Source organism: Chlamydotis macqueenii, chromosome Z (genome assembly GCF_036417535.1).
Source record: "Chlamydotis macqueenii isolate bChlMac1 chromosome Z, bChlMac1.mat, whole genome shotgun sequence".
Lineage (NCBI taxonomy): Eukaryota > Metazoa > Chordata > Aves > Otidiformes > Otididae > Chlamydotis > Chlamydotis macqueenii.
The window spans coordinates 74820702-74891088 of NC_141593.1; the positions used below are offsets into that span (position 1 = coordinate 74820702).

Consider the following 70387-nt stretch of genomic DNA (forward strand, 5'->3'; position numbering starts at 1 on the left):
CTCCCGAAGGGCAATGCTTATGACAAAGAGACCTTTTTCCCAAGTGGAATACCGTTTTTCTGCACCTTTGAAACTACGAGAATAAAATCCAACCGGTCGAACAGGGCCATCAGGTCCTCGCTGCCACATGTGCAGTGACAGTCCTGAATTCGCAAATCCCCATTCTATCTGCACGGGGTCTGTGGGGTGGATAGGGCCTAAAGCCTGGTGAGTCATAGCCGCAAAAATTAAAAGCCACAAAGCCTCATCATGAAGAGGGGTCCATTCCCAAGTTGCTCCTTTTCGCAACAGATCGTATAAGGGCTGCGCAATTATTGCAAAGACTGGAATGTGTTTCCTCCAAAAGACTAATAAACCTAAGGCGTGCTGCAACTCCTTTTTATTTTCTGGAATTTTTACCTATCTAGTGCTGAGAGGGTGTCTTGAGGAATACAGACTGACCCTCCTTTCCACCATATCCCCCAAATTTAACCTCATTTGCCGCAATTTGTATCTTTTCCTCAGGAGTCCCAGGGACTCTAAGTGATGTATAATCTTTTCCTGTGTCACCCGCACTGGAATTTTTTGATCTCCTCCTATCAAAACATCATCGATACATTGGTAAACTCTAACTCCCGGTTCAGGGGAAATTTGGGCTAATTCTTGTGCCAAAGCGTGATGTGCTAAGGTGGGAGAATGTTTGTAACCCTGAGGGAGGCGAGTGAAAGTATACTGCTGTCCCTCCCATGTGAAGGCAAAGCGATCGCGGTCCCCTTCCTGCGGTGGAACCATAAAAAACATATCTTTCACATCAGTTGTGGCCATCACCTGGTGAGCTTGTTCCTGAATAAGCAAAATTAGCTCAGCTGTTTTAGGCACTGCCACTGTCAAGGGGCCAGTATTAGCACTGAGCCGACGATAGTCCACGGTCAGTCTCCACTGTCCAACTGGCCACACTGGGGAGTTGTACGGGGAGTGGGTGAACATTAAAATTCCCCGTTGTTTAAGATCCTCAATCACGGGGGCTATCCCTTCTCGGGCCCCCAGTGGCAAAGGGTAGGGTTTCACATTAGTCATCTTGGACGGGGGACGGGCAGGTGCCACTTGTAATAAATGCACTGCTGTCCAGGACATTTGGGAGAGTTTCCTAATTTGAGGAGTGCCAAAAGACCATGAATTTCCCTGGGTATCATACCACTGTCTGCCTTTCAATACGTCCATGCCCAAAAGATTTGTCGGAAAAGGGCCTATTGCAGCCTTAGTGTGCACTGGATCTTCCTCCCCGGGCAACCATAATGTTACTGAGGCCATAGATACCAATTGGGTTTTTCCCAAAGCATTTAAGATAACAAGGTTTCTCGACAAAGTCAAAATTCCACATTGCTCCGCCTTAGTCTGCATCAGTGCGGTGATTTGTGCTCCTGTGTCAATTAAAAAGGTTACTGGTTTTTTTCTGTGGCCCTACAGCCACTGTCATCATTAAATCTCCTCTCATATTTAAGGTGAGTTGCTTTATAAACATCCATCCTCCGTTGCCCCCCCTCCACCTTCGGGGAACGTAGGAACTAGTTTCCCGTCGCTCTCTTTTCTACATCAGTTTCTTCCCTAAGGTCTTCAATGGTGGGGCGCTAGGGGTTGTTTCAAAACTGACCTTTTGCCCCGACCATCTTTGTACCAGTTTCTCTAATGTCTGTGTTGGAAACCCATCCATCAAATCTTGGGGAACGCCTGTCTGGAGCCCCAGTTGCCACCATTCCTGACGGTGGAGGGGTCTCCCTCTCGCAGGAGCAGTAAGTCGGACCAACTTAGAATCTTGACTTCTCTTGACCAGTGCTGGCCGCCCTTCACCTCTTTCTGTGGCTCGTACAGCTCTGGTTTCGGTTCTTTGCCCAAATCCACCAACGAGACCGTGTTTCCTCCCAAAATTTATGAGTTCTTGGGCTACTTCTCCCCAGGTCCACATTTTCCTCCGTGTCCTTCTGTGATCGGGGGTCACTGTTCCCTCCAGAGCACCTGTAAGTCTATCTGCTACAGGGGTACTTTGTATCTTCCCCTGTAGCTGGATCCCAATGGGTTTCAGAGAATCAGGAAGTCCTCAAATTAGAGGAGTAATCCGTTCTGGATCCACAGGCATCATCATTGGAGAGCCCTGGTTAGGTTTGAGCTCTCTATCATACATCATTGTTGTGGTTTTGTTTAGTGAGGGGGAGCCTAAGGTGGCAGCTTCTGTAGGAAACTGCTAGAAGTCGCTCCCCTTTGTTCAGGGCACTCGCCCGGGCCTAGGGCGGACCCGCTGCTGGCCAAGGCTGAGCCGATTGGTAGCAAAATGTTCCATGATAACGCCTCTGCGATATCGTATTTAAGAAGGGGAAATCAGGAAAAAAATAAAGAGAAGAGAAGATGTGAAGAAGCTGAGCGGGGGCAGATGCGCAGAGGGGGAGGCGCAGGCCTCATGGGCCTTGCAGGCCTCACCCTCTGGCCTCTCGCCAGGCAGCCGACTGGGCCCGACTCAGCCCGGCCTGGCTGCAAGAAGTGGAGAGGAGATGAGCTGGATGATGTGAGAAGATTCTGAGAGGCGTCTGCCAGCCTTTGTGAGGAACTTTTCTTGTGAGAGGAACGGCTGCAGATGCCAAGGTCAGTGAAGAAGGAGGGGGAGGAGTAATGCAGCTCCTGGCCAAGATTCCCCTGCAGCCTGCAGTGACAACCATGGTGGAGCAGGTTGTCCCCCTGCAGCCCATGGAGGTCCACGGAGGAGCAGAGATCCACTTGGAGCCCGTGAAGGACCCCACACTGGGGGAGGTGGATGCCTGAAGGCGGCTGTGGCCCGTGGAAGGCCCGCTGGGGCAGCCGTTCTGGAGAGACGGCACTCCGTTGAAGAGATGACCCACGCCGGAGCAGTTTCACGAAGGACTGTGGCGTATGGGTGGGACCCCACAACAGAGCAGGGGAGGAATGTGAGGAGTTCTTCCCCCGACCATGAAGCAGTGGCGTAAAACAATGCGTGATGAACTGACCGCAACCCCCATTCCCTCTTCGCCCCTGTGCCGCTCGGGGGGGGGGTGGGGGAAGGTAGTAGAGATAATGTTAAGCTCGGGAAGAGGGAGGGATGGAGGGAGGTTATCTTGTTCTCCGTCTCATTATCCTGCTGTTTTTAGTAATAAATGAATAATTTTCCCCAATTCGAGCCTCTTTCACCCATCACAGTAACTGTAAGGAGTTTCTCCCTGTCCTTATCTCAAACGTCGAGCCGTTTTTTCTTACATTATCTCCCCCTATTCTCTCGGAGGGTGGGGGGAGTGAGAGAGAGACTGCATAGTCTGGTCCCGATCCGGCCTGAACTACGACAATCATTTGCAAACAAGCAGCTTTTTGCACACTCTCTACCAGTTGATCCTGTGATGGCGAGGGGGTCTCCCCTCTCCAAAGGGTTCAGCCCCCCAGCCCAATATGCTGCCCTCTGTGTCAAAAACCATGGCGCCCGATAATTATCGGTAGTTAAAAATACGCCCGGACCCCAATATCCTTCTGCTTCCCTTTCTGACAACAAGATTCCATCCCCCCCTGACAACAACACTCTCCAGACATATTCTGTTTCTGATTCCTTTGGAGTCCTTGCAAAATCCTTCTTTAATTTTGCCAACACAGTTGCTGTAAATGGAACCTCTTTAGTAATAACTTGGGGATGGTTATCGGTTTCTCCCTCATACACATATTCAGTTTTAACTAGCGGATACATGTGAGGAGGGTTCTCTACGATTTCTTTTGCTTTTTGCAAGTCCCCCTGAGGGTAGATTTGTCTGATCCCCTTCTCTTCTAACTTCAATGCCACCTCTCAACGCAAGTCATTTTCTCTCCACAATTCTTCCTTCAAAGTTTCTTTTAGTAAAATATTCCGGTGTTTCTCCTCCTCTAACAACTGCTTGGTCTCTTTTAGTTGTTCTCCTAACGATTCAACTGCCAGTTTCAAAGAGTCTGTCAGGGCATTATCTTGGCACAATCTCTGCCTCCTGTCTTCTATAGCTGCTGCCAGACTTGCTCCTAAAACGGCACAAATTATACCTTTACCCTTTCCAGGTCTTGCCCTTGCCTCCTTTCGCAGGACAGTTATCACGTCAACAACACTCTGAGGCTGAAACCAGTGGTCTTTAGCCCACAATTGTCCTTGAATTGAAGCACACAAACTATGTGTTTCTAAAACGGTAAACACCTTCTCGATTTCTCCCTCAGATGAGGGGGCAGAATCATGAGCGGTTTCTGTCATGATGCACGACTGAAAGGGGAACAGTGTCTTGAGGGGGAACTATGCCTTACTTCACAAGTTTTCCCTTTGCTGTTGCCCTCAAGAGGCCACACCTTACCACAACACAATACAAATTTCTTCCCAAGTTGCCTCCTCAGAGGCTGGCAACTGAATGCCCTCTCAGTCTACACTGACAAATTTCAACAGGTTCTGGTGGTGGTCAATGGCTCAAAGTCCAAGTGGAGAGCGGTCACGTGTGACGTCCCCCAGGGGTCCGTGTTGGGCCTGGTCCTGTTCAACATCTTTGTCGGCGACATGGACAGTGGGACAGAATGCACCCTCAGCAAGTTTGCCGACAGCACCAAGCTGTGTGGTGCCGTCGACACGCTGGAAGGGAGGGATGCCATCCAGAGGGACCTTGACAGGCTGGAGAGGTGGGCCTGTGCCAACCTCATGAAGTTCAACCAGGCCAAGTGCAAGGTCCTGCACCTGGGTCGTGGCAATCCCAGGCACAAATACAGGCTGGGTGGAGAATGGATTCAGAGAAGCCCCGAGGAGAAGGACCTGGGAGTGCTGGTGGATGAGAAGCTCAACATGAGCCGGCAATGCACCCTTGCGGCCCAGAAGGCCAACCACATCGTGGGCTGCATCAACAGGAGCGTGGCCGGCAGGTCGAGGGAGGTGATTCTCCTCCTCTACTCTGCCCTGGTGAGACCCCACCTGGAGTCTGTGTCCAGTTCTGGAGCCCCCAACATAAGAAGGACATGGACCAGTTGGAGGGGGTCCAGAGGAGGGCCACGAAGATGATCAGAGGGCTGGAGCAACTCTCCTATGAGGACAGGCTGAGAGAGTTGGGGCTGTTCAGCCTGGAGAAGAGGAGGCTCCAGGGAGACCTTATAGCGGCCTTCCAGTCCCTCAAGGGGGGCTACAAGAAAGACGGGGAGACGCTGTTCAGTAGGGCCTGTTCTGAGAGGACGAGGGGTAATGGTTTTAAAATAGAAGGAGCTAGATTTAGATTGGAAATTAGGAAAAATTTTTTTTACAATGCAAGTTGTAGAACACTGGCACAGGTTGCCCAGAGAGGTGGTGGATGCCCCATCCCTGGAAATGTTCAAGGCCAGGCTGGATGAGGCTCTGAGCAACCTGCTCTAGTTGGGGATGTCCCTGCTCCTTGCAGGGGGCTTGGCCCAGATGACCCTTGAAGGTCCCTTCCAACCCTAACCATTCTATGATTCTATGGTTCTACAATATCTAATCTAAATCTACCTCCCTCTATTTTGAAACCGTCACCCCTTGTCCTGTCACAACAGGCCCTACTGAAGTCTCTCCCCATCTTTCCTGTAGGCCCCTTGAGGTACTGGAACGGGGGATCTCATCCAGAGAGGGGAGATCTCATGAGAGGGGCTCATGTTCAACCAGCTACCTACCATCACCCCTGGGTCCCTTTCTGCCAGGCAGCTCTCCAGCTTTCCAGCCACTCATCTCTACAGCCTTGCATGGGGTTGTTGTGACCAAAGTGCAGGATCCAGCTCTTGGCCTTTTTAAACCTCATACAGTTCACCTCAGACCATTGATCCAGCCTGTCCAGATCCCTCTGCACAGCCCTCCTACCCTCGAGCGGTTCGACACTCCTGCCCAGTTTGGTGGCATCTGCAAACTTACTGAGAGAGCACTCCATCCCCTCATCCAGATCATTGATAAAGATCTTAAACAAGACTGGCCCCCAAACTGAGCCCTGGGGAGCACCACTTGTAACCAGCCACCAACTGGATTTAACTCTGCTCACCACAAGTCTCTGGGCTCAGCCATCCAGCCAGTTCTTTACCCAGCAAAGACTAAGGGTAAAGAGAGAAGGGGTGACAGGCATCTAACGCAGCCAGCACACCTCTCAGAAACAGAAGGGATCCTTAATATAAAATAATAACAAGGAAGATATCACAGTAAAATAACTGATTGGTTACCCATACTTTTCCCGCTGCCCATGGTTATATATGTTCTCATTTTAAACATTTAGGGAGATCCTCTTCATTAGCACACTCATTATCCATAACAGGGTGTATTTTTGAGCATTAAAATCAACCAAGGGCAATTCAGGACATGAATTTTGGTCAGGGTCCAGTCTAGATTTATATAACAAACCACAGATCACCTACGCACAATATACACTTGACAGATCTGTAAATTGTCATTGACCAGGATGCATATCCTGCCTGGTAGAGGGAGTTTCCATCGCCATCGCCAAGGATACCTGGCCTTTGTAACCATTATTTTGTTCCTGCTTACTGCAATACTAACTATGCATCTTTTCCTCTTACTCTGAAGCTGTAATTTTTGTTCTGGAGACACCTTATGTTGTCTGCTCTTTTAAAAGACTGGAAGAGAAGATATTATTTCTTTGGTAGACTGATACTCGTGAACTGATTATTAATCCAGTTTTTAACAAAACACTTAGGAGGTCAGATAGCAGTGACAGCATAGTGTCGACTAGCTTGAACACAGCAGGATAGAGAAGCCATGAAAACAAAGAACACTTTATTTTGAAATTTAATAGGTCCAGTTAGCTGGACAGGTTACTCCATCTGCATAAATATGTTCATAAATGACAAGTGAATTGACAAAACACAGACAAAGGATTTGCCAGAAAAAAAAAAAAGTAGATTGCTCTTGTCTTAGTCTCTTGTGTTCTGAGAAGTTCAGATTAATTGATCTGCACTGTAAATTAGTTAAAGTCAATGAATGACAGGATATTTCTCACCTTTGTGTGGTGGAAGAGGCCAATTAAGTCAGCTGCTCAATCCCTTTTTTACAGAACTAGTGACTAGTCAATAATTCTCTGAGCAGATTTATGCAGCTGGTTATCTCTGCCTTCACAGTAACTTTGCCCTTGTCCCTAACAAACTGTTTCTTTTGCATTCAGTACTGCTTTGTCCCAATTAATCAGAAGCTTTTGAATTGTTAATCTTATTTTCTGATGTTACTGAGACTCTCTAGCTTAGTGCCTCCTGCAAATTTAATATGGGTCCACAGTCTGAGTCCCTAGTGCAAATACTGCACAAGAAAGGTCTGTGGAATTTCACTTGATAGGTTGTTTCACTGAAACATGAAAGCGGAGTGCATTTTTTTCTCCCATCTAACCCTCCTTTTGTCCCCTAGCTTGGCTTACAATTCTGCTCTGTAGGACAAGATTCTTGCTCTACTCCAGGAAAATCACAGTGATCGCTCCTTTCCTAGCAAAGAGTATGTTACACGAGTTACTGTTGTCATTAATGCAAGGTCAAAACACATATGTCAAAAATCGGTGCGACGCAGGGCTATTCTTAAGTGCTTTAGTGCTAATTTTGGTTACTTACGGGCAACTGGGATAGGAAATGATGCTACACTGCAACCTGCACTAACCCTTTGCTTACAACAGAAGCCTGACTTCCAGAAACTCTGCCTCCTCTAGGAAGGAAGAGGGGCACTTAGAAGATGCAAGGCCTTGTGAGACACAGCCGTTTACTGGTTTGCAGCTTGGTCTCAACAGGACTGAATTTCAGAAAGTCATCACAAAGAACGGCAACGTAAAAACTGTTCCAAAGTTCATCTAAAAGTATTTGCTGCTAGGTGGCAAATCCTCAGGTTTATGGGAATTTTTAAAGGAAAGCATTGTTAAATGATTGTGTTTTGTAAAAGCTTTCTGGGAAGAAAAAAAAAAAAGGTGAAAATAACATGAAAAGATATCTTTTATGAAAGAAGCAAATAACTTCACAAAAGTTTCACCTGTCAGTTCATCAAACTTTCCCATGAAATTAATTGTGTGACACAAGTGATTTGCTTTCTCTTGCTCTTTGTAGCTCATTTCCTGTATCTATGGAAAGGCTTGTGGATGCACGGGCTTGTTGCATCTGTGTGAGCACTTTTGGGAAAAAGACACAGCAACAGGCAGGTGCTGGGTTCTGGTTTAGGGTCACGCAGTAAAATAATCAGAAATATTCTGAAACAAGTCACCATTATGTGAGGTCTTTTTTCCTTACTAGCTCTTTGTGAAATTAACCTCTTAAAACCACCAGAATGGAGGGGAATTTGCAAGTAACTCATATCTAAACAGTTTTAAATGAGGCTTAGGTGATCTAGTGTCCAAAATTTCACCTGTAAAGAACAAACACTCAAACCCGACTTTTCAAGAGTCCCAAGGGCCTTAAGAACAACTAGAGATGAGATAGGGATCAAAGCTCTGTTGAATGCCAACCACAGCTTTAACGAAGCCCACAAAGCAGTGAATTCTCTTACAAGTTTTACACACCTGACGCTTAGGAAACATTATTCGGTTTGATTTGTGCTAAGGGGAAAGCTGAAAGAGGGGAGATTCTGATTTCAAAAAAGAAAAAAACCACCACAATGTGCTCAGCCTGGCAGAGGAGCAGGGGCCCGGGGCGGCTCCGAGATCTCTGTCCTGGGAAATTTTCAAGGCGCAGCTGGATGTTGCCTGATCCTGAGGTCTCAGTCTGAATTCAGCACTGACAGAGGTGTCCGTCCACGCATGTTTGGATTCACAGACATCCCTGACTTTTTTCTGAAATGCTAAGTTTAGGAAAGGTGTTTCAGGGAGCAGGGGCTTCCAGATGCCAAAGGTGCTTTTGGAAATATTTGTGGTAGTCTGTGCCGTCCTTTGCGCTGCGCTTTGCGATCCAGCTACCATGTCCCACTGCTTCGGGCCGACGTGCGCACAGGCTGTGCTGCTGCCAGACTCCTCGCCCCTCCTGCCATGCCGTTCGGCAGACCTACTCTCTAGAGAGGCGGCAGTGACAGCTGCAGGGGGCCGGTTGGTGAATTCGCTCTTTTACTAACCCCCACGTCAGCGCAGAGCTGTGAGAAGCTGCCCTTTGCCTCTGCCCTCCCCTCACCCCCAACAGTTTCTGTCTTTTCCCAGTGGCACCGGTGCCAGTGTGGGGTGGCTGGGGCAGCTCTGGGGGAGGAGGCCAGGGGCTGCTTGCAGAACGTTCCAGCCGCTTCCAGCCAGTTCCAGCTGCTCCAAGGATCAACAGCCAAGCACAGCCCAGCCCCTCAGCCATGGGTGCGGCTGCCCAAACACAGGGAAGAGAGGGCAAAACCACTGGCTGAGGAGAGGAGTGAGGAGAAATGAGTGAGGGAGAGGAGATGGAAGAGCAAGGAGGGGCAGGCAGCGCGGAGCAGTGCCTGGGGCTGGAGCAGATCTGCCCTGCCGCCTGCAGAGAGCCCACGCCGGGGCAGGGGAGAGCCTGAGGGGCAAGGAGCCACTGGAGAAACCGGTAAGAGCTGGGCGTGGCTACAGCTAGGCTGTCCTCTGTAACAGGAAACACTCAGAATGACTGAAAAATGAAAGTTTCGCTGTATCAGTTACAGAATTCATTTTTGGGTGCGCAGTATAAATATGCATGTACCATGTGATGCAGGTGAAATATTAGGAGAAGTCATTGTTTTGGGAGATCCCCAAAGTAAAGGAGGAGCAAGGTTTGCTAATTGCCATAAAAGGTCGACCCCGAACAACGAGGCCCCTGAGAGCTTTCCCCACCAAGGATCAACATCGACATCGATCGTGACAACCGGCAGTACGCTGCCTGGATCTGGGGCCATGGGGATGCCTTGGACGCGCGGTGGTAGCTATTATAACTTTCTTCCTATCTTTACTTTTCCTTTTCACTCCCTTTCGCCTATCGCATATGGCTTTACAGGCACAAGAATAAAGTTTGTGCGGTTTGATTGAAACTAACCCCATTGGCGTGTTGGCCGTAATTTTGCACTTTGAGGTCGCACTAAAAGAGCCATCACGAGTCCCGAGTGGACCGTCTCATTTTTAAATTGGCGTAGTCGCAGGATCCTGAAAGACAGCGAGGTGCAGGCTGTGTGTGGTCTGTAACAGGGGAAGGACGGTTCGGTCCAGCTGCACCTAGCCCTACATCCCTCCGGATGAGAGGTGCCTAGAAAGCAAGGGGGCCGATCCAAATTTCCCGCACACCTCACACACCCAATGGACGTGAACTCGAGCTGAGGTTTGGACTCTGGCTGACGGGAGTTAATAATAAGATCTCTTAGTGCAAAAGCGGGACATGTGCTCATATGAATGAGGTCGACTACTCGGGGAAGTGAAGGGCGACTGCAGAGAGACTGCATTTGTGGAAACCAAGTTGAGACTCCCGTAGTAGATTTTGGTCTCTTCAACCACTCGGGGAAGAGAAGGGAGATGCAGGGAAACTGCGTGTGTGGAAACTGAGTTTAACGTCTCCAAAGTGGGTTTGGTCCTTTCTTCATAAGAATGGCAGCAGAAGTCAATGATCAGTACCCTTTGTTAGTGAAAAATCAAGACTCGTTTTAGGAGCTCTTGTCACAGCATGCTGCCCAGACGTCCATACCAGGGCGAGATTGGGCACAAGATAATCAGGCAAATTAGCAAAGCGTAGTAGATCGAATGACTTCCTTGCCAAAGGAGGCGAGGGTAAAATCTGGCAGAGGCAAAGCCATAGTTTGGCTTATTCTGGGTGCAAGTCTGGCAGCAGCAGTAGGGGACCACGTTAAGCAGTGTGACCAGGAACAACAGATTACTGAGTCGCTCCAGATGAATCAGTCTTGCAGCGGAAGTCCTTCAAGAGACAGTATCCACCCTCCAAAAGAAGCTGCAGGAAGAAAAGGAGCAAAATCTTTGCTAGAATCTATCTTGAGAGAAGAATATCCAAAGAATTCAGAACTGTGGAGTGAGACAGATCTGAAGCCTGAGGAGAGAGGTATTTGACAGATAATCCCGACATACTCTCAGAAGGAATTCCAAGAAGTGAGGGATCACTTTGGCAATCACCGTCGGGTGAGACCTTTCGTTAAAACAGAATATTTTGATTTGAATGACGAGGATAGAGAACCAAAAATTACAACTAACGACTTGCTGTACATCGCTACTGAGCTTGCCAAGTTGGTGCAGGAATATGGGTGCCTTGCTAAAAAATCCGAGAGGGAGTACGTGTGGTGTGTGTCTCTAACCAGGGGAGATCACTTTCAGCTAAGGGACAAGGAGGCCGAGGGACACTGGGGTCTTTCTGACCACAGGAGATAATCGGGGGGGAATAGGGAATGGGGGTTATGGGCAGTTCATCACATGTCGCTTTCCACTGCTCCTTCCTCCGCAGGGGAAGAACTCCTCACATTCCTCCCCTGCTCCAGTCCCTCCCACGGGTACAGTCCTTCACCAACTGCCCCAGCGTGGACCCTTTTTCCACAGGGTGCAGTCCCTCCGCAACAGGCTGCCCCAGCGCGGGCCCTCTGCTCCTGCGGGGGCCTCCGTGGGCTGCAGGGGCACAGCCGGCCTCACCAGGGGCTGCACCACGGGCTGCAGGGGAATCTCTGCCCGCAGCACCATTGCTGCTCCCCCTCCTGCTTCGCTCCCCTCGGCGCCTGCAGCCGCTGCTCTCACAAGAAATCCTTCACAATGGGCTCAGGCAGACGCCTCTCCGGTTCCCTTCACAGCTCCTCTCCTCCCATCTCTCGGCCGGGCCCAGTCGGGCCCAGCGGGAGGCCAGAGGCTGAGGGCCACAAGGCGCAAAAGGCTCTCGCCTCCCCCTCTCTACCTCTCGCTTCTGCTTCTTCACATATTCTGCCTTTTGGTTTTTTTTTCCTTTTGCCAAGCCTCACAAAAGCCTCACACCTTCCTTCCTAACACTTCATTCTACGTGGAGGGATGTTGTTCTCGTCAGAACAGAATCCCTCGCTGGAGCTGGGAAGCCACCTGTTCTGCCCCTTTCTGGATGTGGCCATAGCAGAGCCACTCCTCCAAATCTTCTTGTGTTGCAGCTTCTCTCTAACATTTCTAACTCCTCGGAGAAGATACAGACACATTTTCTGTCCCACAGGGTGAATCAAGGGCACTGGCTGTGACTACCACAACTGCTCACTGGGGACCTGGCCTTCGCAGGGGCTTTTTACCTCCATCCCATTATTTGCAGAGGACATTTGCTTCTCACTCCCTTGCATTTCACTGACATGATCAGTACCTCACTGCTTTAACTTTGCACTCTTTGTTTGCTCAGTCACGAGCTGCAAATAGGGGTGTCTCTCATGCATGTGCCCCACAGTGGGTCAGTCCTACACAAGAATGTTTTCACTGAAAGCCTTGCCGTGAACTCTGTCCAGCCGTGAGATACTGTTAGAACAGCACAAGAGATTCCGTCTGTCACTCCTAAACAGCACCTCTCTCTACTGCTTCTAGGTATTCTAGGCCAACACTCTAGTATTACAGTGTCCTGGAGACAGGAGAACTGAAACACTGGTACCTGAACCCCAGCAGGCCCAGTACCTGTCTGCAGGTAACCTGGAGCTCCTCACGACACGAGCCTGAACTTTGCCCTTCGTGCGGATGTTTTCCGCGTGGTGTCTGGGTGATGGGAGGGCTGGCTCAGAGCAGCGGTGCTGTTTGAGCAGCACGTTTTGGCAAAGCAGGCAGGTTTCCTTAGCTTCCCAGTGGAGAGGGACCCTGTACTCCCACAGCCAGTGTGGAGGTACCCACCCACGTGCATGGGACGGGGCGCCTGTATCCAGACCAGGCACTGGAGCCGCCTCCCAGCCCGCAAGGGCCATCAGGGAAAGAGTTTCTGTTTCCAGGAGCTGCAGTCAGTGGACAAATGGGCAGGGCAGGACACGGGGACCTCCCACACAGGGTTTCTCTCCTGCTCTGGCTGAGATGCTGCCAGCCTCTTCCAGCACCCCGTGCCTGCACGTGCACATGCAGACGCACGCAGTCACACACGCACGGCCCCCATCGCCTCTGGCAGCCTGGACACCTCCAGGGCTCAGAGCTGCCCAAAGCTCTCCCCGGCCTCTGCGGGAGCTGGCACACACTTTTTCCTTCTTCCTCCCTCACTTTGCTACTGCCCATAGAAAACGTGCCAGCAACTTCCTGGGCCGCTGCTCATTCCAGCCAGGTCTCTCGTCAAGTGCTAACTAAGAGACCCTTCCCAAATCAGTGCTGCTGTCCCACTCACTTCTCAAGGCTGGGCTGTGGCTAACAGGACAACAGAGCGTTTTGCAACCTGGGCTCTCCACCAGACACCCCAAGACAGCAGTGGCACAGGACAACACACCCAGCAGCCAGGCCACGGCATGAGCTCCCCCCGAGCTCCCAGCAGCCCCCTGTCATCTGCCTAAGCAGAGATGCTGCTCTCCTGCTCACACAGACTGTCCGCACTGCCTGGCAGGACCAGTTTCCCAGGCCTGTTTCCCGCAAAGCCCTCCCAGTAGGGCACTGGGGGCCTTGGCCAGCAGTGGGGCATGGGGATCACAGAAAGGCACCAGGAGAAGAGGGTAAAGGCAGCACCCAGAAAGTCTGTTTCAAGGAAAGAGGGATTGATTTCTTTTTTTTTGAAAAAGATTTGATGGAGCTAGCGCCGCCTCCGGGGTGGCCTCTTGCGGGGCTGTGGAGAGTCCTGGGGGCTGGCAGCCCTCCTCTTTGGGGGGCGCCGGGCCCGCATGGTTGATCTGTCCCTGCCCCATCTGGGAGCAGAAGCGCTGCGGTTGCAGCCCTGGGCAGAGCGGCCTGCTGCTGCTGCCTCCCCTGGTTCCTCCTGGGGTTGCTCCCGCTCTGCAGAGACGGGCACAGGTGAGGGGCAGCCAGGACCCCCGTGGACTGCAGCCTCCGAAGGACCATCTTCCTCCTCCACGTTGGACACTGCGGGGCTGCAGGAAGAGCAGCTGGAGATGGGAGTCTCCCCACCGGCGTTGGTGGAGCTGGAGCTGCTGGAGTTGGAGCTGGAGATGCTTGCGCTAGTGGAGCAGGTGCTGGCTGCAGGGCTGTTGTCCTCCTCCCCAGCAGTGTTGCAGCGAATCAGCCTCCCAGCCTCTTCACTGCACCGCTCCACAATGACATTGAAGAGGTCACGAACCAGTGGTTCCGTAAATCCCCCGAGGCAGTCCTGCAGTATGTCGAGCATGACTTGCTCATTCGGACCATACATGCACAGGACATGCAGGATCAGGCTCTCTATACTGTTTACGTGCCACCACCGAGCCCCTAAGATCAGCCTCAGTACAGCACGCAGCGAGGGCAGCACGGGATCAAGAAGACTTTGTTGTCTCTGGAAGAGTCCTGCCCAGACCTCGGGCTGGAGCCCACCCACTGCCTCTGACCCTGCAGCCCCCTGCCCAGCCGAAGAGTGTACCCACTCTGGATAAGGAGGGGATGCTGCAGGGTCATGGGGGCTGTTTTGGGCCAGGCAGTCAGGGGCTCGTCCTGCCTGGCCACTGGCGTCTTGTGACTCTTCACGGCTTCTGATGATACACCGTAGGTAGTCATCTTGTCCCCGCACAGAAAACCTGACGATCTCTATTGGTCTTCCACAATTAGGGCATTCCGAGCTCCCCCTTATCCACCGCAGGATGCAGCCCACACAAATCTGGTGCTGACAGGGCACCACATGAGCAGCGCCATCTCGAGCGTCGTGGCAGATGGGGCAGCTCCACTCCCTCCCCATGGCCATGTTTGTGCTCTGCGCTGGGTTGGGGAGAGTTCAGCTGAGCAGCTGCTCCTCCTCACAGGCACTGACTCTCCCAAAGGCTTTAACACGCGCTGCAAAATAGGGAGAAGCCATGGTCAATGTCTGAGACATCCCATGTCCCAGGTAGGATAGGGGAGGACAAAATGCACCTGTCCCTCAACAAGGACACTTCCCTGGCTCCACAAACCCCAGCACCCTTTCCAGACCACCCTAGGCAGATGTTTCCCTGCACAGCTCACCTCTACTGCTGCAAGCGTGTGCCGCAGTGCCCGGCTGCCTGAACCAGGCAGGGCCGGATAAGAACACGGGAATGGCTCTGGGATGGGCACCGAGAGCTGCTGAAGACAACCCCCGAAGTACCACCCAAAACCAGGAAAAGACTCGCTCTACCCTCCAGACCTCGCACACACGCTCAGCAGGAGTACAGGCTTGAGCCAGACTGGGCCAGGCTCTGCCCGTGCCCGAATTTAAGCAGTGAGGGGCGTGAGGTCACGTTCCATCGCTCAGTGATGTCACCATCCACCGCTCAAAGATTTCACGTTCCACCAGACGGTGACATCACTGTGGGACATCTGCCCCCACAGGCACACAGCATCAGCCGCAACTAGGGAACTGGCGCTGGACATCAAGGGCTGCAGATCACTTTTCCCCCATCAGGACAGCCTGGCAGGGGGGCGGGTGGCCAGAGAGGTTTTGGCCATCTCTGTGCTTGGGGGTTTCAAGCTGCAGCTGGACAAAGCCAGTCGGCACCTGGGCTGATCCCTGGGCTGACCTTGCTTTGGCAGCAGCTTTCTCCAGACTCCTCCCAAGCTCCCCTTCATCCGCATCCCTTCTCTCATCTTACCCTGATCCCGTGCAAAGTACCAAGTCTGGCAGAGTCCATGTCTGCAACTTTCCAGGGAAAAAAAAGAAAATCCTCTTCATTGTCTTCATCTTCTGCATTTCCATGGCACTCACCAGTTTAGTGTCTGCCTGCTTTGCAAAGGGTAAAGTTCTCCACTCATCCCGCCTCCCTGGGACGCAGCAGTTCAGTGCCACATCCCCGCGGTGCAGAGGAACAGCTGGGCTGGAACTCCACAACTCTCTGCAACTGGTTATGCACATCAGTTGACCTGCACCTTTGCCCTGTGTTGGGTTCTTCCCCCAGCACCAGCTCTGCTGACAAAAGGGGGCTTGAGAGGGCTCCTGTGGCACAGTTTCTACAAGACACTGCTGCAGTATTTCTTATTTCATCAGCAATGGAAACTTCTCTCCCTTTCACGGAGTTACAGTTGCCGTGGGAGGGGATCGCACGGGTCTGGCTGTTAAAACCTCATGAGATGACACTCCATGTTTTTTATTCCCAATGCTTCTTGCATAGATCAATGCCAGAGATAATGCATTCAGCCATTTCACGCCAGTCTCTGACTAAATCTTTGCTAAGCTGGTTTTCAAATTGGAGTTCTTATTTTCTGCAGTCCCACTGATACTTTCGTTCTATTTGTAGGGCTGCACAAATTTTGTTCATCACTCATCTTGTAAAAGGGGTTCTCCTATTGTTATTTAGCGTTAGGGGAACCCCAAATTAAGGAATTAGTTCTGCTCAGCAACATTTTTTGCAACAGATGTTTTGTCTGCATATTTACAAGGATAGCCCTCTACCCATCCTGATAATGTATCTAAAAGGATAAGGACATACTTACAATTACAGCACTGAGACATTTGAATGAAGTAAATTTCCAGATTTACAAACCATCTGCACCGTTTAGGGTGTGGAGCTATACCTGTCTCCTCCTGCTGTCCTGTGTTATGTGCTAAACAAACTGGGCAGCTGCTGACGCCGAAGTCACGGACACTGCTGACGACCAATATGATCAAGCAAATGCCAATTTATTGTTGATACATCCCGGTTAATATAGCCCTTCTAGTTCCCTATCATGCGCAAGCTCTCTACTAATTGGCTAACTATATCATGCACGCGCTCCTAGCTAAAATACGATTCGTTAAGTCTCTTTGTTCACGCGCACGGCTCTCTCCACCTGCACCCTGCTTCACGTTCAGCCCCCAGTCACGTATGCCAGCTGTTTTCCTTCTTCTCAAGGCTGCTTCGTTTACTTTCTCACAGGAAGCTTCATTACTTTCTCACAGGCGGCCTCATTATTTTCTCACAGGTGGCTTCAGTACTTTCTTACAGGCAGCTTCAGTACTTTCTCACAAGCGGCTTCAGTGATGTCCTTGAGGCCTGCTGCTCACAAACGTAACAATTCCATTCGGTCTGGATTGTTCACTAAGTGCCCCTGGTACTCCAGGTATCCAACAGGCAGCTGCTACGTACTGTTGAGCTGTACTTGAACTATGTGGAGAAAAGTCAGTCTTGTCATTACCTGCAGCCACTGCAGACATTACCTGTCCCATTTTTCTACCAAGGCTTCTGTCTGCAGTGTTGCCAATCTAGCCAATTCATCGACTTTGCTGTTCCAGTGACTTGTTGGGGTATCGTCTTCCTGGTGGGAGGCCACCCACCCTACCAGGAAGGTTCCCTTTTTTGCTACAGAAGAGATTTCCTGCCATTTCTCCTTTTGCCAAACCGGTGTCCTATTTACTTCCCAGTTATTCTGTTCCCAAAAGGGAAGCCATTCGGTACATCCTTTAAACACTGCAAAGGAGTCTGTAGGTATATGTACAGGGACTAATGCCTCTGATTCCCGATCAAACACGCTCCATACAGCTATCAATTCTCCAACCTGTGCGCTACCTTCTCCTTCCGTGATTGTTTTGTCGCCTGTCCCTGTCTGGAGAGCCACCGCTTGATATTTCCAAACTCTTCCTTCCCGTTTGGATGAGGCATCGGTACACCAAACATTCTGTAACTGCTCTGAAAATGGAGGGGGGAAGGGTATTATTTTCAACTTTGGGAGTGGTCTCCTCCTGCAGGGGAAGGAGTTTAGGGGTTCCTTCCGTTATTTGGAAAATAGTACAACAGTGCTCAATTTGAGCACACCATTTCCCAATGGAGGCACGCTGGGCTATTCCACCAGGAGGAGGAGTTCCTGATAAAACCGGCTTTATCACTTTGAACGGTCCCCTTAAGATAATTGCTTGTTTACGAATGATCCTTTCCACCTCCCGAAGGGCAATGCTTATGACAAAGAGACCTTTTTCCCAAGTGGAATACCGTTTTTCTGCACCTTTGAAACTACGAGAATAAAATCCAACCGGTCGAACAGGGCCATCAGGTCCTCGCTGCCACATGTGCAGTGACAGTCCTGAATTCGCAAATCCCCATTCTATCTGCACGGGGTCTGTGGGGTGGATAGGGCCTAAAGCCTGGTGAGTCATAGCCGCAAAAATTAAAAGCCACAAAGCCTCATCATGAAGAGGGGTCCATTCCCAAGTTGCTCCTTTTCGCAACAGATCGTATAAGGGCTGCGCAATTATTGCAAAGACTGGAATGTGTTTCCTCCAAAAGACTAATAAACCTAAGGCGTGCTGCAACTCCTTTTTATTTTCTGGAATTTTTACCTATCTAGTGCTGAGAGGGTGTCTTGAGGAATACAGACTGACCCTCCTTTCCACCATATCCCCCAAATTTAACCTCATTTGCCGCAATTTGTATCTTTTCCTCAGGAGTCCCAGGGACTCTAAGTGATGTATAATCTTTTCCTGTGTCACCCGCACTGGAATTTTTTGATCTCCTCCTATCAAAACATCATCGATACATTGGTAAACTCTAACTCCCGGTTCAGGGGAAATTTGGGCTAATTCTTGTGCCAAAGCGTGATGTACTAAGGTGGGAGAATGTTTGTAACCCTGAGGGAGGCGAGTGAAAGTATACTGCTGTCCCTCCCATGTGAAGGCAAAGCGATCGCGGTCCCCTTCCTGCGGTGGAACCATAAAAAACATATCTTTCACATCAGTTGTGGCCATCACCTGGTGAGCTTGTTCCTGAATAAGCAAAATTAGCTCAGCTGTTTTAGGCACTGCCACTGTCAAGGGGCCAGTATTAGCACTGAGCCGACGATAGTCCACGGTCAGTCTCCACTGTCCAACTGGCCACACTGGGGAGTTGTACGGGGAGTGGGTGAACATTTAAATTCCCCGTTGTTTAAGATCCTCAATCACGGGGGCTATCCCTTCTCGGGCCCCCAGTGGCAAAGGGTAGGGTTTCACATTAGTCATCTTGGACGGGGGACGGGCAGGTGCCACTTGTAATAAATGCACTGCTGTCCAGGACATTTGGGAGAGTTTCCTAATTTGAGGAGTGCCAAAAGACCATGAATTTCCCTGGGTATCATACCACTGTCTGCCTTTCAATACGTCCATGCCCAAAAGATTTGTCGGAAAAGGGCCTATTGCAGCCTTAGTGTGCACTGGATCTTCCTCCACGGGCAACCATAATGTTACTGAGGCCATAGATACCAATTGGGTTTTTCCCAAAGCATTTAAGATAACAAGGTTTCTCGACAAAGTCAAAATTCCACATTGCTCCGCCTTAGTCTGCATCAGTGCGGTGATTTGTGCTCCTGTGTCAATTAAAAAGGTTACTGGTTTTTTTCTGTGGCCCTACAGCCACTGTCATCATTAAATCTCCTCTCATATTTAAGGTGAGTTGCTTTATAAACATCCATCCTCCGTTGCCCCCCCTCCACCTTCGGGGAACGTAGGAACTAGTTTCCCGTCGCTCTCTTTTCTACATCAGTTTCTTCCCTAAGGTCTATCAATGGTGGGGCGCTAGGGGTTGTTTCAAAACTGACCTTTTGCCCCGACCATCTTTGTACCAGTTTCTCTAATGTCTGTGTTGGAAACCCATCCATCAAATCTTGGGGAACGCCTGTCTGGAACCCCAGTTGCCACCATTCCTGACGGTGGAGGGGTCTCCCTCTCGCAGGAGCAGTAAGTCGGACCAACTTAGAATCTTGACTTCTCTTGACCAGTGCTGGCCGCCCTTCACCTCTTTCTGTGGCTCGTACAGCTCTGGTTTCGGTTCTTTGCCCAAATCCACCAACGAGACCGTGTTTCCTCCCAAAATTTATGAGTTCTTGGGCTACTTCTCCCCAGGTCCACATTTTCCTCCGTGTCCTTCTGTGATCGGGGGTCACTGTTCCCTCCAGAGCACCTGTAAGTCTATCTGCTACAGGGGTACTTTGTATCTTCCCCTGTAGCTGGATCCCAATGGGTTTCAAAGAATCAGGAAGTCCTCAAATTAGAGGAGTAATCCGTTCTGGATCCACAGGCATCATCATTGGAGAGCCCTGGTTAGGTTTGAGCTCTCTATCATACATCATTGTTGTGGTTTTGTTTAGTGAGGGGGAGCCTAAGGTGGCAGCTTCTGTAGGAAACTGCTAGAAGTCGCTCCCCTTTGTTCAGGGCACTCGCCCGGGCCTAGGGCGGACCTGCTGCTGGCCAAGGCTGAGCCGATTGGTAGCAAAATGTTCCATGATAACGCCTCTGCGATATCGTATTTAAGAAGGGGAAATCAGGAAAAAAAAAAAGAGAAGAGAAGATGTGAAGAAGCTGAGCGGGGGCAGATGCGCAGAGGGGGAGGCGCAGGCCTCATGGGCCTTGCAGGCCTCACCCTCTGGCCTCTCGCCAGGCAGCCGACTGGGCCCGACTCAGCCCAGCCCGGCTGCAAGAAGTGGAGAGGAGATGAGCTGGATGATGTGAGAAGATTCTGAGAGGCGTCTGCCAGCCTTTGTGAGGAACTTTTCTTGTGAGAGGAACGGCTGCAGATGCCAAGGTCAGTGAAGAAGGAGGGGGAGGAGTAATGCAGCTCCTGGCCAAGATTCCCCTGCAGCCTGCAGTGACAACCATGGTGGAGCAGGTTGTCCCCCTGCAGCCCATGGAGGTCCACGGAGGAGCAGAGATCCACTTGGAGCCCGTGAAGGACCCCACACTGGGGGAGGTGGATGCCTGAAGGCGGCTGTGGCCCGTGGAAGGCCCGCTGGGGCAGCCGTTCTGGAGAGACGGCACTCCGTTGAAGAGATGACCCACGCCGGAGCAGTTTCACGAAGGACTGTGGCGTATGGGTGGGACCCCACAACAGAGCAGGGGAGGAATGTGAGGAGTTCTTCCCCCGACCATGAAGCAGTGGCGTAAAACAATGCGTGATGAACTGACCGCAACCCCCATTCCCTCTTCGCCCCTGTGCCGCTCGGGGGGGGGTGGGGGAAGGTAGTAGAGATAATGTTAAGCTCGGGAAGAGGGAGGGATGGAGGGAGGTTATCTTGTTCTCCGTCTCATTATCCTGCTGTTTTTAGTAATAAATGAATAATTTTCCCCAATTCGAGCCTCTTTCACCCATCACAGTAACTGTAAGGAGTTTCTCCCTGTCCTTATCTCAAACGTCGAGCCGTTTTTTCTTACATTATCTCCCCCTATTCTCTCGGAGGGTGGGGGGAGTGAGAGAGAGACTGCATAGTCTGGTCCCGATCCGGCCTGAACTACGACAATCATTTGCAAACAAGCAGCTTTTTGCACACTCTCTACCAGTTGATCCTGTGATGGCGAGGGGGTCTCCCCTCTCCAAAGGGTTCAGCCCCCCAGCCCAATATGCTGCCCTCTGTGTCAAAAACCATGGCGCCCGATAATTATCGGTAGTTAAAAATACGCCCGGACCCCAATATCCTTCTGCTTCCCTTTCTGACAACAAGATTCCATCCCCCCCTGACAACAACACTCTCCAGACATATTCTGTTTCTGATTCCTTTGGAGTCCTTGCAAAATCCTTCTTTAATTTTGCCAACACAGTTGCTGTAAATGGAACCTCTTTAGTAATAACTTGGGGATGGTTATCGGTTTCTCCCTCATACACATATTCAGTTTTAACTAGCGGATACATGTGAGGAGGGTTCTCTACGATTTCTTTTGCTTTTTGCAAGTCCCCCTGAGGGTAGATTTGTCTGATCCCCTTCTCTTCTAACTTCAATGCCACCTCTCAACGCAAGTCATTTTCTCTCCACAATTCTTCCTTCAAAGTTTCTTTTAGTAAAATATTCCGGTGTTTCTCCTCCTCTAACAACTGCTTGGTCTCTTTTAGTTGTTCTCCTAACGATTCAACTGCCAGTTTCAAAGAGTCTGTCAGGGCATTATCTTGGCACAATCTCTGCCTCCTGTCTTCTATAGCTGCTGCCAGACTTGCTCCTAAAACGGCACAAATTATACCTTTACCCTTTCCAGGTCTTGCCCTTGCCTCCTTTCGCAGGACAGTTATCACGTCAACAACACTCTGAGGCTGAAACCAGTGGTCTTTAGCCCACAATTGTCCTTGAATTGAAGCACACAAACTATGTGTTTCTAAAACGGTAAACACCTTCTCGATTTCTCCCTCAGATGAGGGGGCAGAATCATGAGCGGTTTCTGTCATGATGCACGACTGAAAGGGGAACAGTGTCTTGAGGGGGAACTATGCCTTACTTCACAAGTTTTCCCTTTGCTGTTGCCCTCAAGAGGCCACACCTTACCACAACACAATACAAATTTCTTCCCAAGTTGCCTCCTCAGAGGCTGGCAACTGAATGCCCTCTCAGTCTACACTGACAAATTTCAACAGGTTCTGGTGGTGGTCAATGGCTCAAAGTCCAAGTGGAGAGCGGTCACGTGTGACGTCCCCCAGGGGTCCGTGTTGGGCCTGGTCCTGTTCAACATCTTTGTCGGCGACATGGACAGTGGGACAGAATGCACCCTCAGCAAGTTTGCCGACAGCACCAAGCTGTGTGGTGCCGTCGACACGCTGGAAGGGAGGGATGCCATCCAGAGGGACCTTGACAGGCTGGAGAGGTGGGCCTGTGCCAACCTCATGAAGTTCAACCAGGCCAAGTGCAAGGTCCTGCACCTGGGTCGTGGCAATCCCAGGCACAAATACAGGCTGGGTGGAGAATGGATTCAGAGAAGCCCCGAGGAGAAGGACCTGGGAGTGCTGGTGGATGAGAAGCTCAACATGAGCCGGCAATGCACCCTTGCGGCCCAGAAGGCCAACCACATCGTGGGCTGCATCAACAGGAGCGTGGCCGGCAGGTCGAGGGAGGTGATTCTCCTCCTCTACTCTGCCCTGGTGAGACCCCACCTGGAGTCTGTGTCCAGTTCTGGAGCCCCCAACATAAGAAGGACATGGACCAGTTGGAGGGGGTCCAGAGGAGGGCCACGAAGATGATCAGAGGGCTGGAGCAACTCTCCTATGAGGACAGGCTGAGAGAGTTGGGGCTGTTCAGCCTGGAGAAGAGGAGGCTCCAGGGAGACCTTATAGCGGCCTTCCAGTCCCTCAAGGGGGGCTACAAGAAAGACGGGGAGACGCTGTTCAGTAGGGCCTGTTCTGAGAGGACGAGGGGTAATGGTTTTAAAATAGAAGGAGCTAGATTTAGATTGGAAATTAGGAAAAATTTTTTTTACAATGCAAGTTGTAGAACACTGGCACAGGTTGCCCAGAGAGGTGGTGGATGCCCCATCCCTGGAAATGTTCAAGGCCAGGCTGGATGAGGCTCTGAGCAACCTGCTCTAGTTGGGGATGTCCCTGCTCCTTGCAGGGGGCTTGGCCCAGATGACCCTTGAAGGTCCCTTCCAACCCTAACCATTCTATGATTCTATGGTTCTACAATATCTAATCTAAATCTACCTCCCTCTATTTTGAAACCGTCACCCCTTGTCCTGTCACAACAGGCCCTACTGAAGTCTCTCCCCATCTTTCCTGTAGGCCCCTTGAGGTACTGGAACGGGGGATCTCATCCAGAGAGGGGAGATCTCATGAGAGGGGCTCATGTTCAACCAGCTACCTACCATCACCCCTGGGTCCCTTTCTGCCAGGCAGCTCTCCAGCTTTCCAGCCACTCATCTCTACAGCCTTGCATGGGGTTGTTGTGACCAAAGTGCAGGATCCAGCTCTTGGCCTTTTTAAACCTCATACAGTTCACCTCAGACCATTGATCCAGCCTGTCCAGATCCCTCTGCACAGCCCTCCTACCCTCGAGCGGTTCGACACTCCTGCCCAGTTTGGTGGCATCTGCAAACTTACTGAGAGAGCACTCCATCCCCTCATCCAGATCATTGATAAAGATCTTAAACAAGACTGGCCCCCAAACTGAGCCCTGGGGAGCACCACTTGTAACCAGCCACCAACTGGATTTAACTCTGCTCACCACAAGTCTCTGGGCTCAGCCATCCAGCCAGTTCTTTACCCAGCAAAGACTAAGGGTAAAGAGAGAAGGGGTGACAGGCATCTAACGCAGCCAGCACACCTCTCAGAAACAGAAGGGATCCTTAATATAAAATAATAACAAGGAAGATATCACAGTAAAATAACTGATTGGTTACCCATACTTTTCCCACTGCCCATGGTTATATATGTTCTCATTTTAAACATTTAGGGAGATCCTCTTCATTAGCACACTCATTATCCATAACAGGGTGTATTTTGAGCATTAAAATCAACCAAGGGCAATTCAGGACATGAATTTTGGTCAGGGTCCAGTCTAGATTTATATAACAAACCACAGATCACCTACGCACAATATACACTTGACAGATCTGTAAATTGTCATTGACCAGGATGCATATCCTGCCTGGTAGAGGGAGTTTCCATCGCCATCGCCAAGGATACCTGGCCTTTGTAACCATTATTTTGTTCCTGCTTACTGCAATACTAACTATGCATCTTTTCCTCTTACTCTGAAGCTGTAATTTTTGTTCTGGAGACACCTTATGTTGTCTGCTCTTTTAAAAGACTGGAAGAGAAGATATTATTTCTTTGGTAGACTGATACTCGTGAACTGATTATTAATCCAGTTTTTAACAAAACACTTAGGAGGTCAGATAGCAGTGACAGCATAGTGTCGACTAGCTTGAACACAGCAGGATAGAGAAGCCATGAAAACAAAGAACACTTTATTTTGAAATTTAATAGGTCCAGTTAGCTGGACAGGTTACTCCATCTGCATAAATATGTTCATAAATGACAAGTGAATTGACAAAACACAGACAAAGGATTTGCCAGAAAAAAAAAAAAAGTAGATTGCTCTTGTCTTAGTCTCTTGTGTTCTGAGAAGTTCAGATTAATTGATCTGCACTGTAAATTAGTTAAAGTCAATGAATGACAGGATATTTCTCACCTTTGTGTGGTGGAAGAGGCCAATTAAGTCAGCTGCTCAATCCCTTTTTTACAGAACTAGTGACTAGTCAATAATTCTCTGAGCAGATTTATGCAGCTGGTTATCTCTGCCTTCACAGTAACTTTGCCCTTGTCCCTAACAAACTGTTTCTTTTGCATTCAGTACTGCTTTGTCCCAATTAATCAGAAGCTTTTGAATTGTTAATCTTATTTTCTGATGTTACTGAGACTCTCTAGCTTAGTGCCTCCTGCAAATTTAATATGGGTCCACAGTCTGAGTCCCTAGTGCAAATACTGCACAAGAAAGGTCTGTGGAATTTCACTTGATAGGTTGTTTCACTGAAACATGAAAGCGGAGTGCATTTTTTTCTCCCATCTAACCCTCCTTTTGTCCCCTAGCTTGGCTTACAATTCTGCTCTGTAGGACAAGATTCTTGCTCTACTCCAGGAAAATCACAGTGATCGCTCCTTTCCTAGCAAAGAGTATGTTACACGAGTTACTGTTGTCATTAATGCAAGGTCAAAACACATATGTCAAAAATCGGTGCGACGCAGGGCTATTCTTAAGTGCTTTAGTGCTAATTTTGGTTACTTATGGGCAACTGGGATAGGAAATGATGCTACACTGCAACCTGCACTAACCCTTTGCTTACAACAGAAGCCTGACTTCCAGAAACTCTGCCTCCTCTAGGAAGGAAGAGGGGCACTTAGAAGATGCAAGGCCTTGTGAGACACAGCCGTTTACTGGTTTGCAGCTTGGTCTCAACAGGACTGAATTTCAGAAAGTCATCACAAAGAACGGCAACGTAAAAACTGTTCCAAAGTTCATCTAAAAGTATTTGCTGCTAGGTGGCAAATCCTCAGGTTTATGGGAATTTTTAAAGGAAAGCATTGTTAAATGATTGTGTTTTGTAAAAGCTTTCTGGGAAGAAAAAAAAAAAAAGGTGAAAATAACATGAAAAGATATCTTTTATGAAAGAAGCAAATAACTTCACAAAAGTTTCACCTGTCAGTTCATCAAACTTTCCCATGAAATTAATTGTGTGACACAAGTGATTTGCTTTCTCTTGCTCTTTGTAGCTCATTTCCTGTATCTATGGAAAGGCTTGTGGATGCACGGGCTTGTTGCATCTGTGTGAGCACTTTTGGGAAAAAGACACAGCAACAGGCAGGTGCTGGGTTCTGGTTTAGGGTCACACAGTAAAATAATCAGAAATATTCTGAAACAAGTCACCATTATGTGAGGTCTTTTTTCCTTACTAGCTCTTTGTGAAATTAACCTCTTAAAACCACCAGAATGGAGGGGAATTTGCAAGTAACTCATATCTAAACAGTTTTAAATGAGGCTTAGGTGATCTAGTGTCCAAAATTTCACCTGTAAAGAACAAACACTCAAACCCGACTTTTCAAGAGTCCCAAGGGCCTTAAGAACAACTAGAGATGAGATAGGGATCAAAGCTCTGTTGAATGCCAACCACAGCTTTAACGAAGCCCACAAAGCAGTGAATTCTCTTACAAGTTTTACACACCTGACGCTTAGGAAACATTATTCGGTTTGATTTGTGCTAAGGGGAAAGCTGAAAGAGGGGAGATTCTGATTTCAAAAAAGAAAAAAACCACCACAATGTGCTCAGCCTGGCAGAGGAGCAGGGGCCCGGGGCGGCTCCGAGATCTCTGTCCTGGGAAATTTTCAAGGCGCAGCTGGATGTTGCCTGATCCTGAGGTCTCAGTCTGAATTCAGCACTGACAGAGGTGTCCGTCCACGCATGTTTGGATTCACAGACATCCCTGACTTTTTTCTGAAATGCTAAGTTTAGGAAAGGTGTTTCAGGGAGCAGGGGCTTCCAGATGCCAAAGGTGCTTTTGGAAATATTTGTGGTAGTCTGTGCCGTCCTTTGCGCTGCGCTTTGTGATCCAGCTACCATGTCCCACTGCTTCGGGCCGACGTGCGCACAGGCTGTGCTGCTGCCAGACTCCTCGCCCCTCCTGCCATGCCGTTCGGCAGACCTACTCTCTAGAGAGGCGGCAGTGACAGCTGCAGGGGGCCGGTTGGTGAATTCGCTCTTTTACTAACCCCCACGTCAGCGCAGAGCTGTGAGAAGCTGCCCTTTGCCTCTGCCCTCCCCTCACCCCCAACAGTTTCTGTCTTTTCCCAGTGGCACCGGTGCCAGTGTGGGGTGGCTGGGGCAGCTCTGGGGGAGGAGGCCAGGGGCTGCTTGCAGAACGTTCCAGCCGCTTCCAGCCAGTTCCAGCTGCTCCAAGGATCAACAGCCAAGCACAGCCCAGCCCCTCAGCCATGGGTGCGGCTGCCCAAACACAGGGAAGAGAGGGCAAAACCACTGGCTGAGGAGAGGAGTGAGGAGAAATGAGTGAGGGAGAGGAGATGGAAGAGCAAGGAGGGGCAGGCAGCGCGGAGCAGTGCCTGGGGCTGGAGCAGATCTGCCCTGCCGCCTGCAGAGAGCCCACGCCGGGGCAGGGGAGAGCCTGAGGGGCAAGGAGCCACTGGAGAAACCGGTAAGAGCTGGGCGTGGCTACAGCTAGGCTGTCCTCTGTAACAGGAAACACTCAGAATGACTGAAAAATGAAAGTTTCGCTGTATCAGTTACAGAATTCATTTTTGGGTGCGCAGTATAAATATGCATGTACCATGTGATGCAGGTGAAATATTAGGAGAAGTCATTGTTTTGGGAGATCCCCAAAGTAAAGGAGGAGCAAGGTTTGCTAATTGCCATAAAAGGTCGACCCCGAACAACGAGGCCCCTGAGAGCTTTCCCCACCAAGGATCAACATCGACATCGATCGTGACAACCGGCAGTACGCTGCCTGGATCTGGGGCCATGGGGATGCCTTGGACGCGCGGTGGTAGCTATTATAACTTTCTTCCTATCTTTACTTTTCCTTTTCACTCCCTTTCGCCTATCGCATATGGCTTTACAGGCACAAGAATAAAGTTTGTGCGGTTTGATTGAAACTAACCCCATTGGCGTGTTGGCCGTAATTTTGCACTTTGAGGTCGCACTAAAAGAGCCATCACGAGTCCCGAGTGGACCGTCTCATTTTTAAATTGGCGTAGTCGCAGGATCCTGAAAGACAGAGAGGTGCAGGCTGTGTGTGGTCTGTAACAGGGGAAGGACGGTTCGGTCCAGCCGCACCTAGCCCTACATCCCTCCGGATGAGAGGTGCCTAGAAAGCAAGGGGGCCGATCCAAATTTCCCGCACACCTCACACACCCAATGGACGTGAACTCGAGCTGAGGTTTGGACTCTGGCTGACGGGAGTTAATAATAAGATCTCTTAGTGCAAAAGCGGGACATGTGCTCATATGAATGAGGTCGACTACTCGGGGAAGTGAAGGGCGACTGCAGACAGACTGCATTTGTGGAAACCAAGTTGAGCCTCCCGTAGTAGATTTTGGTCTCTTCAACCACTCGGGGAAGAGAAGGGAGATGCAGGGAAACTGCGTGTGTGGAAACTGAGTTTAACGTCTCCAAAGTGGGTTTGGTCCTTTCTTCATAAGAATGGCAGCAGAAGTCAATGATCAGTACCCTTTGTTAGTGAAAAATCAAGACTCGTTTTAGGAGCTCTTGTCACAGCATGCTGCCCAGACGTCCATACCAGGGCGAGATTGGGCACAAGATAATCAGGCAAATTAGCAAAGCGTAGTAGATCGAATGACTTCCTTGCCAAAGGAGGCGAGGGTAAAATCTGGCAGAGGCAAAGCCATAGTTTGGCTTATTCTGGGTGCAAGTCTGGCAGCAGCAGTAGGGGACCACGTTAAGCAGTGTGACCAGGAACAACAGATTACTGAGTCGCTCCAGATGAATCAGTCTTGCAGCGGAAGTCCTTCAAGAGACAGTATCCACCCTCCAAAAGAAGCTGCAGGAAGAAAAGGAGCAAAATCTTTGCTAGAATCTATCTTGAGAGAAGAATATCCAAAGAATTCAGAACTGTGGAGTGAGACAGATCTGAAGCCTGAGGAGAGAGGTATTTGACAGATAATCCCGACATACTCTCAGAAGGAATTCCAAGAAGTGAGGGATCACTTTGGCAATCACCGTCGGGTGAGACCTTTCGTTAAAACAGAATATTTTGATTTGAATGACGAGGATAGAGAACCAAAAATTACAACTAACGACTTGCTGTACATCGCTACTGAGCTTGCCAAGTTGGTGCAGGAATATGGGTGCCTTGCTAAAAAATCCGAGAGGGAGTACGTGTGGTGTGTGTCTCTAACCAGGGGAGATCACTTTCAGCTAAGGGACAAGGAGGCCGAGGGACACTGGGGTCTTTCTGACCACAGGAGATAATCGGGGGGGAATAGGGAATGGGGGTTATGGGCAGTTCATCACATGTCGCTTTCCACTGCTCCTTCCTCCGCAGGGGAAGAACTCCTCACATTCCTCCCCTGCTCCAGTCCCTCCCACGGGTACAGTCCTTCACCAACTGCCCCAGCGTGGACCCTTTTTCCACAGGGTGCAGTCCCTCCGCAACAGGCTGCCCCAGCGCGGGCCCTCTGCTCCTGCGGGGGCCTCCGTGGGCTGCAGGGGCACAGCCGGCCTCACCAGGGGCTGCACCACGGGCTGCAGGGGAATCTCTGCCCGCAGCACCATTGCTGCTCCCCCTCCTGCTTCGCTCCCCTCGGCGCCTGCAGCCGCTCCTCTCACAGAAATCCTTCACAATGGGCTCAGGCAGACGCCTCTCCGGTTCCCTTCACAGCTCCTCTCCTCCCATCTCTCGGCCGGGCCCAGTCGGGCCCAGCGGGAGGCCAGAGGCTGAGGGCCACAAGGCCCAAAAGGCTCTCGCCTCCCCCTCTCTACCTCTCGCTTCTGCTTCTTCACATATTCTGCCTTTTCGTTTTTTTTTCCTTTTGGCAAGCCTCACAAAAGCCTCACACCTTCCTTCCTAACACTTCATTCTACATGGAGGGATGTTGTTCTCGTCAGAACAGAATCCCTCGCTAGAGCTGGGAAGCCACCTGTTCTGCCCCTTTCTGGATGTGGCCATAGCAGAGCCACTCCTCCAAATCTTCTTGTGTTGCAGCTTCTCTCTAACATTTCTAACTCCTCGGAGAAGATACAGACACATTTTCTGTCCCACAGGGTGAATCAAGGGCACTGGCTGTGACTACCACAACTGCTCACTGGGGACCTGGCCTTCGCAGGGGCTTTTTACCTCCATCCCATTATTTGCAGAGGACATTTGCTTCTCACTCCCTTGCATTTCACTGACATGATCAGTACCTCACTGCTTTAACTTTGCACTCTTTGTTTGCTCAGTCACGAGCTGCAAATAGGGGTGTCTCTCATGCATGTGCCCCACAGTGGGTCAGTCCTACACAAGAATGTTTTCACTGAAAGCCTTGCCGTGAACTCTGTCCAGCCGTGAGATACTGTTAGAACAGCACAAGAGATTCCGTCTGTCACTCCTAAACAGCACCTCTCTCTACTGCTTCTAGGTATTCTAGGCCAACACTCTAGTATTACAGTGTCCTGGAGACAGGAGAACTGAAACACTGGTACCTGAACACCAGCAGGCCCAGTACCTGTCTGCAGGTAACCTGGAGCTCCTCACGACACGAGCCTGAACTTTGCCCTTCGTGCGGATGTTTTCCGTGTGGTGTCTGGGTGATGGGAGGGCTGGCTCAGAGCAGCGGTGCTGTTTGAGCAGCACGTTTTGGCAAAGCAGGCAGGTTTCCTTAGCTTCCCCGTGGAGAGGGACCCTGTACTCCCACAGCCAGTGTGGAGGTACCCACCCACGTGCATGGGACGGGGCGCCTGCGTCCAGCCCGGTAACTGGAGCCGCCTCCCAGCCCGCAAGGGCCATCAGGGAAAGAGTTTCTGTCTCCAAAAACTGGGAGCTGTCCACTGGGAAGAGGCAACTACTCCAGTGCGGAAGAGTGTTTTCCCTCACATTCCAGTACATGGTTATCCCTACAAAGCGCTGTTTGGATGCAGAGAAGCTGTGCTCAGGAGCCCGCATACCCTAGAAGGCACACTGCTCTTCCAGTCATGTGGGCTGCCCGGACTGGATGGCAGGAGCAGGGTCCCAGGGCCGTTGGTCCACAAACCCCTCCGAGCCGGGCTCTGGGGGCCTAGGCCAGAGGTGGGGCATGGGGGTCACAGAAAGGCACTGGGAGAAGGGGGTAAAGTAGCACCCAGAAAGTCTGTTTCAAGGAAAGAGGGATTTATTTCTTTTTTTTTGAAAACGATTTGATGCAGCTAGCGCCGCCTCCGGGGTGGCCTCTTGCGGGGCTGTGGAGAGTCCTGGGGGCTGGCAGCCCTCCTCTTTGCGGGGCGCCGGGCCCGCATGGTTGATCTGTCCCTGCCCCGTCTGGGAGCAGAAGTTCTCCGGTTGCAGCCCTGGGCAGAGGGGCCTGCTGCTGCTGCCTCCCCTGGTTCCACCTGGGGTTGCTCCTGCTCTGCAGAAATGGGCGCAGGTGAGGGGCAGCCAGGACCCCTGTGGTCTACAGCCTCCGAAGGACCATCTTCCTCCTCCACGTTGGACACTGCGGGGCTGCAGGAAGAGCAGCTGGAGATGGGAGTCTCCCCACCGGCGTTGGTGGAGCTGGAGCTGCTGGAGTTGGAGCTGGAGATGCTTGCGCTAGTGGAGCAGGTGCTGGCTGCAGGGCTGTTGTCCTCCTCCCCAGCAGTGTTGCAGCGAATCAGCCTCCCAGCCTCTTCACTGCACCGCTCCACAATGACATTGAAGAGGTCACGAACCAGTGGTTCCGTAAATCCCCCGAGGCAGTCCTGCAGTATGTCGAGCATGACTTGCTCATTCGGACCATACACGCACAGGACATGCAGGATCAGGCTCTCTATACTGTTTACGTGCCACCACCGAGCCCCTAAGATCAGCCTCAGTACAGCACGCAGCGAGGGCAGCACGGGATCAAGAAGACTTTGTTGTCTCTGGAAGAGTCCTGCCCAGACCTCGGGCTGGAGCCCACCCACTGCCTCTGACCCTGCAGCCCCCTGCCCAGCCGAAGAGTGTACCCACTCCGGATAAGGAGGGGATGCTGCAGGGTCATGGGGGCTGTTTTGGGCCAGGCTGTCAGGGGCTCTTCCTGCCTGGCCGCTGGCGTCTTGTGACTCTTCACGGCTTCTGATGACGCACCGTAGGTAGTCATCTTCTCCCCGCACAGAAAACCTGATGATCTCTATTGGTCTTCCACAAATAGGGCATGCCGAGCTCCCCCTTATCCACCGCAGGATGCAGCCCACACAAATCTGGTGCTGACAGGGCACCACATGAGCAACGCCATGTCGAGCGTCGTGGCAGATGGGGCAGCTCCACTCCCTCCCCATGGCCGTGTTTGTGCTCTGCGCTGGGTTGGGGAGAGTTCAGCTGAGCAGCTGCTCCTTCTCACAGGCACTGACTCTCCCAAAGGCTTTAACACGCGCTGCAAAATAGGGAGAGGCCATGGTCACTGTCTGAGACATCCCATGTCCCAGGTAGGATAGGGGAGGACAAAATGCACCTGTCCCTCAACAAGGACACTTCCCTGGCTCCCCAAACCCCAGCACCCTTTCCAGACCACCCTAGGCAGATGTTTCCCTGCACAGCTCACCTCTACTGCTGCAAGCGTGTGCCGCAGTGCCCGGCTGCCTGAACCAGGCAGGGCCGGATAAGAACACGGGAATGGCTCTGGGATGGGCACCGAGAGCTGCCGAAGACAACCCCCGAAGTACCACCCAAAACCAGGAAAAGACTCGCTCTACCCTCCAGACCTCGCACACACGCTCGGCAGGAGTACAGGCTTGAGTCAGACTGGGCCAGGCTCTGCCCGCGCCCGAATTTAAGCAGTGAGGTTGCCACAATTCTGCTTCCACCTCCCAGCACTTGGATGCCATCTGCAGCCACAGCCGTTTCTCTTCCCTCTCCGTGCGCAGGCAACTCCTTCCCCGGAGGCCACGCACACCCCACGCACCCCGCGTGGTTCTGCTGGGGCTTGGGCAGGGCAGGAGGGCTGGGACGCCAGGCACCTCCTGCTGCCTCTTCTGCCCCGGCCCAGAGCCCACAACGGGACACCGGCCTGCCAAATCCCTAGGGCGTAGCGTTCCTGAGGGCTGTCGAACACACGCAGGGAGCTCCAGCCGCGGCCCAGCTGGAGGTCTGGGCTGCTTTGGCTCCTCCTGGCACTTCCCCTGGATGACTGGCAGGAATCGGAAGAGGCACGGTAGGCTGAGCTTGTGGGAGCTCACTCTGCGCTGCTTGCTCTGTGCCGGGCTTGCAGGCTACACCCCGCTTCCGGCAGCACTACCACGTCTCCAGCAGGACAACATCTCCACAGACTTTTGCCATCAACGTGGGCACCCTGGCCACAGGAAACTTCTCCCTTGCACTACAGCGAGCACACGGTGAGCCCCCGTGCCCCCAGCCACACCGCTCCTCCAGGAGGCTCACCTGGCTCTGCCAGCTTCCTTGCCTTTAGCCCGCTTGCACTCCTTTGCCAGCTGCCTGGCTAGAGAAACCCTCCGCTGAGCCAAGAACACTGGATCCAGCACACCCGCTGCAAGCAGGAGGCCAGAGAACAGCTCAACAGCTGCTTTGGGGCCGTGTGGGCCACCACGAGCGGCAGAGCTGCTCGGTCGGGCCATGCAAGGCTTGCCGACAGTCCTTGCCACCCCTGGCAGCCACGGTCCCAGGAGCTCCTCGTCCCTGCCCCACACGGGATCTGCTCCAGCGCTGAACTCCTGCTGAGCCACCCGCCTCCCCAGGCCCTGTTTTTTCTCCTGGTCTCCCTTGCCCCTCTGCCGGCAGCAGGGACCCACCACTGCCCGCAACTGGGAGGTGCCTGCTGGGCAGGGGCAGCTACCGCAGCACAGAAGAGTCTACTTCCTCCCATTCCAGTACATGGTTGTCCCCACAAAGCAGGGGATAATGCAGCAAACAGAAAGTCTGTTTCAAAGAAAAAGGAATTTATCTATTTTTATATAAAGAGTTGATGGAGCCCTGCTAGCGCCGCCTCCGGGGTGGCCTCTTGCGGGGCTGTGGAGAGTCCTGGGGGCTGGCAGCCCTCCTCTTTGCGGGGCGCCGCGTCCGGACGGTTGAGCGGTCCCTGCTCCGTCTGGGAGTGGAAGGGCTGTGGCTGCAGCCCTGGGCAGAGGGGCCTGCTGCCGCTGTCTCCTCTGGTTCCTGCTGGGGCTGCTCCTGCTCTGCAGAGACGGGCTCAGGCGAGGGGCAGCCGGGACCCCCGTGGATTGCAGCTTCCAAAGGACTGTCTTCCTCCTGCACATCGGACACTGCGGAGCTGCGGGAAGGGTTGGTGCGGCTATAGATGGCAGTACGCCTGTGACTGCTGGAGGAGCTGGAGCTCGAGGAGCTGGAGCTGCTACTGCTCCGCCTGGACCTGGAGGAGCTGGAACTGGAGCTGAAGGAGATGGAGCTCAAGGAGCTGGAGCTAGCCACAGGGTTGTTGTCCTCCTCCTCAGCAGCACTGGACCGCAGCAGCCTCCCAGCCTCCTCACTGCACTGCTCCACAACGATGTTGATGAGGCCGTGGACCAGTTCTTCTGTATGTTCCCGGAGGCTGTCCCGCCGCGTGTGGACCATGACTTGCGCATTCAGGCCATACATGCAGAGTGTGTGCACGATCAGGCACTGTACATTGTTTACCTGCCACCAGCGAGCCCCAAATATCTGCTGCAGCATGAGGTGCAGCCAGGGCAGCACGGGATCAAGGAGAATTTGGTGTTTTCGAAGAGTCGTGCCCAGACCCCGGGCAGGAGCCCACCCACTGCTTCTGATCCCACAGCCCCCTGCTCAGCCGAGGACGGCATCCCCTGCTGAGAAGATCGAGGTGATGCCGCAGCATGATGGGGGCTGTTTTCGGCCAGGCTGTCAGGAGCTGTTCCTACCTGGCTCCTGGCATCTTGGGACTCTTCACATATTCTGAAAACATACTGTATGTAGTCATTTTCTCCCCGCACAGAAAACTTGACAGTCTCTATTGGTCTTCTGCAAAGGGGGCACTCTGCTTTCTCTGTTATACACTGCAGGATGCAGCCCACACAGAACTGGTGCTGACAGGGCATCACATGAGCAACGCCATCTTGAGCGTCGTGGCAGATGGGGCAGCTCCATGCCCTCCCCATGGCCATGTTTGTGCTCTGCGCTGGGTTGGGGAGAGCTGAGGATGAGGAGCTGCTCCTTCTCACAGGCACTGATGCTGCCAAAGGCTTTAACACTCTGCAAAATAGGGAGAGGCCATGGTCACTGTGTGGGACATCCCATGTCCCAGGGAAAATAGAGGAGGACAAAATGGACCTCTCTCCCTCAACAAGGACAGTTCCCTGGCTCCCCAAGCCCCAGCACCCATTCCAGAACACCCCAGGCAGATGTTTCCTCGCACAGCTCACCTCTGCTTCTGGCAAGCGTGCGCCACAGTGCCCGGCTGCCTGACCCAGGCAGGGCCGGATAAGAACCCAGGGAATGGCTCTGGGATGGGCACCGAGAGCTGCCAAAGACAACCCCCGAAGTACCACCCAAAACCAGGAAAAGACTCGCTCTACCCTCCAGACCTCGCACACACGCTCGGCAGGAGTACAGGCCTGAGCCCGACTGGGACAGGCTCTGCCCACGCCCGAATTTAAGCCTTGAGGGGCGTGAGGTCACGTTCCAGCGCTCAGTGACATCACCATCCACCGCTCAAAGAGTTCACGTTCCACCAGACGGTGACATCACTGTGGGCCATCTGCCCCCACAGGCACACAGCATTGTAAGGCTCATCAGAAGATCAGTGTTGTCTCAACCAGGACTTCCAGCTGCACGATGGATTTGGTGTGGCCTAAAAGTTAGGCTCACAACTTGACGTGAGTTGCTGCGAGTGCTCTGCCTGAGACGCAGTTGTTTTTCTGGGGACGGAATGTGATTGCTATGGACAAGGCCCACTCTGGCCTAACAACAAAATGTACAACATGCTGGAGATGGCGGCCAGAGTGGCGCCGACGTGCCACAGCTCATCCCTGTTGTCAAGACGGCAAAGATAACCGTGCACCTGCTATCGAGGAGGATGAATCACAACTGCTGGCTCAAAAACCACGGTGAGAAAGTGCCCGTTAACTGAACTTTGCTCATTACAATGTACAAAAAACACACTTCTAAGGGCCCAGAACAGGTGGAGATACCCAAAGTAAAGGAGGAGCAGGGTTTGCTACTTGGAAAAAAAGGTCGACCCCGAACAACGAGGCCCCTGAGAGCTTTCCCCACCAAGGATCAACATCAACATCGATCGTGACGACCGGCAGTACGCTGCCTGGATCTGGGGCCATGGGGATGCCTTGGACGCGCAGTGGTAGCTATTATAACTTTTTTCCTATCTTTACTTTTCCTTTTCACTCCCTTTCGCCTATCGCATGCCGCTTTACAGGCACAAGAATAAAGTTTGTGCTGTTTGATTGAAACTAACCCTGTTGGCGTGTTCGCCGTAATTTTGCACTTTGAGGTCACACTAAAAGAGCCATCACGAGTCCCGAGTGGACCGTCTCATTTTTAAATTGGTGTAGTCGCAGGATCCGGAAAGACAGAGGTGGGGCATGGGGGTCACAGAAAGGCACTGGGAGAAGGGGGTACAGCAGCAAACAGAAAGTGTTTCAAGGAAAGAGGGATTTATTTGTTTTTTTAAAGAGTTGATGGAGGCCTGCTAGCGCCGCCTCCGAGGTGGCCTCTTGCGGGGCTGTGGAGAGTCCTGGGGGCTGGCAGCCCTCCTCTTTGGGGCGCGCCGGGCCCGCGTGGTTGAGCTGTCCCTGCTCCGTCTGGGAGCAGAAGTGCTCCGGTTGCGGCCCTGGGCAGAGGGTCCTGCTGCTGCTGCCTCCCCTGGTTCCTCCTGGGGTTGCTCCTGCTCTGCAGAGACGGGCCCAGATGAGGGGCAGCTGGGACCCCCGTGGACTGCAGCCTCCAAAGGACCATTTTCCTCCTCCACAGTGGACACTATGGGGCTGCCAGAAGAGCTGCTGGAGCTGCAGGTGGGAGCCTCCTCATCAGAGGAGCTGAAACTGGAGCTGCTAGAGCTGGAGCTGGTAGAGCTGGACCTGCTGGAGTTGGAGCTGAAGGAGCTTGTGCTCCTGGAGCTTGAGGTGCTGCTCCTGGAGCTCAAGGAGCTGGAGCTGGCCACAGGGTTGTTGTCCTCCTCCTCAGCAGCACTGGACCGCAGCAGCCTCCCAGCCTCCTCACTGCACTGCTCCACAACGATGTTGATGAGGCCGTGGACCAGTTCTTCTGTATGTTCCCGGAGGGTGTCCCGCAGCGTGTGGACCATGACTTGCGCATTCAGGCCGTAGGTGCAGAGTGTGTGCACGATCAGGCACTGTACACTGTTTACCTGCCACCAGCGAGCCCCAAATATCTGCTGCAGCATGAGGTGCAGCCAGGGCAGCACGGGATCAAGGAGAATTTGGTGTCTTCGGAAGAGTCGTGCCCAGACCTCGGGCAGGAGCCCACCCACTGCTTCTGATCCCGCAGCCCCCTGCTCAGCCGAGGACGGCATCCCCTGCTGAGAAGATGGAGGTGACGCCGCAGCATGATGGGGGCTGTTTTCGGCCAGGCTGTCGGGAGCTGCTCCTGCCTGGCTGCTGGCATCTCGGGACTCTTCAGACGTTCTGAAGAAATACTGTATGCAGTCATTTTCTCCCCGCACAGAGAACTTGACAGACTCTACTGGTCTTCTGCAAAGGGGGCACTCTACTTTCTCCGTTATCCACCGCAGTATGCAGCCCACACAAATCTGGTGCTGACAGGGCATCACATGAGCAACGCCATCTTGAGCGTCGTGGCAGATGGGGCAGCTCCACTCTGTCTCCGTGGCCATGCTGTGCTCTGCGCTGCGTTGGGGAGAGCTGAGGATGAGGAGCCATGTCCCAGGGAGGGTGGGGGACGACAATGTGCCCAGGTCCCTCATGAGGGGCACTTCCCTGGCTCCCCAAACCCCCAGCAACCGCCCCAGGTCACCCTACGGGGATGTTTCCCTGCACAGCTCACCTCTACTGCTGCAAGCGTGCACCGCAGTGCCCGGCTGCCTGAACCAGGCAGGGCCAGATAGGAACACAGGGAATGGCTCTGGGATGGGCACCGAGAGCTGCCCAAGACAACCCCCGAAGTACCACCCAAAACCAGGAAAAGACTCGCTCTACCCTCCAGACCTCGCACACACGCTCAGCAGGAGTACAGGCTTGAGCCAGACTGGGCCAGGCTCTGCCCGCGCCCGAATTTAAGCCTTGAGGGGCGTGAGGTCACGTTCCATCGCTCAGTGATGTCACCATCCACCACTCAAAGATTTCACGTTCCACCAGACGGTGACATCACTGTGGGCCATCTGCCCCCACAGGCACACAGCATCAGGCACAACTAGGGAACTGGCGCTTGACATCAAGGGCTGCAGATCACTTTTCCCCCATCAGGACAGTCTGGCAGGGGGGCGGGTGGCCAGAGAGGTTTTGGCCATCTCTGTGCTTGGGGGTTTCAAGCTGCAGCTGGACAAAGCCAGTCGGCACCTGGGCTGATCCCTGGGCTGACCTTGCTTTGGCAGCAGCTTTCTCCAGACTCCTCCCAAGCTCCCCTTCATCCGCATCCCTTCTGTCATCTTACCCTGATCCCGTGCAAAGTACCAAGTCTGGCAGAGTCCATGTCAGCAACTTTCCAGGGAAAAAAGAAAATCCTCTGCATTGTCTTCATCTTCTGCATTTCCATGGCACTCACCAGTTTAGTCTCTGCCTGCTTTGCAAAGGGTAAAGTTCTCCACTCATCCCGCCTCCCTGGGACGCAGCAGTTCAGTGCCACATCCCAGCGGTGCAGAGGAACAGCTGGGCTGGAACTCCACAACTCTCTGCAACTGGTTATGCACATCAGTTGACCTGCACCTTTGCCCTGTGTTGGGTTCTTCCCCCAGCACCAGCTCTGCTGACAAAAGGGGGCTTGAGAGGGCTCCTGTGGCACAGTTTCTACAAGACACTGCTGCAGTATTTCTTATTTCATCAGCAATGGAAACTTCTTTTCCTTTCATGGAGTTACAGTTGCCGTGGGAGGGGATCGCACGGGTCTGGCTGTTAAAACCTCATGAGATGACACTCCATGTTTTTTATTCCCAATGCTTCTTGCATAGATCAATGCCAGAGATAATGCATTCAGCCATTTCACGCCAGTCTCTGACTAAATCTTTGCTAAGCTGGTTTTCAAATTGGAGTTCTTATTTTCTGCAGTCCCACTGATACTTTCGTTCTATTTGTAGGGCTGCACAAATTTTGTTCATCACTCATCTTGTAAAAGGGGTTCTCCTATTGTTATTTAGCGTTAGGGGAACCCCAAATTAAGGAATTAGTTCTGCTCAGCAACATTTTTTGCAACAGATGTTTTGTCTGCATATTTACAAGGATAGCCCTCTACCCATCCTGATAATGTATCTAAAAGGATAAGGACATACTTACAATTACAGCACTGAGACATTTGAATGAAGTAAATTTCCAGATTTACAAACCATCTGCACCGTTTAGGGTGTGGAGCTATACCTGTCTCCTCCTGCTGTCCTGTGTTATGTGCTAAACAAACTGGGCAGCTGCTGACGCCGAAGTCACGGACACTGCTGACGACCAATATGATCAAGCAAATGCCAATTTATTGTTGATACATCCCGGTTAATATAGCCCTTCTAGTTCCCTATCATGCGCAAGCTCTCTACTAATTGGCTAACTATATCATGCACGCGCTCCTAGCTAAAATACGATTCGTTAAGTCTCTTTGTTCACGCGCACGGCTCTCTCCACCTGCACCCTGCTTCACGTTCAGCCCCCAGTCACCTATGCCAGCTGTTTTCCTTCTTCTCAAGGCTGCTTCGTTTACTTTCTCACAGGAAGCTTCATTACTTTCTCACAGGCGGCCTCATTATTTTCTCACAGGTGGCTTCAGTACTTTCTTGCAGGCAGCTTCAGTACTTTCTCACAAGCGGCTTCAGTGATGTCCTTGAGGCCTGCTGCTCACAAACATAACAATTCCATTCGGTCTGGATTGTTCACTAAGTGCCCCTGGTACTCCAGGTATCCAACAGGCAGCTGCTACGTACTGTTGAGCTGTACTTGAACTATATGGAGAAAAGTCAGAGAAGTCATTGTTTTGGGGTTAACTGAAAGGGCCTTCATTAGTGATTAAATAATGAGCCGATGAGAATTAATTGATTAATGATAATCAAATGGTAATTGAATGGTGACAAAGCAATAATTGAATGCTTATTAAACAGTGGTTTGACAGTCATTGGAGTTTTAAATGCTGAGTTAAACAGGAATTTAAACAATTATTAGACGGCAGTCAAATATTACTAGCTAGTACACTTCTAAGACTTAAGCTATAGCTGGATCTAAATAAATGTATGTCACTAGCATAAAATATACTTCAAGGCCTAATGCAGAATGTCTCTGTACCTCATTATAGATAGAAGGTACTGGGTAAAGGGTCTCTCTGCCTCAAGGGGTGACCTTGAGGGCCATCCCTGCTCAAGGGGAGATCACCGCTGTGCGGGCCGCTGCCGTACAGGAGATCTCCGTGTGCTTGGAGTGGGCTACAGATACCTGTAACATAAAGGGATTGACTTGATGGGTCAAACCCTGCTTTGATGAATGTGCAGGAGTGCAGCCGTAGCAGTCACAGTTGTGCCTAGTCCCAGCTCAGGCTGGTACTCCTAGCCCCTCATAAGATGTGGCCTAGACTCCTTGGTTCCTGAAAAGGTGTGGCCTGGCACAGTTCTTGAGGATTGCACAGCAGGGCTGGTTTCACTCAGGCCTGCTTGTCGGGATGTTTGGACCAAAGTGCTGTTCCCCCAGTGGGTGCGTGAGTCCCAGCTCCCCAGGAGGTTGGCAGAGGCACTGCACGTGGAGCTGATGCAACAAGGATGTGCCCTTCTCAGTTAGGAAGAGCTTAAAGGGAGGAAATCTGCTTTTCACCTAGGCTCATCCGCAAAGCATCTCATTGCTCTTCTTTTGCCCATGGAAAAGGGATGTCCCTCTGTCAGTGACTCTTTCTGTTGGCCTCAGCACTGCTGGTGGAGCCACGGACTTTGCTGGAAGAAGCTGTGATGTTAATACAGGAACATTAGAAAGGCAGAAAGGTGTCCAATTTCTTCTCTGGCTGTATCAAGCTTCATAAACCCCGGGCGGAAGCAGTCAGAGGTGCCTGTTGTTTGCTCAGAGCCTGTCAAAAGCAGGCCATAGATATTTCATCGAGTGCTGAGCTGCACAAATGCTCTGTGCTCTGAAGGGCTGCTAGTATTCAACCTATGCGTCATTCAGAGCTCAAACCCTCCTCACAAGTGGCTACCCAAAAAGAAGTGCAATATAAGGGTAAATGCTGGGAAGCTGGGACAAGTGCTGTGAAGCAGCAGCAGCCTGGAATACAAAGAGCATATGGTAGAAAGGGAAAAGGGAAAAGCTGGGTCGAATCTTCATACCGAAAGATAGAACAAAAAGCAAGTGGGAGAAAGCGGCAGAAAATCAATGCCTTGCATGTAGTGCAAAAGTACTGCTACGAAGGGGAAGGTACAAGTTGAGAGCTGCGGTGTTTCACATGCTATATTTATCTACTCTGTCTGCTGTGGATAAGCATGTAACACTGTAAATTCTTCTCACCAGGGAATGATGTATCATCCTTTTGTAAACTCAGCTAATGTTGCAAAAAGTGATGACTACACAATAAGAAAGTGACTTGTTTGGGCCTGATATGGGTGCCACAATTCTGCTTCCACCTCCCAGCGCTTGGATGCCATCTGCAGCCACAGCCGTTTCTCTTCCCTCTCCGTGCGCAGGCAACTCCTTCCCCGGAGGCCAGGCACACCCCACGCACCCCGCGTGGTTCTGCTGGGGCTTGGGCAGGGCAGGAGGGCTGGGACGCCAGGCACCTCCTGCTGCCTCTTCTGCCCCGGCCCAGAGCCCACAACGGGACACCGGCCTGCCAAATCCCTAGGGCGTAGCGTTCCTGAGGGCTGTCGAACACACGCAGGGAGCTCCAGCCGCGGCCCAGCTGGAGGTCTGGGCTGCTTTGGCTCCTCCTGGCACTTCCCCTGGATGACTGGCAGGAATCGGAAGAGGCACGGTAGGCTGAGCTTGTGGGAGCTCACTCTGCGCTGCTTGCTCTGTGCCGGGCTTGCAGGCTACACCCCGCTTCCGGCAGCACTACCACGTCTCCAGCAGGACAACATCTCCACAGACTTTTGCCATCAACGTGGGCACCCTGGCCACAGGAAACTTCTCCCTTGCACTACAGCGAGCACACGGTGAGCCCCCGTGCCCCCAGCCACACCGCTCCTCCAGGAGGCTCACCTGGCTCTGCCAGCTTCCTTGCCTTTAGCCCGCTTGCACTCCTTTGCCAGCTGCCTGGCTAGAGAAACCCTCCGCTGAGCCAAGAACACTGGATCCAGCACACCCGCTGCAAGCAGGAGGCCAGAGAACAGCTCAACAGCTGCTTTGGGGCCGTGTGGGCCACCATGAGCGGCAGAGCTGCTCGGTCGGGCCATGCAAGGCTTGCCGACAGTCCTTGCCACCCCTGGCAGCCACGGTCCCAGGAGCTCCTCGTCCCTGCCCCACACGGGATCTGCTCCAGCGCTGAACTCCTGCTGAGCCACCCGCCTCCCCGGGCCCTGTTTTTTCTCCTGGTCTCCCTTGCCCCTCTGCCGGCAGCAGGGACCCACCACTGCCCGCAACTGGGAGGTGCCTGCTGGGCAGGGGCAGCTACCGCAGCACAGAAGAGTCTACTTCCTCCCATTCCAGTACATGGTTGTCCCCACAAAGCAGGGGATAATGCAGCAAACAGAAAGTCTGTTTCAAAGAAAAAGGAATTTATCTATTTTTATATAAAGAGTTGATGGAGCCCTGCTAGCGCCGCCTCCGGGGTGGCCTCTTGCGGGGCTGTGGAGAGTCCTGGGGGCTGGCAGCCCTCCTCTTTGCGGGGCGCCGCGTCCGGACGGTTGAGCGGTCCCTGCTCCGCCTGGGAGTGGAAGGGCTGTGGCTGCAGCCCTGGGCAGAGGGGCCTGCTGCCGCTGTCTCCTCTGGTTCCTGCTGGGGCTGCTCCTGCTCTGCAGAGACGGGCTCAGGCGAGGGGCAGCCGGGACCCCCGTGGATTGCAGCTTCCAAAGGACTGTCTTCCTCCTGCACATCGGACACTGCGGAGCTGCGGGAAGGGTTGGTGCGGCTATAGATGGCAGTACGCCTGTGACTGCTGGAGGAGCTGGAGCTCGAGGAGCTGGAGCTGCTACTGCTCCGCCTGGACCTGGAGGAGCTGGAACTGGAGCTGAAGGAGATGGAGCTCAAGGAGCTGGAGCTAGCCACAGGGTTGTTGTCCTCCTCCTCAGCAGCACTGGACCGCAGCAGCCTCCCAGCCTCCTCACTGCACTGCTCCACAACGATGTTGATGAGGCCGTGGACCAGTTCTTCTGTATGTTCCCGGAGGCTGTCCCGCCGCGTGTGGACCATGACTTGCGCATTCAGGCCATACATGCAGAGTGTGTGCACGATCAGGCACTGTACATTGTTTACCTGCCACCAGCGAGCCCCAAATATCTGCTGCAGCATGAGGTGCAGCCAGGGCAGCACGGGATCAAGGAGAATTTGGTGTTTTCGAAGAGTCGTGCCCAGACCCCGGGCAGGAGCCCACCCACTGCTTCTGATCCCACAGCCCCCTGCTCAGCCGAGGACGGCATCCCCTGCTGAGAAGATGGAGGTGATGCCGCAGCATGATGGGGGCTGTTTTCGGCCAGGCTGTCAGGAGCTGTTCCTACCTGGCTCCTGGCATCTTGGGACTCTTCACATATTCTGAAAACATACTGTATGTAGTCATTTTCTCCCCGCACAGAAAACTTGACAGTCTCTATTGGTCTTCTGCAAAGGGGGCACTCTGCTTTCTCTGTTATACACTGCAGGATGCAGCCCACACAGAACTGGTGCTGACAGGGCATCACATGAGCAACGCCATCTTGAGCGTCGTGGCAGATGGGGCAGCTCCATGCCCTCCCCATGGCCATGTTTGTGCTCTGCGCTGGGTTGGGGAGAGCTGAGGATGAGGAGCTGCTCCTTCTCACAGGCACTGATGCTGCCAAAGGCTTTAACACTCTGCAAAATAGGGAGAGGCCATGGTCACTGTGTGGGACATCCCATGTCCCAGGGAAAATAGAGGAGGACAAAATGGACCTCTCTCCCTCAACAAGGACAGTTCCCTGGCTCCCCAAGCCCCAGCACCCATTCCAGAACACCCCAGGCAGATGTTTCCTCGCACAGCTCACCTCTGCTTCTGGCAAGCGTGCGCCACAGTGCCCGGCTGCCTGACCCAGGCAGGGCCGGATAAGAACCCAGGGAATGGCTCTGGGATGGGCACCGAGAGCTGCCGAAGACAACCCCCGAAGTACCACCCAAAACCAGGAAAAGACTCGCTCTACCCTCCAGACCTCGCACACACGCTCGGCAGGAGTACAGGCCTGAGACCGACTGGGACAGGCTCTGCCCACGCCCGAATTTAAGCCTTGAGGGGCGTGAGGTCACGTTCCAGCGCTCAGTGACATCACCATCCACCGCTCAAAGAGTTCACGTTCCACCAGACGGTGACATCACTGTGGGCCATCTGCCCCCACAGGCACACAGCATTGTAAGGCTCATCAGAAGATCAGTGTTGTCTCAACCAGGACTTCCAGCTGCACGATGGATTTGGTGTGGCCTAAAAGTTAGGCTCACAACTTGACGTGAGTTGCTGCGAGCGCTCTGCCTGAGACGCAGTTGTTTTTCTGGGGACGGAATGTGATTGCTATGGACAAGGCCCACTCTGGCCTAACAACAAAATGTACGACATGCTGGAGATGGCGGCCAGAGTGGCGCCGACGTGCCACAGCTCATCCCTGTTGTCAAGACGGCAAAGATAACCGTGCACCTGCTATCGAGGAGGATGAATCACAACTGCTGGCTCAAAAACCACGGTGAGAAAGTGCCCGTTAACTGAACTTTGCTCATTACAATGTACAAAAAACACACTTCTAAGGGCCCAGAACAGGTGGAGATACCCAAAGTAAAGGAGGAGCAGGGTTTGCTACTTGGAAAAAAAGGTCGACCCCGAACAACGAGGCCCCTGAGAGCTTTCCCCACCAAGGATCAACATCAACATCGATCGTGACGACCGGCAGTACGCCGGTACTGGATCTGGGGCCATGGGGATGCCTTGGACGCGCAGTGGTAGCTATTATAACTTTTTTCCTATCTTTACTTTTCCTTTTCACTCCCTTTCGCCTATCGCATGCCGCTTTACAGGCACAAGAATAAAGTTTGTGCTGTTTGATTGAAACTAACCCTGTTGGCGTGTTCGCCGTAATTTTGCACTTTGAGGTCACACTAAAAGAGCCATCACAAGTCCCGAGTGGACCGTCTCATTTTTAAATTGGTGTAGTCGCAGGATCCGGAAAGACAGAGGTGGGGCATGGGGGTCACAGAAAGGCACTGGGAGAAGGGGGTACAGCAGCAAACAGAAAGTGTTTCAAGGAAAGAGGGATTTATTTGTTTTTTTAAAGAGTTGATGGAGGCCTGCTAGCGCCGCCTCCGAGGTGGCCTCTTGCGGGGCTGTGGAGAGTCCTGGGGGCTGGCAGCCCTCCTCTTTGGGGCGCGCCGGGCCCGCGTGGTTGAGCTGTCCCTGCTCCGTCTGGGAGCAGAAGTGCTCCGGTTGCGGCCCTGGGCAGAGGGTCCTGCTGCTGCTGCCTCCCCTGGTTCCTCCTGGGGTTGCTCCTGCTCTGCAGAGACGGGCCCAGATGAGGGGCAGCTGGGACCCCCGTGGACTGCAGCCTCCAAAGGACCATTTTCCTCCTCCACAGTGGACACTATGGGGCTGCCAGAAGAGCTGCTGGAGCTGCAGGTGGGAGCCTCCTCATCGGAGGAGCTGAAACTCCTTTGGTGTCTTCGGAAGAGTCGTGCCCAGACCTCGGGCAGGAGCCCACCCACTGCTTCTGATCCCGCAGCCCCCTGCTCAGCCGAGGACGGCATCCCCTGCTGAGAAGATGGAGGTGACGCCGCAGCATGATGGGGGCTGTTTTCGGCCAGGCTGTCGGGAGCTGCTCCTGCCTGGCTGCTGGCATCTCGGGACTCTTCAGACGTTCTGAAGAAATACTGTATGCAGTCATTTTCTCCCCGCACAGAGAACTTGACAGACTCTACTGGTCTTCTGCAAAGGGGGCACTCTACTTTCTCCGTTATCCACCGCAGTATGCAGCCCACACAAATCTGGTGCTGACAGGGCATCACATGAGCAACGCCATCTTGAGCGTCGTGGCAGATGGGGCAGCTCCACTCTGTCTCCGTGGCCATGCTGTGCTCTGCGCTGCGTTGGGGAGAGCTGAGGATGAGGAGCCATGTCCCAGGGAGGGTGGGGGACGACAATGTGCCCAGGTCCCTCATGAGGGGCACTTCCCTGGCTCCCCAAACCCCCAGCAACCGCCCCAGGTCACCCTACGGGGATGTTTCCCTGCACAGCTCACCTCTACTGCTGCAAGCGTGCACCGCAGTGCCCGGCTGCCTGAACCAGGCAGGGCCAGATAGGAACACAGGGAATGGCTCTGGGATGGGCACCGAGAGCTGCCCAAGACAACCCCCGAAGTACCACCCAAAACCAGGAAAAGACTCGCTCTACCCTCCAGACCTCGCACACACGCTCGGCAGGAGTACAGGCTTGAGCCAGACTGGGCCAGGCTCTGCCCACGCCCGAATTTAAGCCTTGAGGGGCGTGAGGTCACGTTCCATCGCTCAGTGATGTCACCATCCACCACTCAAAGATTTCACGTTCCACCAGACGGTGACATCACTGTGGGCCATCTGCCCCCACAGGCACACAGCATCAGGCACAACTAGGGAACTGGCGCTTGACATCAAGGGCTGCAGATCACTTTTCCCCCATCAGGACAGTCTGGCAGGGGGGCGGGTGGCCAGAGAGGTTTTGGCCATCTCTGTGCTTGGGGGTTTCAAGCTGCAGCTGGACAAAGCCAGTCGGCACCTGGGCTGATCCCTGGGCTGACCTTGCTTTGGCAGCAGCTTTCTCCAGACTCCTCCCAAGCTCCCCTTCATCCGCATCCCTTCTGTCATCTTACCCTGATCCCGTGCAAAGTACCAAGTCTGGCAGAGTCCATGTCAGCAACTTTCCAGGGAAAAAAGAAAATCCTCTGCATTGTCTTCATCTTCTGCATTTCCATGGCACTCACCAGTTTAGTCTCTGCCTGCTTTGCAAAGGGTAAAGTTCTCCACTCATCCCGCCTCCCTGGGACGCAGCAGTTCAGTGCCACATCCCAGCGGTGCAGAGGAACAGCTGGGCTGGAACTCCACAACTCTCTGCAACTGGTTATGCACATCAGTTGACCTGCACCTTTGCCCTGTGTTGGGTTCTTCCCCCAGCACCAGCTCTGCTGACAAAAGGGGGCTTGAGAGGGCTCCTGTGGCACAGTTTCTACAAGACACTGCTGCAGTATTTCTTATTTCATCAGCAATGGAAACTTCTCTTCCTTTCATGGAGTTACAGTTGCCGTGGGAGGGGATCGCACGGGTCTGGCTGTTAAAACCTCATGAGATGACACTCCATGTTTTTTATTCCCAATGCTTCTTGCATAGATCAATGCCAGAGATAATGCATTCAGCCATTTCACGCCAGTCTCTGACTAAATCTTTGCTAAGCTGGTTTTCAAATTGGAGTTCTTATTTTCTGCAGTCCCACTGATACTTTCGTTCTATTTGTAGGGCTGCACAAATTTTGTTCATCACTCATCTTGTAAAAGGGGTTCTCCTATTGTTATTTAGCGTTAGGGGAACCCCAAATTAAGGAATTAGTTCTGCTCAGCAACATTTTTTGCAACAGATGTTTTGTCTGCATATTTACAAGGATAGCCCTCTACCCATCCTGATAATGCATCTAAAAGGATAAGGACATACTTACAATTACAGCACTGAGACATTTGAATGAAGTAAATTTCCAGATTTACAAACGATCTGCACCGTTTAGGGTGTGGAGCTATACCTGTCTCCTCCTGCTGTCCTGTGTTATGTGCTAAACAAACTGGGCAGCTGCTGACGCCGAAGTCACGGACACTGCTGACGACCAATATGATCAAGCAAATGCCAATTTATTGTTGATACATCCCGGTTAATATAGCCCTTCTAGTTCCCTATCATGCGCAAGCTCTCTACTAATTGGCTAACTATATCATGCACGCGCTCCTAGCTAAAATACGATTCGTTAAGTCTCTTTGTTCACGCGCACGGCTCTCTCCACCTGCACCCTGCTTCACGTTCAGCCCCCAGTCACCTATGCCAGCTGTTTTCCTTCTTCTCAAGGCTGCTTCGTTTACTTTCTCACAGGAAGCTTCATTACTTTCTCACAGGCGGCCTCATTATTTTCTCACAGGTGGCTTCAGTACTTTCTTACAGGCAGCTTCAGTACTTTCTCACAAGCGGCTTCAGTGATGTCCTTGAGGCCTGCTGCTCACAAACATAACAATTCCATTCGGTCTGGATTGTTCACTAAGTGCCCCTGGTACTCCAGGTATCCAACAGGCAGCTGCTACGTACTGTTGAGCTGTACTTGAACTATGTGGAGAAAAGTCAGTCTTGTCATTACCTGCAGCCACTGCAGACATTACCTGTCCCATTTTTCTACCAAGGCTTCTGTCTGCAGTGTTGCCAATCTAGCCAATTCATCGACTTTGCTGTTCCAGTGACTTGTTGGGGTATCGTCTTCCTGGTGGGAGGCCACCCACCCTACCAGGAAGGTTCCCTTTTTTGCTACAGAAGAGATTTCCTGCCATTTCTCCTTTTGCCAAACCGGTGTCCTATTTACTTCCCAGTTATTCTGTTCCCAAAAGGGAAGCCATTCGGTACATCCTTTAAACACTGCAAAGGAGTCTGTAGGTATATGTACAGGGACTAATGCCTCTGATTCCCGATCAAACACGCTCCATACAGCTATCAATTCTCCAACCTGTGCGCTACCTTCTCCTTCCGTGATTGTTTTGTTGCCTGTCCCTGTCTGGAGAGCCACCGCTTGATATTTCCAAACTCTTCCTTCCCGTTTGGATGAGGCATCGGTACACCAAACATTCTGTAACTGCTCTGAAAATGGAGGGGCAGCTTGAATAACGGGGGGAAGGGTATTATTTTCAACTTTGGGAGTGGTCTCCTCCTGCAGGGGAAGGAGTTTAGGGGTTCCTTCCGTTATTTGGAAAATAGTACAACAGTGCTCAATTTGAGCACACCATTTCCCAATGGAGGCACGCTGGGCTATTCCACCAGGAGGAGGAGTTCCTGATAAAACCGGCTTTATCACTTTGAACGGTCCCCTTAAGATAATTGCTTGTTTACGAATGATCCTTTCCACCTCCCGAAGGGCAATGCTTATGACAAAGAGACCTTTTTCCCAAGTGGAATACCGTTTTTCTGCACCTTTGAAACTACGAGAATAAAATCCAACCGGTCGAACAGGGCCATCAGGTCCTCGCTGCCACATGTGCAGTGACAGTCCTGAATTCGCAAATCCCCATTCTATCTGCACGGGGTCTGTGGGGTGGATAGGGCCTAAAGCCTGGTGAGTCATAGCCGCAAAAATTAAAAGCCACAAAGCCTCATCATGAAGAGGGGTCCATTCCCAAGTTGCTCCTTTTCGCAACAGATCGTATAAGGGCTGCGCAATTATTGCAAAGACTGGAATGTGTTTCCTCCAAAAGACTAATAAACCTAAGGCGTGCTGCAACTCCTTTTTATTTTCTGGAATTTTTACCTATCTAGTGCTGAGAGGGTGTCTTGAGGAATACAGACTGACCCTCCTTTCCACCATATCCCCCAAATTTAACCTCATTTGCCGCAATTTGTATCTTTTCCTCAGGAGTCCCAGGGACTCTAAGTGATGTATAATCTTTTCCTGTGTCACCCGCACTGGAATTTTTTGATCTCCTCCTATCAAAACATCATCGATACATTGGTAAACTCTAACTCCCGGTTCAGGGGAAATTTGGGCTAATTCTTGTGCCAAAGCGTGATGTGCTAAGGTGGGAGAATGTTTGTAACCCTGAGGGAGGCGAGTGAAAGTATACTGCTGTCCCTCCCATGTGAAGGCAAAGCGATCGCGGTCCCCTTCCTGCGGTGGAACCATAAAAAACATATCTTTCACATCAGTTGTGGCCATCACCTGGTGAGCTTGTTCCTGAATAAGCAAAATTAGCTCAGCTGTTTTAGGCACTGCCACTGTCAAGGGGCCAGTATTAGCACTGAGCCGACGATAGTCCACGGTCAGTCTCCACTGTCCAACTGGCCACACTGGGGAGTTGTACGGGGAGTGGGTGAACATTTAAATTCCCCGTTGTTTAAGATCCTCAATCACGGGGGCTATCCCTTCTCGGGCCCCCAGTGGCAAAGGGTAGGGTTTCACATTAGTCATCTTGGACGGGGGACGGGCAGGTGCCACTTGTAATAAATGCACTGCTGTCCAGGACATTTGGGAGAGTTTCCTAATTTGAGGAGTGCCAAAAGACCATGAATTTCCCTGGGTATCATACCACTGTCTGCCTTTCAATACGTCCATGCCCAAAAGATTTGTCGGAAAAGGGCCTATTGCAGCCTTAGTGTGCACTGGATCTTCCTCCCCGGGCAACCATAATGTTACTGAGGCCATAGATACCAATTGGGTTTTTCCCAAAGCATTTAAGATAACAAGGTTTCTCGACAAAGTCAAAATTCCACATTGCTCCGCCTTAGTCTGCATCAGTGCGGTGATTTGTGCTCCTGTGTCAATTAAAAAGGTTACTGGTTTTTTTCTGTGGCCCTACAGCCACTGTCATCATTAAATCTCCTCTCATATTTAAGGTGAGTTGCTTTATAAACATCCATCCTCCGTTGCCCCCCCTCCACCTTCGGGGAACGTAGGAACTAGTTTCCCGTCGCTCTCTTTTCTACATCAGTTTCTTCCCTAAGGTCTTCAATGGTGGGGCGCTAGGGGTTGTTTCAAAACTGACCTTTTGCCCCGACCATCTTTGTACCAGTTTCTCTAATGTCTGTGTTGGAAACCCATCCATCAAATCTTGGGGAACGCCTGTCTGGAGCCCCAGTTGCCACCATTCCTGACGGTGGAGGGGTCTCCCTCTCGCAGGAGCAGTAAGTCGGACCAACTTAGAATCTTGACTTCTCTTGACCAGTGCTGGCCGCCCTTCACCTCTTTCTGTGGCTCGTACAGCTCTGGTTTCGGTTCTTTGCCCAAATCCACCAACGAGACCGTGTTTCCTCCCAAAATTTATGAGTTCTTGGGCTACTTCTCCCCAGGTCCACATTTTCCTCCGTGTCCTTCTGTGATCGGGGGTCACTGTTCCCTCCAGAGCACCTGTAAGTCTATCTGCTACAGGGGTACTTTGTATCTTCCCCTGTAGCTGGATCCCAATGGGTTTCAGAGAATCAGGAAGTCCTCAAATTAGAGGAGTAATCCGTTCTGGATCCACAGGCATCATCATTGGAGAGCCCTGGTTAGGTTTGAGCTCTCTATCATACATCATTGTTGTGGTTTTGTTTAGTGAGGGGGAGCCTAAGGTGGCAGCTTCTGTAGGAAACTGCTAGAAGTCGCTCCCCTTTGTTCAGGGCACTCGCCCGGGCCTAGGGCGGACCCGCTGCTGGCCAAGGCTGAGCCGATTGGTAGCAAAATGTTCCATGATAACGCCTCTGCGATATCGTATTTAAGAAGGGGAAATCAGGAAAAAAAAAAAGAGAAGAGAAGATGTGAAGAAGCTGAGCGGGGGCAGATGCGCAGAGGGGGAGGCGCAGGCCTCATGGGCCTTGCAGGCCTCACCCTCTGGCCTCTCGCCAGGCAGCCGACTGGGCCCGACTCAGCCCAGCCCGGCTGCAAGAAGTGGAGAGGAGATGAGCTGGATGATGTGAGAAGATTCTGAGAGGCGTCTGCCAGCCTTTGTGAGGAACTTTTCTTGTGAGAGGAACGGCTGCAGATGCCAAGGTCAGTGAAGAAGGAGGGGGAGGAGTAATGCAGCTCCTGGCCAAGATTCCCCTGCAGCCTGCAGTGACAACCATGGTGGAGCAGGTTGTCCCCCTGCAGCCCATGGAGGTCCACGGAGGAGCAGAGATCCACTTGGAGCCCGTGAAGGACCCCACACTGGGGGAGGTGGATGCCTGAAGGCGGCTGTGGCCCGTGGAAGGCCCGCTGGGGCAGCCGTTCTGGAGAGACGGCACTCCGTTGAAGAGATGACCCACGCCGGAGCAGTTTCACGAAGGACTGTGGCGTATGGGTGGGACCCCACAACAGAGCAGGGGAGGAATGTGAGGAGTTCTTCCCCCGACCATGAAGCAGTGGCGTAAAACAATGCGTGATGAACTGACCGCAACCCCCATTCCCTCTTCGCCCCTGTGCCGCTCGGGGGGGGGGTGGGGGAAGGTAGTAGAGATAATGTTAAGCTCGGGAAGAGGGAGGGATGGAGGGAGGTTATCTTGTTCTCCGTCTCATTATCCTGCTGTTTTTAGTAATAAATGAATAATTTTCCCCAATTCGAGCCTCTTTCACCCATCACAGTAACTGTAAGGAGTTTCTCCCTGTCCTTATCTCAAACGTCGAGCCGTTTTTTCTTACATTATCTCCCCCTATTCTCTCGGAGGGTGGGGGGAGTGAGAGAGAGACTGCATAGTCTGGTCCCGATCCGGCCTGAACTACGACAATCATTTGCAAACAAGCAGCTTTTTGCACACTCTCTACCAGTTGATCCTGTGATGGCGAGGGGGTCTCCCCTCTCCAAAGGGTTCAGCCCCCCAGCCCAATATGCTGCCCTCTGTGTCAAAAACCATGGCGCCCGATAATTATCGGTAGTTAAAAATACGCCCGGACCCCAATATCCTTCTGCTTCCCTTTCTGACAGCAAGATTCCATCCCCCCCTGACAACAACACTCTCCAGACATATTCTGTTTCTGATTCCTTTGGAGTCCTTGCAAAATCCTTCTTTAATTTTGCCAACACAGTTGCTGTAAATGGAACCTCTTTAGTAATAACTTGGGGATGGTTATCGGTTTCTCCCTCATACACATATTCAGTTTTAACTAGCGGATACATGTGAGGAGGGTTCTCTACGATTTCTTTTGCTTTTTGCAAGTCCCCCTGAGGGTAGATTTGTCTGATCCCCTTCTCTTCTAACTTCAATGCCACCTCTCAACGCAAGTCATTTTCTCTCCACAATTCTTCCTTCAAAGTTTCTTTTAGTAAAATATTCCGGTGTTTCTCCTCCTCTAACAACTGCTTGGTCTCTTTTAGTTGTTCTCCTAACGATTCAACTGCCAGTTTCAAAGAGTCTGTCAGGGCATTATCTTGGCACAATCTCTGCCTCCTGTCTTCTATAGCTGCTGCCAGACTTGCTCCTAAAACGGCACAAATTATACCTTTACCCTTTCCAGGTCTTGCCCTTGCCTCCTTTCGCAGGACAGTTATCACGTCAACAACACTCTGAGGCTGAAACCAGTGGTCTTTAGCCCACAATTGTCCTTGAATTGAAGCACACAAACTATGTGTTTCTAAAACGGTAAACACCTTCTCGATTTCTCCCTCAGATGAGGGGGCAGAATCATGAGCGGTTTCTGTCATGATGCACGACTGAAAGGGGAACAGTGTCTTGAGGGGGAACTATGCCTTACTTCACAAGTTTTCCCTTTGCTGTTGCCCTCAAGAGGCCACACCTTACCACAAAACAATACAAATTTCTTCCCAAGTTGCCTCCTCAGAGGCTGGCAACTGAATGCCCTCTCAGTCTACACTGACAAATTTCAACAGGTTCTGGTGGTGGTCAATGGCTCAAAGTCCAAGTGGAGAGCGGTCACGTGTGACGTCCCCCAGGGGTCCGTGTTGGGCCTGGTCCTGTTCAACATCTTTGTCGGCGACATGGACAGTGGGACAGAATGCACCCTCAGCAAGTTTGCCGACAGCACCAAGCTGTGTGGTGCCGTCGACACGCTGGAAGGGAGGGATGCCATCCAGAGGGACCTTGACAGGCTGGAGAGGTGGGCCTGTGCCAACCTCATGAAGTTCAACCAGGCCAAGTGCAAGGTCCTGCACCTGGGTCGTGGCAATCCCAGGCACAAATACAGGCTGGGTGGAGAATGGATTCAGAGAAGCCCCGAGGAGAAGGACCTGGGAGTGCTGGTGGATGAGAAGCTCAACATGAGCCGGCAATGCACCCTTGCGGCCCAGAAGGCCAACCACATCGTGGGCTGCATCAACAGGAGCGTGGCCGGCAGGTCGAGGGAGGTGATTCTCCTCCTCTACTCTGCCCTGGTGAGACCCCACCTGGAGTCTGTGTCCAGTTCTGGAGCCCCCAACATAAGAAGGACATGGACCAGTTGGAGGGGGTCCAGAGGAGGGCCACGAAGATGATAAGAGGGCTGGAGCAACTCTCCTATGAGGACAGGCTGAGAGAGTTGGGGCTGTTCAGCCTGGAGAAGAGGAGGCTCCAGGGAGACCTTATAGCGGCCTTCCAGTCCCTCAAGGGGGGCTACAAGAAAGACGGGGAGACGCTGTTCAGTAGGGCCTGTTCTGAGAGGACGAGGGGTAATGGTTTTAAAATAGAAGGAGCTAGATTTAGATTGGAAATTAGGAAAAATTTTTTTTACAATGCAAGTTGTAGAACACTGGCACAGGTTGCCCAGAGAGGTGGTGGATGCCCCATCCCTGGAAATGTTCAAGGCCAGGCTGGATGAGGCTCTGAGCAACCTGCTCTAGTTGGGGATGTCCCTGCTCCTTGCAGGGGGCTTGGCCCAGATGACCCTTGAAGGTCCCTTCCAACCCTAACCATTCTATGATTCTATGGTTCTACAATATCTAATCTAAATCTACCTCCCTCTATTTTGAAACCGTCACCCCTTGTCCTGTCACAACAGGCCCTACTGAAGTCTCTCCCCATCTTTCCTGTAGGCCCCTTGAGGTACTGGAACGGGGGATCTCATCCAGAGAGGGGAGATCTCATGAGAGGGGCTCATGTTCAACCAGCTACCTACCATCACCCCTGGGTCCCTTTCTGCCAGGCAGCTCTCCAGCTTTCCAGCCACTCATCTCTACAGCCTTGCATGGGGTTGTTGTGACCAAAGTGCAGGATCCAGCTCTTGGCCTTTTTAAACCTCATACAGTTCACCTCAGACCATTGATCCAGCCTGTCCAGATCCCTCTGCACAGCCCTCCTACCCTCGAGCGGTTCGACACTCCTGCCCAGTTTGGTGGCATCTGCAAACTTACTGAGAGAGCACTCCATCCCCTCATCCAGATCATTGATAAAGATCTTAAACAAGACTGGCCCCCAAACTGAGCCCTGGGGAGCACCACTTGTAACCAGCCACCAACTGGATTTAACTCTGCTCACCACAAGTCTCTGGGCTCAGCCATCCAGCCAGTTCTTTACCCAGCAAAGACTAAGGGTAAAGAGAGAAGGGGTGACAGGCATCTAACGCAGCCAGCACACCTCTCAGAAACAGAAGGGATCCTTAATATAAAATAATAACAAGGAAGATATCACAGTAAAATAACTGATTGGTTACCCATACTTTTCCCGCTGCCCATGGTTATATATGTTCTCATTTTAAACATTTAGGGAGATCCTCTTCATTAGCACACTCATTATCCATAACAGGGTGTATTTTTGAGCATTAAAATCAACCAAGGGCAATTCAGGACATGAATTTTGGTCAGGGTCCAGTCTAGATTTATATAACAAACCACAGATCACCTACGCACAATATACACTTGACAGATCTGTAAATTGTCATTGACCAGGATGCATATCCTGCCTGGTAGAGGGAGTTTCCATCGCCATCGCCAAGGATACCTGGCCTTTGTAACCATTATTTTGTTCCTGCTTACTGCAATACTAACTATGCATCTTTTCCTCTTACTCTGAAGCTGTAATTTTTGTTCTGGAGACACCTTATGTTGTCTGCTCTTTTAAAAGACTGGAAGAGAAGATATTATTTCTTTGGTAGACTGATACTCGTGAACTGATTATTAATCCAGTTTTTAACAAAACACTTAGGAGGTCAGATAGCAGTGACAGCATAGTGTCGACTAGCTTGAACACAGCAGGATAGAGAAGCCATGAAAACAAAGAACACTTTATTTTGAAATTTAATAGGTCCAGTTAGCTGGACAGGTTACTCCATCTGCATAAATATGTTCATAAATGACAAGTGAATTGACAAAACACAGACAAAGGATTTGCCAGAAAAAAAAAAAAAGTAGATTGCTCTTGTCTTAGTCTCTTGTGTTCTGAGAAGTTCAGATTAATTGATCTGCACTGTAAATTAGTTAAAGTCAATGAATGACAGGATATTTCTCACCTTTGTGTGGTGGAAGAGGCCAATTAAGTCAGCTGCTCAATCCCTTTTTTACAGAACTAGTGACTAGTCAATAATTCTCTGAGCAGATTTATGCAGCTGGTTATCTCTGCCTTCACAGTAACTTTGCCCTTGTCCCTAACAAACTGTTTCTTTTGCATTCAGTACTGCTTTGTCCCAATTAATCAGAAGCTTTTGAATTGTTAATCTTATTTTCTGATGTTACTGAGACTCTCTAGCTTAGTGCCTCCTGCAAATTTAATATGGGTCCACAGTCTGAGTCCCTAGTGCAAATACTGCACAAGAAAGGTCTGTGGAATTTCACTTGATAGGTTGTTTCACTGAAACATGAAAGCGGAGTGCATTTTTTTCTCCCATCTAACCCTCCTTTTGTCCCCTAGCTTGGCTTACAATTCTGCTCTGTAGGACAAGATTCTTGCTCTACTCCAGGAAAATCACAGTGATCGCTCCTTTCCTAGCAAAGAGTATGTTACACGAGTTACTGTTGTCATTAATGCAAGGTCAAAACACATATGTCAAAAATCGGTGCGACGCAGGGCTATTCTTAAGTGCTTTAGTGCTAATTTTGGTTACTTATGGGCAACTGGGATAGGAAATGATGCTACACTGCAACCTGCACTAACCCTTTGCTTACAACAGAAGCCTGACTTCCAGAAACTCTGCCTCCTCTAGGAAGGAAGAGGGGCACTTAGAAGATGCAAGGCCTTGTGAGACACAGCCGTTTACTGGTTTGCAGCTTGGTCTCAACAGGACTGAATTTCAGAAAGTCATCACAAAGAACGGCAACGTAAAAACTGTTCCAAAGTTCATCTAAAAGTATTTGCTGCTAGGTGGCAAATCCTCAGGTTTATGGGAATTTTTAAAGGAAAGCATTGTTAAATGATTGTGTTTTGTAAAAGCTTTCTGGGAAGAAAAAAAAAAAAGGTGAAAATAACATGAAAAGATATCTTTTATGAAAGAAGCAAATAACTTCACAAAAGTTTCACCTGTCAGTTCATCAAACTTTCCCATGAAATTAATTGTGTGACACAAGTGATTTGCTTTCTCTTGCTCTTTGTAGCTCATTTCCTGTATCTATGGAAAGGCTTGTGGATGCACGGGCTTGTTGCATCTGTGTGAGCACTTTTGGGAAAAAGACACAGCAACAGGCAGGTGCTGGGTTCTGGTTTAGGGTCACGCAGTAAAATAATCAGAAATATTCTGAAACAAGTCACCATTATGTGAGGTCTTTTTTCCTTACTAGCTCTTTGTGAAATTAACCTCTTAAAACCACCAGAATGGAGGGGAATTTGCAAGTAACTCATATCTAAACAGTTTTAAATGAGGCTTAGGTGATCTAGTGTCCAAAATTTCACCTGTAAAGAACAAACACTCAAACCCGACTTTTCAAGAGTCCCAAGGGCCTTAAGAACAACTAGAGATGAGATAGGGATCAAAGCTCTGTTGAATGCCAACCACAGCTTTAACGAAGCCCACAAAGCAGTGAATTCTCTTACAAGTTTTACACACCTGACGCTTAGGAAACATTATTCGGTTTGATTTGTGCTAAGGGGAAAGCTGAAAGAGGGGAGATTCTGATTTCAAAAAAGAAAAAAACCACCACAATGTGCTCAGCCTGGCAGAGGAGCAGGGGCCCGGGGCGGCTCCGAGATCTCTGTCCTGGGAAATTTTCAAGGCGCAGCTGGATGTTGCCTGATCCTGAGGTCTCAGTCTGAATTCAGCACTGACAGAGGTGTCCGTCCACGCATGTTTGGATTCACAGACATCCCTGACTTTTTTCTGAAATGCTAAGTTTAGGAAAGGTGTTTCAGGGAGCAGGGGCTTCCAGATGCCAAAGGTGCTTTTGGAAATATTTGTGGTAGTCTGTGCCGTCCTTTGCGCTGCGCTTTGCGATCCAGCTACCATGTCCCACTGCTTCGGGCCGACGTGCACACAGGCTGTGCTGCTGCCAGACTCCTCGCCCCTCCTGCCATGCCGTTCGGCAGACCTACTCTCTAGAGAGGCGGCAGTGACAGCTGCAGGGGGCCGGTTGGTGAATTCGCTCTTTTACTAACCCCCACGTCAGCGCAGAGCTGTGAGAAGCTGCCCTTTGCCTCTGCCCTCCCCTCACCCCCAACAGTTTCTGTCTTTTCCCAGTGGCACCGGTGCCAGTGTGGGGTGGTTGGGGCAGCTCTGGGGGAGGAGGCCAGGGGCTGCTTGCAGAACGTTCCAGCCGCTTCCAGCCAGTTCCAGCTGCTCCAAGGATCAACAGCCGAGCACAGCCCAGCCCCTCAGCCATGGGTGCGGCTGCCCAAACACAGGGAAGAGAGGGCAAAACCACTGGCTGAGGAGAGGAGTGAGGAGAAATGAGTGAGGGAGAGGAGATGGAAGAGCAAGGAGGGGCAGGCAGCGCGGAGCAGTGCCTGGGGCTGGAGCAGATCTGCCCTGCCGCCTGCAGAGAGCCCACGCCGGGGCAGGGGAGAGCCTGAGGGGCAAGGAGCCACTGGAGAAACCGGTAAGAGCTGGGCGTGGCTACAGCTAGGCTGTCCTCTGTAACAGGAAACACTCAGAATGACTGAAAAATGAAAGTTTCGCTGTATCAGTTACAGAATTCATTTTTGGGTGCGCAGTATAAATATGCATGTACCATGTGATGCAGGTGAAATATTAGGAGAAGTCATTGTTTTGGGAGATCCCCAAAGTAAAGGAGGAGCAGGGTTTGCTAATTGCCATAAAAGGTCGACCCCGAACAACGAGGCCCCTGAGAGCTTTCCCCACCAAGGATCAACATCGACATCGATCGTGACAACCGGCAGTACGCTGCCTGGATCTGGGGCCATGGGGATGCCTTGGACGCGCGGTGGTAGCTATTATAACTTTCTTCCTATCTTTACTTTTCCTTTTCACTCCCTTTCGCCTATCGCATATGGCTTTACAGGCACAAGAATAAAGTTTGTGCGGTTTGATTGAAACTAACCCCGTTGGCGTGTTCTCCGTAATTTTGCACTTTGAGGTCGCACTAAAAGAGCCATCACGAGTCCCGAGTGGACCGTCTCATTTTTAAATTGGCGTAGTCACAGGATCCTGAAAGACAGCGAGGTGCAGGCTGTGTGTGGTCTGTAACAGGGGAAGGACGGTTCGGTCCAGCTGCACCTAGCCCTACATCCCTCCGGATGAGAGGTGCCTAGAAAGCAAGGGGGCCGATCCAAATTTCCCGCACACCTCACACACCCAATGGACGTGAACTCGAGCTGAGGTTTGGACTCTGGCTGACGGGAGTTAATAATAAGATCTCTTAGTGCAAAAGCGGGAGCTGTGCTCATATGAATGAGGTCGACTACTCGGGGAAGTGAAGGGCGACTGCAGACAGACTGCATTTGTGGAAACCAAGTTGAGACTCCCGTAGTAGATTTTGGTCTCTTCAACCACTCGGGGAAGAGAAGGGCGATGCAGGGAAACTGCATGTGTGGAAACTGAGTTTAACCTCTGCAAAGTGGGTTTGGTCCTTTCTTCATAAGAATGGCAGCAGAAGTCAATGATCAGTACCCTTTGTTAGTGAAAAATCAAGACTCGTTTTAGGAGCTCTTGTCACAGCATGCTGCCCAGACGTCCGTACCAGGGCGAGATTGGGCACAAGATAATCAGGCAAATTAGCAAAGCGTAGTAGATCGAATGACTTCCTTGCCAAAGGAGGCGAGGGTAAAATCTGGCAGAGGCAAAGCCATAGTTTGGCTTATTCTGGGTGCAAGTCTGGCAGCAGCAGTAGGGGACCACGTTAAGCAGTGTGACCAGGAACAACAGATTACTGAGTCGCTCCAGATGAATCAGTCTTGCAGCGGAAGTCCTTCAAGAGACAGTATCCACCCTCCAAAAGAAGCTGCAGGAAGAAAAGGAGCAAAATCTTTGCTAGAATCTATCTTGAGAGAAGAATATCCAAAGAATTCAGAACTGTGGAGTGAGACAGATCTGAAGCCTGAGGAGAGAGGTATTTGACAGATAATCCCGACATACTCTCAGAAGGAATTCCAAGAAGTGAGGGATCACTTTGGCAATCACCGTCGGGTGAGACCTTTCATTAAAAAAAGAATATTTTGATTTGAATGACGAGGATAGAGAACCAAAAATTACAACTAACGACTTGCTGTACATCGCTACTGAGCTTGCCAAGTTGGTGCAGGAATATGGGTGCCTTGCTAAAAAATCCGAGAGGGAGTACGTGTGGTGTGTGTCTCTAACTAGGGGAGATCACTTTCAGCTAAGGGACAAGGAGGCCGAGGGACACTGGGGACTTTCTGACCACAGGAGATAATCGGGGGGGAATAGGGAATGGGGGTTATGGGCAGTTCATCACATGTCGCTTTCCACTGCTCCTTCCTCCGCAGGGGAAGAACTCCTCACATTCCTCCCCTGCTCCAGTCCCTCCCACGGGTACAGTCCTTCACCAACTGCCCCAGCGTGGACCCTTTTTCCACAGGGTGCAGTCCCTCCGCAACAGGCTGCCCCAGCGCGGGCCCTCTGCTCCTGCGGGGGCCTCCGTGGGCTGCAGGGGCACAGCCGGCCTCACCAGGGGCTGCACCACGGGCTGCAGGGGAATCTCTGCCCGCAGCACCATTGCTGCTCCCCCTCCTGCTTCGCTCCCCTCGGCGCCTGCAGCCGCTCCTCTCACAGAAATCCTTCACAATGGGCTCAGGCAGACGCCTCTCCGGTTCCCTTCACAGCTCCTCTCCTCCCATCTCTCGGCCGGGCCCAGTCGGGCCCAAGGGGAGGCCAGAGGCTGAGGGCCACAAGGCCCAAAAGGCTCTCGCCTCCCCCTCTCTACCTCTCGCTTCTGCTTCTTCACATATTCTGCCTTTTCGTTTTTTTTTCCTTTTGGCAAGCCTCACAAAAGCCTCACACCTTCCTTCCTAACACTTCATTCTACATGGAGGGATGTTGTTCTCGTCAGAACAGAATCCCTCGCTAGAGCTGGGAAGCCACCTGTTCTGCCCCTTTCTGGATGTGGCCATAGCAGAGCCACTCCTCCAAATCTTCTTGTGTTGCAGCTTCTCTCTAACATTTCTAACTCCTCGGAGAAGATACAGACACATTTTCTGTCCCACAGGGTGAATCAAGGGCACTGGCTGTGACTACCACAACTGCTCACTGGGGACCTGGCCTTCGCAGGGGCTTTTTACCTCCATCCCATTATTTGCAGAGGACATTTGCTTCTCACTCCCTTGCATTTCACTGACATGATCAGTACCTCACTGCTTTAACTTTGCACTCTTTGTTTGCTCAGTCACGAGCTGCAAATAGGGGTGTCTCTCATGCATGTGCCCCACAGTGGGTCAGTCCTACACAAGAATGTTTTCACTGAAAGCCTTGCCGTGAACTCTGTCCAGCCGTGAGATACTGTTAGAACAGCACAAGAGATTCCGTCTGTCACTCCTAAACAGCACCTCTCTCTACTGCTTCTAGGTATTCTAGGCCAACACTCTAGTATTACAGTGTCCTGGAGACAGGAGAACTGAAACACTGGTACCTGAACACCAGCAGGCCCAGTACCTGTCTGCAGGTAACCTGGAGCTCCTCACGACACGAGCCTGAACTTTGCCCTTCGTGCGGATGTTTTCCGTGTGGTGTCTGGGTGATGGGAGGGCTGGCTCAGAGCAGCGGTGCTGTTTGAGCAGCACGTTTTGGCAAAGCAGGCAGGTTTCCTTAGCTTCCCCGTGGAGAGGGACCCTGTACTCCCACAGCCAGTGTGGAGGTACCCACCCACGTGCATGGGACGGGGCGCCTGCGTCCAGCCCGGTAACTGGAGCCGCCTCCCAGCCCGCAAGGGCCATCAGGGAAAGAGTTTCTGTCTCCAAAAACTGGGAGCTGTCCACTGGGAAGAGGCAACTACTCCAGTGCGGAAGAGTGTTTTCCCTCACATTCCAGTACATGGTTATCCCTACAAAGCGCTGTTTGGATGCAGAGAAGCTGTGCTCAGGAGCCCGCATACCCTAGAAGGCACACTGCTCTTCCAGTCATGTGGGCTGCCCGGACTGGATGGCAGGAGCAGGGTCCCAGGGCCGTTGGTCCACAAACCCCTCCGAGCCGGGCTCTGGGGGCCTAGGCCAGAGGTGGGGCATGGGGGTCACAGAAAGGCACTGGGAGAAGGGGGTAAAGTAGCACCCAGAAAGTCTGTTTCAAGGAAAGAGGGATTTATTTCTTTTTTTTTGAAAACGATTTGATGCAGCTAGCGCCGCCTTCGGGGTGGCCTCTTGCGGGGCTGTGGAGAGTCCTGGGGGCTGGCAGCCCTCCTCTTTGCGGGGCGCCGGGCCCGCATGGTTGATCTGTCCCTGCCCCGTCTGGGAGCAGAAGTTCTCCGGTTGCAGCCCTGGGCAGAGGGGCCTGCTGCTGCTGCCTCCCCTGGTTCCACCTGGGGTTGCTCCTGCTCTGCAGAAATGGGCGCAGGTGAGGGGCAGCCAGGACCCCTGTGGTCTACAGCCTCCGAAGGACCATCTTCCTCCTCCACGTTGGACACTGCGGGGCTGCAGGAAGAGCAGCTGGAGATGGGAGTCTCCCCACCGGCGTTGGTGGAGCTGGAGCTGCTGGAGTTGGAGCTGGAGATGCTTGCGCTAGTGGAGCAGGTGCTGGCTGCAGGGCTGTTGTCCTCCTCCCCAGCAGTGTTGCAGCGAATCAGCCTCCCAGCCTCTTCACTGCACCGCTCCACAATGACATTGAAGAGGTCACGAACCAGTGGTTCCGTAAATCCCCCGAGGCAGTCCTGCAGTATGTCGAGCATGACTTGCTCATTCGGACCATACATGCACAGGACATGCAGGATCAGGCTCTCTATACTGTTTACGTGCCACCACCGAGCCCCTAAGATCAGCCTCAGTACAGCACGCAGCGAGGGCAGCACGGGATCAAGAAGACTTTGTTGTCTCTGGAAGAGTCCTGCCCAGACCTCGGGCTGGAGCCCACCCACTGCCTCTGACCCTGCAGCCCCCTGCCCAGCCGAAGAGTGTACCCACTCCGGATAAGGAGGGGATGCTGCAGGGTCATGGGGGCTGTTTTGGGCCAGGCTGTCAGGGGCTCTTCCTGCCTGGCCGCTGGCGTCTTGTGACTCTTCACGGCTTCTGATGACGCACCGTAGGTAGTCATCTTCTCCCCGCACAGAAAACCTGATGATCTCTATTGGTCTTCCACAAATAGGGCATGCCGAGCTCCCCCTTATCCACCGCAGGATGCAGCCCACACAAATCTGGTGCTGACAGGGCACCACATGAGCAACGCCATGTCGAGCGTCGTGGCAGATGGGGCAGCTCCACTCCCTCCCCATGGCCGTGTTTGTGCTCTGCGCTGGGTTGGGGAGAGTTCAGCTGAGCAGCTGCTCCTTCTCACAGGCACTGACTCTCCCAAAGGCTTTAACACGCGCTGCAAAATAGGGAGAGGCCATGGTCACTGTCTGAGACATCCCATGTCCCAGGTAGGATAGGGGAGGACAAAATGCACCTGTCCCTCAACAAGGACACTTCCCTGGCTCCCCAAACCCCAGCACCCTTTCCAGACCACCCTAGGCAGATGTTTCCCTGCACAGCTCACCTCTACTGCTGCAAGCGTGTGCCGCAGTGCCCGGCTGCCTGAACCAGGCAGGGCCGGATAAGAACACGGGAATGGCTCTGGGATGGGCACCGAGAGCTGCCGAAGACAACCCCCGAAGTACCACCCAAAACCAGGAAAAGACTCGCTCTACCCTCCAGACCTCGCACACACGCTCGGCAGGAGTACAGGCTTGAGTCAGACTGGGCCAGGCTCTGCCCGCGCCCGAATTTAAGCAGTGAGGTTGCCACAATTCTGCTTCCACCTCCCAGCACTTGGATGCCATCTGCAGCCACAGCCGTTTCTCTTCCCTCTCCGTGCGCAGGCAACTCCTTCCCCGGAGGCCACGCACACCCCACGCACCCCGCGTGGTTCTGCTGGGGCTTGGGCAGGGCAGGAGGGCTGGGACGCCAGGCACCTCCTGCTGCCTCTTCTGCCCCGGCCCAGAGCCCACAACGGGACACCGGCCTGCCAAATCCCTAGGGCGTAGCGTTCCTGAGGGCTGTCGAACACACGCAGGGAGCTCCAGCCGCGGCCCAGCTGGAGGTCTGGGCTGCTTTGGCTCCTCCTGGCACTTCCCCTGGATGACTGGCAGGAATCGGAAGAGGCACGGTAGGCTGAGCTTGTGGGAGCTCACTCTGCGCTGCTTGCTCTGTGCCGGGCTTGCAGGCTACACCCCGCTTCCGGCAGCACTACCACGTCTCCAGCAGGACAACATCTCCACAGACTTTTGCCATCAACGTGGGCACCCTGGCCACAGGAAACTTCTCCCTTGCACTACAGCGAGCACACGGTGAGCCCCCGTGCCCCCAGCCACACCGCTCCTCCAGGAGGCTCACCTGGCTCTGCCAGCTTCCTTGCCTTTAGCCCGCTTGCACTCCTTTGCCAGCTGCCTGGCTAGAGAAACCCTCCGCTGAGCCAAGAACACTGGATCCAGCACACCCGCTGCAAGCAGGAGGCCAGAGAACAGCTCAACAGCTGCTTTGGGGCCGTGTGGGCCACCACGAGCGGCAGAGCTGCTCGGTCGGGCCATGCAAGGCTTGCCGACAGTCCTTGCCACCCCTGGCAGCCACGGTCCCAGGAGCTCCTCGTCCCTGCCCCACACGGGATCTGCTCCAGCGCTGAACTCCTGCTGAGCCACCCGCCTCCCCAGGCCCTGTTTTTTCTCCTGGTCTCCCTTGCCCCTCTGCCGGCAGCAGGGACCCACCACTGCCCGCAACTGGGAGGTGCCTGCTGGGCAGGGGCAGCTACCGCAGCACAGAAGAGTCTACTTCCTCCCATTCCAGTACATGGTTGTCCCCACAAAGCAGGGGATAATGCAGCAAACAGAAAGTCTGTTTCAAAGAAAAAGGAATTTATCTATTTTTATATAAAGAGTTGATGGAGCCCTGCTAGCGCCGCCTCCGGGGTGGCCTCTTGCGGGGCTGTGGAGAGTCCTGGGGGCTGGCAGCCCTCCTCTTTGCGGGGCGCCGCGTCCGGACGGTTGAGCGGTCCCTGCTCCGTCTGGGAGTGGAAGGGCTGTGGCTGCAGCCCTGGGCAGAGGGGCCTGCTGCCGCTGTCTCCTCTGGTTCCTGCTGGGGCTGCTCCTGCTCTGCAGAGACGGGCTCAGGCGAGGGGCAGCCGGGACCCCCGTGGATTGCAGCTTCCAAAGGACTGTCTTCCTCCTGCACATCGGACACTGCGGAGCTGCGGGAAGGGTTGGTGCGGCTATAGATGGCAGTACGCCTGTGGCTGCTGGAGGAGCTGGAGCTCGAGGAGCTGGAGCTGCTACTGCTCCGCCTGGACCTGGAGGAGCTGGAACTGGAGCTGAAGGAGATGGAGCTCAAGGAGCTGGAGCTAGCCACAGGGTTGTTGTCCTCCTCCTCAGCAGCACTGGACCGCAGCAGCCTCCCAGCCTCCTCACTGCACTGCTCCACAACGATGTTGATGAGGCCGTGGACCAGTTCTTCTGTATGTTCCCGGAGGCTGTCCCGCCGCGTGTGGACCATGACTTGCGCATTCAGGCCATACATGCAGAGTGTGTGCACGATCAGGCACTGTACATTGTTTACCTGCCACCAGCGAGCCCCAAATATCTGCTGCAGCATGAGGTGCAGCCAGGGCAGCACGGGATCAAGGAGAATTTGGTGTTTTCGAAGAGTCGTGCCCAGACCCCGGGCAGGAGCCCACCCACTGCTTCTGATCCCACAGCCCCCTGCTCAGCCGAGGACGGCATCCCCTGCTGAGAAGATCGAGGTGATGCCGCAGCATGATGGGGGCTGTTTTCGGCCAGGCTGTCAGGAGCTGTTCCTACCTGGCTCCTGGCATCTTGGGACTCTTCACATATTCTGAAAACATACTGTATGTAGTCATTTTCTCCCCGCACAGAAAACTTGACAGTCTCTATTGGTCTTCTGCAAAGGGGGCACTCTGCTTTCTCTGTTATACACTGCAGGATGCAGCCCACACAGAACTGGTGCTGACAGGGCATCACATGAGCAACGCCATCTTGAGCGTCGTGGCAGATGGGGCAGCTCCATGCCCTCCCCATGGCCATGTTTGTGCTCTGCGCTGGGTTGGGGAGAGCTGAGGATGAGGAGCTGCTCCTTCTCACAGGCACTGATGCTGCCAAAGGCTTTAACACTCTGCAAAATAGGGAGAGGCCATGGTCACTGTGTGGGACATCCCATGTCCCAGGGAAAATAGAGGAGGACAAAATGGACCTCTCTCCCTCAACAAGGACAGTTCCCTGGCTCCCCAAGCCCCAGCACCCATTCCAGAACACCCCAGGCAGATGTTTCCTCGCACAGCTCACCTCTGCTTCTGGCAAGCGTGCGCCACAGTGCCCGGCTGCCTGACCCAGGCAGGGCCGGATAAGAACCCAGGGAATGGCTCTGGGATGGGCACCGAGAGCTGCCAAAGACAACCCCCGAAGTACCACCCAAAACCAGGAAAAGACTCGCTCTACCCTCCAGACCTCGCACACACGCTCGGCAGGAGTACAGGCCTGAGCCCGACTGGGACAGGCTCTGCCCACGCCCGAATTTAAGCCTTGAGGGGCGTGAGGTCACGTTCCAGCGCTCAGTGACATCACCATCCACCGCTCAAAGAGTTCACGTTCCACCAGACGGTGACATCACTGTGGGCCATCTGCCCCCACAGGCACACAGCATTGTAAGGCTCATCAGAAGATCAGTGTTGTCTCAACCAGGACTTCCAGCTGCACGATGGATTTGGTGTGGCCTAAAAGTTAGGCTCACAACTTGACGTGAGTTGCTGCGAGTGCTCTGCCTGAGACGCAGTTGTTTTTCTGGGGACGGAATGTGATTGCTATGGACAAGGCCCACTCTGGCCTAACAACAAAATGTACAACATGCTGGAGATGGCGGCCAGAGTGGCGCCGACGTGCCACAGCTCATCCCTGTTGTCAAGACGGCAAAGATAACCGTGCACCTGCTATCGAGGAGGATGAATCACAACTGCTGGCTCAAAAACCACGGTGAGAAAGTGCCCGTTAACTGAACTTTGCTCATTACAATGTACAAAAAACACACTTCTAAGGGCCCAGAACAGGTGGAGATACCCAAAGTAAAGGAGGAGCAGGGTTTGCTACTTGGAAAAAAAGGTCGACCCCGAACAACGAGGCCCCTGAGAGCTTTCCCCACCAAGGATCAACATCAACATCGATCGTGACGACCGGCAGTACGCTGCCTGGATCTGGGGCCATGGGGATGCCTTGGACGCGCAGTGGTAGCTATTATAACTTTTTTCCTATCTTTACTTTTCCTTTTCACTCCCTTTCGCCTATCGCATGCCGCTTTACAGGCACAAGAATAAAGTTTGTGCTGTTTGATTGAAACTAACCCTGTTGGCGTGTTCGCCGTAATTTTGCACTTTGAGGTCACACTAAAAGAGCCATCACGAGTCCCGAGTGGACCGTCTCATTTTTAAATTGGTGTAGTCGCAGGATCCGGAAAGACAGAGGTGGGGCATGGGGGTCACAGAAAGGCACTGGGAGAAGGGGGTACAGCAGCAAACAGAAAGTGTTTCAAGGAAAGAGGGATTTATTTGTTTTTTTAAAGAGTTGATGGAGGCCTGCTAGCGCCGCCTCCGAGGTGGCCTCTTGCGGGGCTGTGGAGAGTCCTGGGGGCTGGCAGCCCTCCTCTTTGGGGCGCGCCGGGCCCGCGTGGTTGAGCTGTCCCTGCTCCGTCTGGGAGCAGAAGTGCTCCGGTTGCAGCCCTGGGCAGAGGGTCCTGCTGCTGCTGCCTCCCCTGGTTCCTCCTGGGGTTGCTCCTGCTCTGCAGAGACGGGCCCAGATGAGGGGCAGCTGGGACCCCCGTGGACTGCAGCCTCCAAAGGACCATTTTCCTCCTCCACAGTGGACACTATGGGGCTGCCAGAAGAGCTGCTGGAGCTGCAGGTGGGAGCCTCCTCATCGGAGGAGCTGAAACTGGAGCTGCTAGAGCTGGAGCTGGTAGAGCTGGACCTGCTGGAGTTGGAGCTGAAGGAGCTTGTGCTCCTGGAGCTTGAGGTGCTGCTCCTGGAGCTCAAGGAGCTGGAGCTGGCCACAGGGTTGTTGTCCTCCTCCTCAGCAGCACTGGACCGCAGCAGCCTCCCAGCCTCCTCACTGCACTGCTCCACAACGATGTTGATGAGGCCGTGGACCAGTTCTTCTGTATGTTCCCGGAGGGTGTCCCGCAGCGTGTGGACCATGACTTGCGCATTCAGGCCGTAGGTGCAGAGTGTGTGCACGATCAGGCACTGTACACTGTTTACCTGCCACCAGCGAGCCCCAAATATCTGCTGCAGCATGAGGTGCAGCCAGGGCAGCACGGGATCAAGGAGAATTTGGTGTCTTCGGAAGAGTCGTGCCCAGACCTCGGGCAGGAGCCCACCCACTGCTTCTGATCCCGCAGCCCCCTGCTCAGCCGAGGACGGCATCCCCTGCTGAGAAGATGGAGGTGACGCCGCAGCATGATGGGGGCTGTTTTCGGCCAGGCTGTCGGGAGCTGCTCCTGCCTGGCTGCTGGCATCTCGGGACTCTTCAGACGTTCTGAAGAAATACTGTATGCAGTCATTTTCTCCCCGCACAGAGAACTTGACAGACTCTACTGGTCTTCTGCAAAGGGGGCACTCTACTTTCTCCGTTATCCACCGCAGTATGCAGCCCACACAAATCTGGTGCTGACAGGGCATCACATGAGCAACGCCATCTTGAGCGTCGTGGCAGATGGGGCAGCTCCACTCTGTCTCCGTGGCCATGCTGTGCTCTGCGCTGCGTTGGGGAGAGCTGAGGATGAGGAGCCATGTCCCAGGGAGGGTGGGGGACGACAATGTGCCCAGGTCCCTCATGAGGGGCACTTCCCTGGCTCCCCAAACCCCCAGCAACCGCCCCAGGTCACCCTACGGGGATGTTTCCCTGCACAGCTCACCTCTACTGCTGCAAGCGTGCACCGCAGTGCCCGGCTGCCTGAACCAGGCAGGGCCAGATAGGAACACAGGGAATGGCTCTGGGATGGGCACCGAGAGCTGCCCAAGACAACCCCCGAAGTACCACCCAAAACCAGGAAAAGACTCGCTCTACCCTCCAGACCTCGCACACACGCTCAGCAGGAGTACAGGCTTGAGCCAGACTGGGCCAGGCTCTGCCCGCGCCCGAATTTAAGCCTTGAGGGGCGTGAGGTCACGTTCCATCGCTCAGTGATGTCACCATCCACCACTCAAAGATTTCACGTTCCACCAGACGGTGACATCACTGTGGGCCATCTGCCCCCACAGGCACACAGCATCAGGCACAACTAGGGAACTGGCGCTTGACATCAAGGGCTGCAGATCACTTTTCCCCCATCAGGACAGTCTGGCAGGGGGGCGGGTGGCCAGAGAGGTTTTGGCCATCTCTGTGCTTGGGGGTTTCAAGCTGCAGCTGGACAAAGCCAGTCGGCACCTGGGCTGATCCCTGGGCTGACCTTGCTTTGGCAGCAGCTTTCTCCAGACTCCTCCCAAGCTCCCCTTCATCCGCATCCCTTCTGTCATCTTACCCTGATCCCGTGCAAAGTACCAAGTCTGGCAGAGTCCATGTCAGCAACTTTCCAGGGAAAAAAGAAAATCCTCTGCATTGTCTTCATCTTCTGCATTTCCATGGCACTCACCAGTTTAGTCTCTGCCTGCTTTGCAAAGGGTAAAGTTCTCCACTCATCCCGCCTCCCTGGGACGCAGCAGTTCAGTGCCACATCCCAGCGGTGCAGAGGAACAGCTGGGCTGGAACTCCACAACTCTCTGCAACTGGTTATGCACATCAGTTGACCTGCACCTTTGCCCTGTGTTGGGTTCTTCCCCCAGCACCAGCTCTGCTGACAAAAGGGGGCTTGAGAGGGCTCCTGTGGCACAGTTTCTACAAGACACTGCTGCAGTATTTCTTATTTCATCAGCAATGGAAACTTCTTTTCCTTTCATGGAGTTACAGTTGCCGTGGGAGGGGATCGCACGGGTCTGGCTGTTAAAACCTCATGAGATGACACTCCATGTTTTTTATTCCCAATGCTTCTTGCATAGATCAATGCCAGAGATAATGCATTCAGCCATTTCACGCCAGTCTCTGACTAAATCTTTGCTAAGCTGGTTTTCAAATTGGAGTTCTTATTTTCTGCAGTCCCACTGATACTTTCGTTCTATTTGTAGGGCTGCACAAATTTTGTTCATCACTCATCTTGTAAAAGGGGTTCTCCT

General features: G+C 52.5%; 4 protein-coding genes across 4 annotated transcripts; all 4 read right to left on the minus strand.

Moving 5' to 3' along the window:
• Window positions 1-31002: 31002 nt before the first annotated feature.
• On the minus strand, window positions 31003-32091 carry LOC147596426 (uncharacterized). The gene has a single exon (XM_086771394.1). It carries the CDS (start codon window positions 32089-32091, stop codon window positions 31003-31005), a length of 1089 nt encoding a protein of 362 aa, XP_086627520.1.
• A 1651-nt stretch (window positions 32092-33742) lies between these two features.
• Window positions 33743-34887, minus strand: LOC147596427 (E3 ubiquitin-protein ligase Topors-like). The gene is given in 2 exon segments (XM_086771395.1): window positions 33743-34482; window positions 34485-34887. Coding segments are annotated over 2 exon segments (1143 nt in total).
• A 1541-nt stretch (window positions 34888-36428) lies between these two features.
• LOC147596428 (E3 ubiquitin-protein ligase Topors-like) lies at window positions 36429-37592 on the minus strand. Its single transcript, XM_086771396.1, has one exon. The coding sequence runs from the start codon at window positions 37590-37592 to the stop codon at window positions 36429-36431; it is 1164 nt and encodes a 387-aa protein (XP_086627522.1).
• A 30167-nt stretch (window positions 37593-67759) lies between these two features.
• LOC147596429 (E3 ubiquitin-protein ligase Topors-like) lies at window positions 67760-68923 on the minus strand. Its single transcript, XM_086771397.1, has one exon. The coding sequence runs from the start codon at window positions 68921-68923 to the stop codon at window positions 67760-67762; it is 1164 nt and encodes a 387-aa protein (XP_086627523.1).
• Window positions 68924-70387: the final 1464 nt, after the last annotated feature.

Excerpts from the sequence above, each read along its gene's own strand:
- LOC147596426 (XM_086771394.1), bottom strand. The coding sequence starts at position 32,091 with ATGGGGAGGGAGTGGAGCTGCCCCATCTGCCACGACGCTCGACATGGC.
- LOC147596428 (XM_086771396.1), bottom strand. The coding sequence starts at position 37,592 with ATGGCCACGGAGACAGAGTGGAGCTGCCCCATCTGCCACGACGCTCAA.
- LOC147596429 (XM_086771397.1), bottom strand. The coding sequence starts at position 68,923 with ATGGCCACGGAGACAGAGTGGAGCTGCCCCATCTGCCACGACGCTCAA.